At 40.8% G+C, this 60948-nt stretch overlaps 1 protein-coding gene and 1 pseudogene across 2 annotated transcripts; both read left to right on the top strand.

Moving 5' to 3' along the window:
* The first annotated feature begins 15836 nt into the window (after positions 1-15836).
* LOC147636813 (putative pentatricopeptide repeat-containing protein At3g13770, mitochondrial) lies at positions 15837-19255 on the top strand. The gene has a single exon (XM_086800373.1). The coding sequence runs from the start codon at positions 16342-16344 to the stop codon at positions 18523-18525; it is 2184 nt and encodes a 727-aa protein (XP_086656499.1). The 5' UTR covers positions 15837-16341; the 3' UTR covers positions 18526-19255.
* A 25350-nt stretch (positions 19256-44605) lies between these two features.
* LOC147636814 (protein RMD5 homolog pseudogene) lies at positions 44606-46238 on the top strand (annotated as a pseudogene). Its single transcript, XR_015266256.1, has one exon. The product of XR_015266256.1 is annotated as a protein RMD5 homolog pseudogene (transcript).
* Positions 46239-60948: the final 14710 nt, after the last annotated feature.

Raw genomic sequence — 60948 nt, forward strand, 5'->3', positions numbered from 1 at the left:
ATCCAAGTCAAACATAAAACTCTCTAGATCCATATGAATAATCATGTGTCTCCTATGATAAATCACCTCAATAAAATCAACACTACCCTTATGCACTATATAGATGACTACTCAAACACATAGACTATACCCAAATGAACATTGTCAGGTACACTGAAGGCTAGGAATAGTGGTATCGTGATCAATTCCACATGCAAAAGCCCTAGAAGAATATCCTATCCTATCTAGCATAAGGATGCCTATTCCCATAAGTATCTCAAGAACTCACATGTGAAGTATCACTATCCTCTAAAATGCTCCCATGATCAACTAATGTATCCACATGATCCGTAGTAGGAAGGAAGATAGGCATAGAAATATCAATGCTCGATGTGCTCACTACCATCTCCACCCTCAAGATCATGCCCACATGATCTAACTCACACACAACACCATCACACATGTCATCATCATGTGCATGTGTAGTATCAATACTATCATGTGCATATGTATCATCATGTGCTCATGTATCAATATCATCATGTGTGTGTGTGTGTGTGCAATACATCATTATGTGTATGTATATGAGATATATCATCATTATCATCATTTGTGCCGATGTTGATGTCGTATACATCCTTAGTAGTAATATAATCACGACTGCTCAAGAATGTAGGACACTCGAATAAGCAACCATAAGAATCATCCCAATTGATAAAAACTAACCCATCTGCCTCTAAGAAATATCTCAATGCCCAACATTCAAGGGATCGTCGAATGTGTTAATCTCTCTCATCCCATAGATGATGAACATGTGTAGACAATAAACTCTGTAACTCCACCCTCCATTTATGACCTGAATGGATCATCTCCTTATCACTCATGAGAGAGATAATGAAGGATCCAATGGTTGAAGTCTAGGTGTCCCAAATGTATGCACAAAGTTGGCAAAGGTGATATAATCTGATCGTGTCAGATAGTCCATGGTACTACAAGCGAAGAACTAGCACGTGTCCCCAATCATCAAGAGTGACAAAATGATGTTGTCGTCGAAGAAAGAAAGGACCATGGCGAGTAGTAAAAGGTAGTAAAAATAAACCATGGTTGCACGTGAACACCACCCAACAATGCTCAAAGCATGTGTACAAGGTCTATAAAACCCAAAAGTATGTGAACCAAACCCTCAATAATGTGCTATGCATGTGAACAAGGCCAAATAATGTGTGAACCCGAGTGACACACCTCACACATGTGAACAAACCCCAAATGTGTGACCTTGCCTCAAACAATGCTTAAAAGTGAGGCCAAAAACTCATAAATAAAAATCAAGTTCGAACAAACCCCAATGATCCACAAACAAGCCCGACAATGTACGAAGGCCCAAAAACAATTCCCAAGGGTACACCACCCGTGAAAAGTCACTAGCATGCGTGTGAGCAACCACTATGCTCAAAACCTAAAGGAAAGCCCAAGGAAAATATAAAAAGGTCAAAGCCTTAGGGTAAGTCCAAAGTGTGGATGGTTGGTGTGAAAAGGTAAAGGAAAAACCCTAAGTCAATTAAGTGAGCCCTCTCTTTTTTTTTTGTTAGCTCAATTTCTTCCGACTTCTTCTCCTTCAAGATTTACATTAGGCCAGGGGACTCTTGCCTAAGTTTTTTTTTAGTTTTCTTTCCCTTCTCTTCACGGGCTGGCATGGCCAACTACCCCCAAGAGCTAAGAGCTCTTTGCTTAGTGAAGCCCTATGCTCTGTAGTAGCGAGCTCTCTTCTTCTTTGGTTTTTTTTAAAAATTATTGTTGAATCTATGCTAACCACTTCCTGTTGCGCTGCATCATCATGTTGATAATTCTGAGAGCTTAACAAACTCTTTGATGAGAGAGAGAGAGAGAGAGAGAGAAAGAGAGAGAGAGATGGCATACGCGATGAGATGTCTGTGATGGTCTTCTCCTTCTCATGATGGCATTCTTGATAGCCCGCCACTCCCACTCTTTTTTTTAAAGTTTGCGCTAGGTTTCCTAGACACTTCCACTGCACTGATCATTCGAAGGTTTTCAAGTGTGTCAACAAAATATAAGTGCTTCTTGCTACAGGTAAGGTTTTAACTATGCTTCTTGTATGCCTTAGTATCCTGGTGATTGCCTTTGTTGGAACATCATGCATTTTTGCTTGCTTTTCTAGAGATGCCATCTTTGCCTCGTGCAAGGAGCTTCTATTCCTTGGTGTCATTTTAGGCTCTGCAATCATCATGCTTCTTTGGTTGGGAACAACATCTTACTTCCTCGGTGGTTGTGCAGCTTACTTTGCCGTGGAGGCGTGGAGGTGAAACACACCACCAATTAAACCCGCATGTCTGTCATGTTAGTCTTGGCTTTGAATGATCTCTTTATTTTTTAATTGTAGGCGTGTTAGTGTTTATTGTTTGCAGCACATAAGAAAAATAAACAGCACAAAAGCCAAGCGATGAACTGCTTGATGTTTGTTGATGTCATAGTGGCACTGTGGACCCTGCCATTATTGCAGCACCAGCTGAGCCTGCTAGATGAAAGGTGATGAAGCCAATACTTGTGTGCTTCACTGCTTGCTGCCTAGCTTCCAAGGCTGGTTGCACTTGATGTGCACTCTTGATGGCAGATCAGCACCCCTTCCGTTCACAACCCGAGGCTTGGAGTTCGCGTCAGATACAAGTGCTTCATGTGCCACTAGATCAGTGAAAAAAGGATAAATCTTGCAAAGCTTTGATAAAAATTTGTAAAAGAGTGAAGAGGCAGCAGAGATTACAAAGTCTTTAGCAATGAGCCTTGCTAGGAATTGAACCCAGTCACTGGTGAAACTAGTGTGCACCATACACCACAAGGTTCCTAACCTGCAACTAGTGTCAGGACATTGTTGGGGAAAGACGTACAAATGCTCAACAGACTTAAGTAGATGCAAGCAAGGGTGAAGGCTATAAAAAACATTCATACTTTTGGAGCAACACATTGTTTCATGTGGTCAACTGATTGAGAGACTTATGAATCAGACTGAAACAGCTTACACATATATGAGAAAAGATGTAAGAATTCAAAACCAAGGCATGCAAGGGATTTATTGAAGGAAACACTTGCTAAAAAAACAACAATTTTGATCAGCAAAGAAGCTTCCAGAACATTTCCTTATTGAGCTATTCCACCTCTTGTACCCATCCACTCATCCATAACCACAGCAGTCTCATAAATGACAGAGGAAGCCATGGCATGGTGCCTCTCTAATATACTATTCTACATATAAAGAAGACCTACATGATCTTTCTGGGGTCAAACAGTGCCTCTAGGCTTCACACGCACACAGAGGGCGCAAGAGTGATGACGTTGATGGAGGGGTGGCATCATCATGGAAGACATGATTTGTGCTAATTGGAAACAAGGTAAGGGCTCATGTTGGTGAAAAGCTGTAGGCAAAGTTCTTTGGGGTTCAGGGACTAGTTGTGTGTTGACTTTGTGCATTATGGGGTGAGAGCCACATGTACCTAGAGAATTAAGAACACGTAGTCGAAGACAGTCGTGCAACACAGGTTCCGAATTCGATTAATAGACTGTCAGAATTGCTTCAAATTTGTTAAATCTCCTCAAGATTACTAACTAATCACAAGATCATCACTAATGTATTATTGTTAATGACTTTCTTGGTCAATACGCTGTTCCAATTGTCTTAGATCATATCATATTATCAACTGTTATCATAATCTCACATTAAGATGTACTAATCTTGCTTACTTGCATCAAATTAAGAAAGAACACCATAATTGTGTTCATCTTGTATTAAACTTTGTAACATTTCTTGATTTCTTGCAGTTTCAACAAATTAAGATTAGGAAAGTTTTAATCAAGAATCACTCACTTTTGCTTGAAGATTTTAATTCTATATTGTCTTTGCATTTTCTTTATAAATCTGCACCAAAAAACTTGTAAACAGTACTCTGCATAATAACTTTGCATAGATCTACTACACAATTTTGAACCGCACCACTCTGCACAACATATTTTGCAAACAGAATTGCACTTTGCACTATAATCTGCTCAAATATGCATCAAAGTTGTAATTTGCAACGAAATCTATATAGAATCTTCAATCTGGACCAATTCTTGATAAGAACTGCATCAAAATATGCACAACCTTCAATATCCTTCAAAACTGCCAAGGTTTCCCAAAAACTAGGTACATATAGAAGGACACTAAGATTTATGAATAGATTTGATGAAAAGAAGCACTAATCAAGGAGATTAAGCAAGAAAAGTCCAAGAAAAGCACTTTGAAAATGGCTGAAAATCTTAATTCAAAAAAAAAACAAGAAAATCAAAATTCTCTTTTGAAATATGTGATTAGCATGTGCCCAAAAATGATTATCATTAATCTCAAATAGAATTAACATAAAATTTGAATGTAAAAGCATTAATCCAAAAAGATTAAGTACTAATCACTCCTTAATCAAAACACCAAGATCTAAGCCAAGGGCTCTGATGCCACTGAAAGAAAGCTACACCTAGATTACCTTGATATTAGCCTGGCTTAACCTAGATTAGCCTTGATTAGCTTGGATAAGAGAAAAAGCTAAAGGTGACTAAGATATCCAAACGGTTAAGGATCAAACGATATTTAAAAAATATTCCAAAGATTCAAAGATACAATGAACTTAGGGCTAGTGCCTTTGATAGTCCCAAGGCTCTCTCATGCCCTAACACTACATGTGTAAATGCCCCTAAGCCCATCCCCCATGCACATGTGTAAGCCTAGAGTCCCTTTGTTACAAGCTAGCGCACCCACATAGAGAAGTTGCAGATTGTGGCTCTAAGGCAAGACCCAAAAATACATACTTCAACAAGGCTAAGGTGAGCTCTTGACTTGACCAATGTGTATGAATCTAAGACATAAATTCGAAGGTCTCCATTATAAATATTGGCATGTAATAATTATTTTAGTTTTAAACAAAATGCAAAATAGCTTTCAAAGCATGGATTCTCATTTTTCTCAAGTTGTTTTAGGTTGAAATATAGAGAGTTTCCTTGTGGTATCTAAATAATTGCTGTTAAGTGGAATAAATGATTTTAATCACACATAAAAGAATTTAATTATCTTCTAAATAAATGTGAAAACATTCGTAATTGTTTTTTGAGTGCATCGGTATGGCTTCTATGAAAGCATCATGAGTAGTAGGAAGATTAAGACCAAACGAAAGTTAATAGTTTCTAAAGACTTTTCTTAGTTTTAAAGATAGTTTTTAAATTTTACATTAGTCCAAATTCAATGGTATAGAATCTTAAATCTAACTCGAGAAAGATAAAAACACTTTGCACTGTTTATTTTCATTCATCCCATCAACTACACTAGGTGGAGATACTCGTGCAATAGCAAGAAGGGGCACATTCAAGCTTGTAAGGAAAATGGGAATGAGTATTAAATGGCTCCAAATGGGCCTCTAAAGAGATCCATGCATGAAGGCTTGATAAACAAAGGTCTTTAGGTATACTAAATTGCACTCTTTTATTATATTTATGGATTAGTAAATTTAAATAACAATGTTGGATGATGAATTCGAAGATAGGGATCTTATACAAAAAAGAAGAAGATAAGAAGACAACAAAGGGAATAATACTTGAGATAAAACATTAGGGGAATTTCGGGCTCCAAATGGGCTCTTTAAGGGCTTTTCCTCTCTTCCTAGAATCAAGGAAAAGTACAAAAGTAATATTTTTATAATTGTTGGACCCTTATCGCATTGTAGTGATTTTGTTTTCCTAGGGCTCTCTTTCTATTGGTGCAAAAGATGGGATGTAAAGAGGACCTCTGTTGAAGATGCCATTGAATGCAAAGTAACAATGCCAGAAGTTACATTCAAGTGAAATCAGAACATAATGTTTGTTTGTGTTTGTAGCAAATTCTATTAGGGTGAAAGCTATTAATTTTTGGCATTAGTTGTTTCTATGACCAGGTATTTTATTGGGAGGCAAACATGATGCATGCGATTTTGTTACATAAGAAGGTGACTATTTGTGGAGAGGCGTCTGGTAAAGCTTGGATTAAGATATTCATAATGGAACTCACTCTTCCCCATCATTGATGTTGTAATCCAATCACAAGGTTGAGACATGCTCTAGTGGTCAATATAGAAAGCAACTAGCCATTGGCCTTTCTTGGATAAAAGATCTAATTGATGTGTAGTGATTCACCAAGGGATTTCAATTTTAAGTTAGATGGTAGGAAAATCGAAAGTAAGAGTGAAGCTTTCAAAACTTGCTCTGTTTGTATCAAACCACATATCCTAGAGGTTGTGGAATTACCTTGAGATTGTAACCTGATATGCTACCTTTATTTTCTTGACACCCTCACATGATGCAAACATCTATGCAAAGGCGCTAAATGGTATAAACCAACTCAGATGGATGTTCTTAGAATATGATGGTTTCATTGCTATATGTAAATTTGTCCTTATCTTATTCTTATATGCTACAATGATGTCTGCAAGGAAAAACCCATTCTTGGCTAGATAATGGTGGTAGTAGGATAGACTCCAGTCTCTACCAACATTATCATTTGGATTAGCCAAATCATACATGGAATTATAAAATAAGATTCCCTATGTTGCTAAATGGTTGGGTGGGTTGTCATATAGCAATGTGCCTATCTCTTTGTGGAAGACATTGATTCTTCCACTGATGTACTCTGCTACTCTTACACATTTGATGGATATAAAGCTGTAAGAAAAATTTAATGCTTAGCTATGGAGCATAAAACAATTAGCTATTGAACACAAAAAACAAAGAATACTGAATCTTATTGTTTGCCATAGATCTTATACTTTGATTGTTGGTGATGTAGCATTATGTCCTTGTGCATATAAACATGGTGCATAAGGATCCCTATTGCACCATTTAGCCACCTTGCAGAACCTCAGGATCCTACCTTTCCAATGCTTGTTGGGATCACCAATGTAATTTTACCTTGAATGCTCCTCAAGTGCTGGCTCTCATTCATGATCCAGTATAACTTCTTAAACTGCTAAGGGATGGGCTTAATAATCTAAATAATTGAAATAAAACTGTAAAAAATGTTGTGAACCATACCTTGCACTTAGTTTTCTTTGTAGTCGAGTTAACAAATGACCCTGTAAGTTTTCACAAATGACATCATGGTCAGTAAGGTTCCATAACAAACATAACAAAGAAAATAGAATCACAAAGAAATCATGATTAGCAAACATAGCTTAAAGAATTTTACCAAACTATTAAAAAAGAGGCTAAGAGAAAGAAACATACTATAAATCTCTACAAGAGAAGAAGAAGAGATGAAGTAGATATGGCAGAAATGAGTGACACATAGGAGAGGCAAGAAAGCGAAAAGAACAAAGTTAAAATTGTGGAGAAAGTGAAAATATTTTTGGTTTTTTCTCAAACATAACTAAAACTCAAGTTTCTTCTAGTCTTTAGATTAGTTTTCAATCAGTCTAGCCTCTTTTCTTGAGATTCCTTCTGACATACGTTGTATTTAAACTTTGGTAGGTGATATTCAAGGTTCCCATTCTTTTATTTTTTGGGTTTTATGCTAATATATTTTATTCCTCTTTTTTGAGCTCGAATTTGAGGGGTTTGCTCTGATAAAAAAGGTCATGGATCTAGAATCCAAGCGCTTTCATTAGCTGGCCTTATATTTTTTAATAGGCTCCAAAGGGCCCATTTGGAGTCTGAATTTCCCCTAATTTCTATTTCGTTAACAATGATACTTTCATGCCCAAAAGTGAAGAGGTTGTATATAATTCATTTTTTTCTAGTGTTAATATAATAATTATCTTTCTCCCAAAAACAAGTCATAGTGTAAGTTGCATGAGCCGTTAGTGTAGCTAATAGGAGAACCATGCATTACATATTAGTCCACATCATTTATGTCAATGGTAGGAAATATCCCTTATCTAAAGATAAAAATGTTTGAGGAGCCATACTATATGCTCAAATCTCATTGTATGGTAGGCAATCTCCCTTATCTAAAGATAAAAAATGTTTGAGGAGCCATATTACATGCTCATATCATTGCAAGGTTGATGTAAATTAAGCTAAGAAGCATTATGCAAGGCATCCATGGCTTCATATGGACCATCATGCCCATTACACACTTTACCAAATGAAACAACATTTATAAATATCCTTCAAGAGGATCTAAATCCACAATTTTACCATAGAGAGAGGTGAAAGCTTTTACCAATAGGTTAATGCCTTAGGGGAAAAACTTGTGCTTCTCGTGCATTTATTAACCCATGACTCGCACAACAATCTTAATGTTTTATCATGTTCCAAGATGGTGCCAAAAGAAGTATATCCTAGCAATTGTCCAACTATGCATGTAATTAAGAGCAATGGATGATTGGTCCTACAAAGACCTTGTGTCCTTTGTACATTTTTTGGGGCCGAAGCACTTCTAGTCAAATATGTGGTGTTGATAACTTGAGGGCATGGTCCAAGACCAATTCATTGTAAATATGCAAAAAGGGCAACATTTTATTAGTTTCTTCATTTTAAATGGGAGTGATCATACCCCTCTAGTATTGTAAAATCAATTTAAAGACAATCTAATTTGGGTGGTTAGGTCATTTTGGATTTTAGTCTTTATATTCATATGTGCTATTATTTGTGGGCTAAGACTACATTTATGGCTAGTATAGATCGCAAGTAGACTTGACTCAAGTATGAATGGTGTAGGAGATAATTTAATCATGACTATAAGGTTTGAGTATACAAGATTAGTCTTGGCATGTTAGAGGAGGCAGGTGTTCTTCCCAATATATATTGGGTAGTTCATGTGAGCTCAATTGGTAACGATAGAGACATTTAGGCTTCATGTAAGGTGCAGAAATTAAAGGGTGGGTAATGGTGTAAGATAAAATTCTTGCACTTCCATTTTGTGGAACATTGGTTCATACAAAGATTGTGAATGCTTTTGCTCCAATGCAGTATAATAGAGCAAGTTCCATAAGTTTAGGAAAAGGTGGGTTCACTTCATCCTAGTGGCAATTCAATTTTGGGAAATCCTCTTAGTAGAAGGAAATCTGCCTCCTTGGAAGTTAAAAAAACTATAATGAGGTAAATATATGTAGTAAATACTTGTTTAAAAATACAATGAGAAAGATTCGTGTAAGGTTCACGTGAAAAAGTGTTTCGAATCACGTTCCATAGGTTTAGGAAAAGGTGGGTTCGGTTCATCCTAGTGTTAGGTCAATCCTAAGGAAAGATGCCTCCTTGGAAGAAAAAGACAAAGACTATAATGAGATAAATATAAAGACTAGATATCCAACATCCTAGTGTTAGGTCAATCCTAAGGAAAGATGCCTCCTTGGAAGAAAAAGACAAAGACTATAATGAGATAAATATAAAGACTAGATATCCAACATCCTTGCATCTTATTGGGGGACTTCAATGTGGTAGAAAGGCATCTGGATAGGTCTGGGGAAAGCACTGTAATTATGGGACAGGAAAAAAAAAGGGATAGTCTCAGAGGGAAATTGGGCTTAACTGATAGTTGGAATTTGGGACCTTGGAACTCTGACTTGGGACATACTTATTTTAGTTTGCAATACATGGGATCATCCTCTAGAATAGATAGAGTCTTCTTCAGCCAACAAGCATCTTGGGTGCCCCACATAGTATCTGTCAAAGTGGAAACTTCTTCTGCATTATCTGACCTCATGCCTTTAATGTGGGGATGGCAACTCAGTGCGGGGAAAATGAGCTGAGAGATCTTCCCAGTAAGGAAGCTGGGGGTTAATAATTGTTTACTTCAGGATGAGTTGTTCATACTTCTCACTAAGGATGCTAATAATGGACTCAAGAGTAAGGAAGGGAGGCTCTTGGATAAAATTTGCCAATGAAATGCAAGGCATTATTAGAAAGTTGGGAAACTGAGAATTTGCCAATGAAATGCAAGGCATTATTAGAAAAGTTGGGAAACTGAGAGCTCATTAGAGGACACAGAAGAGGGAATACTGGGGGAATCTTCTAGATAGCTTACAAAAAAAGAGACAACTTAATAGCTTATCCAGGATTGAAATGGAGTGTCAAACTCATTTAAAAGAGGAGGATGCTAAATTGGCTAGTGAGAGAGAAAAAGGGGATAGCTGGAGAATGTATAACAATAAGAAAAAGCATGCCAAATATTTGTTTGGATTGATCAAGGAGAAAGGGAATAGAGAGCTACAAGGACAAATTAGGGATGATAATGGATAGGAACATGGAGACCTAAAACAAATTGCTCTAAGGTGGGTGGACTTCCTGGGTACTACTTAAAGAAGACACTAGGTTTCAAGCAAAATCCCAGCTACTTGATTTGGTCAACACCAGCATTAAACCAGATAGAGCTAGATGGTTTGATAGGGATATTGAGATGGATGAATATTGGGAGGCACTCAAGAAATCAGGTAGGGAAAAATCTCCAGGGTGGGATGGGCTATCAGTTGAATTTTTCCTTGCATTTTGGGACTCCCTAAAAGATTGGGGATGTAATACTTGTAGGAAGGCCTTTTCCACAAGAGAGCTTGAGAATGACTTGAGAGAAGGATTAATTAAGTCAATCCCTAAACAATCTGCCTATCACTCTTCAAATTCTTCACCTTCCTCTTCACACTAAAGCTAGAATAGTGGCTAGCTTACCCAAGTTTCTTAAACAAGAAAGTTTTTGGACTAGAAATGCTGAGAAAAGAGATAGAGGGAGCAGAAGTCCAACTCAAGGGAAAATGGCTTGGTCTCAATTGGAGAGAGAAAATATTGTCCTTTGTTCCATTAAAAATAAGAATCTCCCCCTTTTGTAAGTTTCTTTGTTATAACTAGAAAGAAGCTATGGACTCGATTACTAGGGTCACTGGTGACTCCCTGAATCTCAATATCTGGTGGACTCATAGATTTAAGCCTCCCTTAGCTCTATTGGATACTAGGGCTTCCAGAAGACTAAATAACAAGGGGTTAAGGAGACTTGAAGACTTTTGGGATTTCTCTCAAGCAAGATGGAAAGAGCTTTCAACAGATTATGGGAGAGGCCATGGTACAACAAAGGGAGATTCAAGTCCTGAATTCAGTCCTTTGTGAGATGGAAAAGAATTGGTACTCTACTACTTACAATGAGGACTCTTGGATGCAGGATTGGAACTGTTTCAATGGGACTAAACTAGATGGGAGAGAGAAAATATTGTCCTTTGTTCCATTAAAAATAAGAAGTTCCCCCTTTTGTAAGTTTCTTTGCTATAACTGGAAAGAAGCTATGGGCTTGATTACTAGGGTCATTGATGGTAACTTGCTGGTGAATTTCAGTATCTAGTGGACTCATACATTTAAGCGTTAAATTTGCAGCAATGTGATGAGCTATGGTGGATCAAATGCTAGAATCAACATCATTAACAAAGAGATTAGATGATGATTAAGACGTGATTATCGTGAGCAATTAACTCATAGCTTAATGTAGGCATGGATAATAAAAAACCAGTAAATTCTCATTAGGCCAATGTCTCAATTTATAGAGTTTACATCCTAGCATCTAATCCCAGTGATCTCTCCTTGATTCACTCCACCTCTTTTGCTTGATTCTCTCCACCTCTTCCCAGAATATCTCCACACCTCCTAAATCTTCTCATGCTACCCTTTATTCTCTCCCAATAGATACTTCTCACCTTTTCATAGCATCTCTCTCATTTACAGATTCTCTTTTACAGCCACTTGCTAAGGGCTTGTTCCCGCACACACCCTATTCACTTGTATATTTCAACACCTCCCCTCAAGTGAATAATCCTAGCACACCTGGACCCTATACCAAGTTTCCCTCTTACTTGGTAGTCCGTGACCAATGCCTCAAGTCCCTAAACTCATAGTCCTTGACACTCTCTCTCTCTCTATGTGTCCAAGGCTACTACAAGTGCCCGTGACCTTGACTAAAATGCTCACACATACATCTACTACATGGCCTACATCATTAGTGGCTTAGAGGTGGTTTTACTTTGTTGGGGTAGGTTACATTGGGTTGTGGGGTTTCTCTCTCTCTCTCTCTCAGAAAAGATGATCTGACTTCACCTTCCTTAGGAGCCTCCATGAAGTTTGCCGATGTCGTCCCTTCTCCACAGGGTTTGCTGTAGCAGTCTCTTGCCATGTGTCGTGGCTTTCCACAGTTGTGGCAAGTGAAGGTCCTTCCTCCTACTCTACCTCTTCCTCTTCCTCGTCCTCGTCCTCGTCCTCGAGAGAATCCTCCTCGGGTGTTGAGTCCAGCCATTTCTTCTCTTTGACCTTGGTCTCTTGCTCTAGTAGAGCTCCTTCTATCTCGTGCAGCTTCAATTCAGGTACATTCTTTAATGTTGTTACAGTGTTTTCATATTCACCTTTGTCCACACTCTTCAAAAGCACTGCTAGTGCCTCATCATCTTCTACCTTCTTGCCAATGGTGGCTGCCAGTTGTTGCTTAATGCTTTTATATTTATTCAAGTGTGTGATTAAAGGTTCACTTTCCTTCATATCCAGTTTGTAGAATTGCATTTACAGATTTATCTTTGAATTTTTTGCTTGAGTGCCAAATAATTTATTGAGTTCATTCCATGCATCTTTTGCCCATTGTATCCTTGTGATGTGATGAATGATTTCATCATTTAAACTAAGTGCTATAAGTCCTAATGCTTTCTCATTCCTGCTCTTCCACTCATTTTCCCCACTCACCTCTGGGCATTCATCTCTTCCCTCAACTAGCCCCCACAGATTTTTCCTCATGAGCAAATACATGGTTTTTGTTTGCCATATATAAAACTGCTCCCCATTAAATTTGGCTATCTCTTGTGCCGTGCTTATGATGATGTGAAGGGGGTCTTACCTCTTGATCCAATTTCAAGATTCAAGGGCAGTGTCTACCCTTTTACAACTCAATCTGGTGTTTAGGTGATGATTACAACAGATTTATCAGTATAAACCAGAAATTACATAAAACCAAGGGTAACAAATCTGTATTGAATGGTTAGAGTATCAAACCATCTCCGAATTACAATCTAAAGTTATAGGGATCTGTATCAGATACCCAATGGTTAATTTGAACCCTAAATTGTACCAAAATACAGTGATTAGTGTTGATTAATCACTAATTAACAAAATAATAGCAGTTAGTCTAGTAGAGGATTAAGCCAAGAAACACAAGATTTGACCAAACATTGAATGCTTAATCTCTGTTTTACCAAAGTCACCTGTAGATTTGATGGAGAGCTTGGATCTCACTGTAGACTTGATGAAATCAAAAACTGTCTTCACCAGCTTGTAGAGCACCCTTGAAAACTCTTGGGGCCAAGAGGAATTAGACCCATTGTATCTGGTGCAGACAAGATCTCAATTTTGCTTCAGAAAAAAAATCACGAAAAATCTGCAGCATGCGTCGTCGGTTTGCTGATTTGATTAGATGGGCTGAAGCACAAGGAGTATGGCTATGTTTGGCTAAGAGGTTTTGGGCCAATGTTATGTGTGAAAAAGGGAGAGAGAGCTCCTCCACCAGTTGGGGGTACATAAGCTATTTGAAAAAAGAGGTAAAAACTTGATTATCTAATAATCCTAATTAACTAAGTGATTAGCAAGATAATAGGCTCATAAATTTGATGGATTCTAAGTTGAGCTCTGATACCATGTTAAATTTGCAACAATGTGATGAGCTATGGTGGAACAAATGCTAGAATCAACATCATTAGCAAAGAGATTAGACGATGATTAAGATGTGATTAGTGAGCTGATAGCTTAATGTAGGCATGGATGATCAAAAACCAGCAAATTCTCATTAGGTCAATGCCTCAATTTATAGAGTTTACATCCTAGCATCTAATCCCACTAATCTCTCCTTGATTCACTCCACCTCTTTTGCTTGATTCTCTCCACCTCTTCCCATAATATCTCCACACCTCCTAAATCTTCTCATGCTACCCTTTATTCTCTCCCAGTAGATACTTCTCACCTTTTCACATCTTCTCTCTCATTTACAGATTCTCTTTTACAGCCTCTTACTAAGGGCTTGTTCCTGCACACACCCTATTCACTTGTATATTTCAACATTAAGCCTCCCTTAGCTCTATTGGATACTAGGGCTTCCAAAAGACTAAATAACAAGGGGTTAAGGAGACTTGAAGACTTATGGGATTTCTCTCAAGCAGGATGGAAAGAGCTTTCAACAGATTATGGGAGAGGTCATGGTACAACAAAAGGAGATTCAAGTCCTGAATTCAATCCTTGTTGAGATGGAAGAGAATTGGTACTCTTCAATGATGAGGACTCTTGGCTGCAGGACTGGAACTAGTTCAATGGGACTAAACTCGATGGGAGAGAGAAAATATTGTCCTTTATTCCATTAAAAATAAGAAGCTCCTCCTGTTTGTAAGTTTCTCTGCTATAACTGGAAAGAAGTTATGGGCTTGATTAGGGTCACTGGTAACTCCCTGGTAACCTGTTGAATCTCAATATCTGGCGGACTCATAGATTTAAGCCTCCCTTAGCTCTATTGGATACTAGGGCTTCCAGAAGACTAAATAACAAGGGGTTAAGGAGACTTGACGATTTATGGGATTTCTCTCAAGCAGGATGGAAAGAGCTTTCAACAAATTATGGGAGAGGTCATGTACAACAAAGGGAGATTTAAGTCCCGAATTCGGTCCTTTGCTGAGATGGAAAAGAATTGGTACTCTACTGCTTACAACAATGAGGACTCTTGGTTGTAGGACTGGAACTGGTTCAATGGGACTAAACTAGATGGAATCAATACTAAAACATTATATGAGGAAATGTGTAAAGGGGAAATGAATATCAAATACTATAACAGAGTTTGGAGAATCAGTTGGGATGGGAACATTTGGAAGAAAAGATGAAATCTGATATGGGATGCCTTGATCCTAGTGAAAGCCTAAGTCTTTCTATGGAGAGCTTCAAACTTCTTCAGAGGAACTTTAATGCTGGAACATGCCCTAGATGCAAAGCAGCTATTGAAGATGGGAGACATGCTTTTTGGGAGTGCCCTGCATTAAGGGGGTTTGGGGTGAAAATAGGTAGGTGGGTAGAGGACAATCTGGGTGTGAGAGGGTCTTGGTGGGATTGGTTATTGGGAAAGCTACACAAGATGACTAATGAGATTGATTTGGTCTTTTGCATCATTAGGTACCAGTGTTTGGCGATTTGGGTCTCTAGAAATGAGCCAATCTTTTGTAGGGGGGACAAACATGGAGTAGTGGCTACTGAAGTTATGTTTAGAAGCATACATTATTGTTGGGCCATGTACCATACTAATAGAATGAATAATAGTGGATTTACTATAGCTGTACAGGCATTACAATCTGGGATTAGGTAATATAAACCAAGAGGGGTGAAATATTAATGCATACTTGGCCTGCCTAACACATTTGATCACTTTAAGGTATATACATGGGATGATGTTGGAGTGAAGTTCCCCAAATTTGGACCAAGATCTAGAGGATGTTACCTCAAAGACAAGTAGCCTGAGGAGATATTCATGGCTTTCGTGAAGAACCCTTTAGGAAAGAGACCAATAGTTAAAATCCAGATTAAAGAAGAGGATTATGAATAGCAATCTCCCAAGGGAACCACTTCTGATGTGCTTCTTGTTGCATGCATGCAATTGGGATACCAGTTCTCATGGGGGCTTCTTATGGGAAGATGAAATGTAGGACTTAGTGTGTAGTTTGCTGAATAGGATGTGGAACTAAAGTTGTGATGTAAATCTGTCTATCATGTAACTAAAGTAGGCTTTTTGCAACTGATATAATATATATAATTATTGTTCCAAAAAAAAAAGATAAATATATGCAGAAGAATACTTGTTTAAAACTACACTAAGAAAGATTCGCACCGGTCCATGGATAAGGTTTCTCCATAAACTTGGGCACCACCTGTGTACAGACCTTGAGTCTCTGTATGGCCAGTCGCTTTCACACTAGTCCAGGACAAAATCACTTTCATGTGGGCGTGGGTATGTCCAGTGTGTGCAGATTCCAACAGAGGATTCGCCAAGCAACTGCTACAACGTGCACCACGTCCGGTTTCTCAGGTTTTGGCTCGCAGAATTCGAACCTTGATGAACTTTTTTGCATGTTAATACCCATCAAATGGTCACGCTAAAGAGCAAATTAATAGAACATGCTTTCTTGTGGTACCAGCAATATGGGGTTAAGTAAGAGGAGGATAACAGAAGAAAAAATGGGCAGAGGAAAAAAAATGGGCAGAGGAATGTGATAATTCATCGTTGATGGCCCCTATGTTATGCTTTGGTGAAGGGCCATCACTGCAAACTTTACGCTAGGTATGCAGAATTAACGTTGCATCTAGGAACTTGTAAAGCTAATGGGCATGGAACATGCCCTTTCCATGCCTGAATGGATGCCTGGGCTGCACTCGGTAGAGAAATTCATCTCCATGCTGCAAGAGTCCCGAAAGACCAAAGATTTTAGGTCTGCGAAGTCGGCACACATGCACATGTGTGAGAATGGCCTGGAAGCTCACCACGCCCTTGGGAACTACCTTGTCCCAATGTTTGTGGAATGTGAAAGCATGTCTCTTGCCCAACAGGTTTTCTGCAGGTTGGTTCATCGGAATGAGCATTCTTGGACTGCTCTCATACAAGGGTATGTTGAATGTGGAGAATATCAGCTTGCCCTCAACCTGTTTCCAAAAATGCAAAAGGATTGTGTGCATCCGGGTACACACACATTTGCGGCCCTGCTGAAAGGTTGTGCTAGGTTGAAAGACTTGAAAAGAGGGCGAGCGTTTCATGCAGAGGTTGCAATAGAGACACTTGAAAGTGATTCTATCATTGGCAATACTCTGATACATTTATATGCTAAGTGTGAATCGCTTATGGATGCTCGGGCGGTGTTTGATGAGCTGCCAACGAGAAACGTCGTCTCATGGAATGCACTGATAGGAGGGTATGCTGACCGTGGTCTAGGTGAGGAAGTGCTGAAATGTTCAGAACGAATGCAGGCGGAGGGCTTGTCCCCAGATGCCTTCACATGTGTTTCCACCTTGAAAGCTTGTGGCATCCTTGCAGCCATAGATAAGGGGCAAGAATCACATGCCATGATTGTCAAACAGGGGTTTGAATTAGATACATTCATTGGCAATACCTTGGTGGACATGTATGCCAAATGTGGCTTGCTTGCAGAGGCACGCGAAATATTTGACAAGCTGTGGGTTCGAGATCTAGTCTCATGGACTGCACTTATTGTTGGGTATGCCGAGCAAGGTCGAGGCAAGGAAGCCCATAGCTGTTTTAAACAAATGCAGCTGGAGGGTCTGTCTTTGGATGTAATCTTGTGGAGTGCTGTGATCCTGGGCTATGCTGAGCAAGGAAAAGGTGATGAGGCTTTTGTGCTTTTTGTGCAGATGCAAGAGCAAGGTCTATTACCAAACCGGGTGACCTTTCTCAATGTTCTGAAAGCATGCAGCAAAGCAGCAGCCCTTAAATTTGGAAATAGAATCCATGCTCAAATTCACAACTCTGACATGAATGAGGCTACTGAAGTTACGATCGCCAACACTCTTGTTGATATGTATGGTAAATGTGGCAGCTTGTGTAGTGCCCAGCAGCTGTTTGATACAATGCCTACAAGAAACATTGTGAGATGGAATGCATTGATCACAGCATATGCCCGTCAAGGTGATACTAGGCAGGTTTTTTGTTTGTTTGAGAGTATGAGGGACAAACACTTACAGCCAGATGAGGTCACATTTCTCTGTGTTCTTACTGTATGCTGTCATGCTGGTCTCGTGGCTAAGGGCTTGGAATATTTTGAGGTTATGACCAATGAGTTTGGCATCACTCCAAGTGCAAACCACTACAATTGCATGATCGATCTTCTTGGGCGAGCAGGCCAGCTCAGTGAGGCTGTGGTGACGTTGAAAAAGTCTTCACACACTGATCTTGTAGGGTGGTGTATCTTGTTGTGTGCCTGTCGGAAGTGGGGGGATGTAGAGGCCGGCAAAGATGCTTTCGATTTTGTATTGAGCCTGAATGAAAAGCATGCGGTAGCATTTGTCATGATGTCCAACATCTATGCAGATGCCCACATGTGGGAGGATGCCAAGAGGATTGAAGCCATGAGATTAAAGTTACACACAGAGGAGGAGAAGGCAAAGAGCTGGATTGAGGCTGATGGAGTTGTTTGTTTGAGCATGGTAAAGGATGCAGAGCGTTTGCAGAACAATGATTTGTATGCAAAGCTAAGTCATATTGGTTGCAAAAAGGGGGAAATGCCTATTAGAGATTTTGACTGTAAGTTACCGGATGTGATTAATAATCCACAGGGTGATGCATTTTCTGGACACAATGAGAAGTTGGCCATTGCATTTGGCCTAATCAAGTCACCTTCTGGAACACCCATCCGTGTTGTACAAAATCTATTGATTAGTGATGTTAGTCATGAAAACATGCAAGTTATGTCTGAGATGGAGCGACGGACTATTATTTGTAGAGATTCAAGTTGCCTTCATGTCTTCAAGGATGGGATTTGCTCTTGTGCTCAATGATTGCAGACTTGGAATCACGTACTCAAGTTCACCATTTGTTGGGGTGAGTCTTGACTTGTATGGTGGATAGGCTTCCTAGGCTGGGTGATACAATAGCAGCAAAGTATTTGAATCAGCAGTGCCCCTCTTCATCAAGTGAAAGCGTGCTTACCTTTTGTCACAGGGCTTCAAATTGTAGATAACATGAGTACCAAGTGCCGCATCATAATCACCACACGAGCTTGCTCAAAGCAGGCGTACTATAGCAAGAGAGGAGGCACACACATTAGGGAAAAAGGATCAATTTCACACACTGTGACACCCCTAAGGATTTTCAGGGCACACATTTCAGGCGACCAGCACATGAGCAATGTCCAGGAGCAGCCAGGCGTTGTGTAGTTGCAGTTGGGCAGCAGCAACTCCAGCACATGTGCCATGGGCAGTTTGCCACCTGAGACAGCAGTTGGCCAGTAGGAAAGGGGTCGTGGGCAAGTTCTCAGTAGTCCAACAGAAGGACAGTAGGTCCACTTGCACATGGGGCTTCTATTTAAAGCATGTGTGGGATTCAGCCATTCCATCTGGTATCTTACAAGCCAGAGCATTTCTCAGGTGTTGGGCTGATCAAGGTGGCATCTATCTCGCAAGGTATTGGGATGAGATTTGTGGTCAACATTTTCAGTCACATTCCACACTTGGAAATACAGTTGTAACATTTACTTTGTACTTTAAACAAAATAATAGTTTAGGGCTATTGTGTGTGCTTTGTGTTTGAGTTCTGCTGCTCTCTTCTCTCTCTCTATTCTGAAAACCCGAGCACATAGGCACAAGAGCTCCAGAGTTAGTATTAGAGCCTAGGGAACTTATGATAGTAGCTTCCAAGAGTGCACAAGGTTGGGTTTGGGGAAGGTCTGTATTTGGTTTCTCTTCTCGCTGGTGCCTAGCTATTTGTCATGAATTCACAACTCGGAGATCTGCTCCCTTATTATGAAAGCTAGTTTTGATGCATAGGGAGCTCGTATAGATGAGTTGTCTAATTGTCTAGATAAGGTGGATATGGCAGCCCAAGCACTTCCACTTCAGATTTGGCTTCTACCTAGGCTTGCCCTTCAGATTTGGCTTTTACGTAGGCTTGCCCTTCTTAGGAAGGGCGGGATGATTCCGAAGACGAAGTGGTGCAACACCCTAGGGTAGGGTTTTTTACTCCCCTAGATGTAGTTATGGATGAACCAGACGAGCGTCGCTCAGTCATCATTCTAAACCTACAATTGGTCGGCGGGAGAGACATTGTTTGCGTTGCTATCGGTCCCCTTTCCAGAGTCCCTCTCCACAGGATTTTCCAGATAGTATCCCTGTTTGCCTTCACTAGCTAAGTGACGGGGCATTACTGGTTTGCCTTGTTTTTTTGTGAGAAATGAACTCAGCTACTAAAGCTTTTGAATCCTCCCAAGTTCAACAGGAAGATGGACAGAGAAGTCGTCACAATTTGTATTACGTACCTAATACTAATCCTTGGGATTAGGGCATAATTTGGTAGGGTTAGGGCAGCCCTGGGACGCAGGCTGATACACGTGGAGATTAATAAATCCGTGGATACCGGCTATTTATAACTGGATCATAACAAAGGACAATACATGAACATCATGGTTGCAAAACCATTCCTTTCCTGGAATAACATTGACCCTATCTAGATTCATACTCAAAAAATCTAGGGATTGTGTATAATCTTGGATAGATGTTGGTAATTGAGACACGTTGCCGTCGGGTTCACACAATACACATGATCACTTGGTTACGTCTCCACTCCCAATTTCTGCACAAGTTTTGCATAAAATGAAGAAGTGAGTACTGTGAGGGTCAAAAAGAATGTGGAGAGTCTTCCCCAACATCGATCCATACATCCATATTACAATGTTGAAGTTGTATTTGATGCAACCACTATGATCTAGAATTGTAGTATTAACCGAAGTAATTTTAGGGTTACACGAAGTATTAACCGAAGTAATTTCACTTTGGTCACACAAGCTCTGTGGGCTTGTTCTTTGCCTCTGCAGATAACTTGCCTTCATATGGCCCTTCTAACTGCAAATGAACCACCGGCCGTCCTGAATTTTGTGGAGGTTATGGTGGTTCTTCTTGTCTTTCTTCGGATTGGGGTCACCCGAAGTTTGGGTTTGCTTTTGGTTATGTGCAGCCATAGTTATTTCTCATGCTAGTATGAACCTATTCGTACGGTACGGTTCCATACAATATCATACGGACCAAATTGACCGTTGGTAGTTTTTGACCGTTTGCAAAAGTGGCCGTTTATGACCGTTTTTTGCCCGTTTTCAATTGTTTTTTAAAACTATTTTTTGACCTTTTTTTTTTGGCTTGTCGTGGCCTATAGGCCTGAGCTCTTGAGCCTCATTGCTCAACTCCTTTAAAGTGCCCTCCCCCCCTAACCGTCCCTCCCGTAGATTGAACTTTGAAGCTCTAGCCTTTCTCTCTCTCTCTTTCTCTCCCCTCTCTCAAGCCTCTCTCTCTCTCTCTCTCTCTCTCTCTCAAAACTTGTTTGAATGCAGTTCGGGACATATGCAAGACCCATGATGCAGAGATTGAGAATGTACAGATAAGCATAGACGTATGGCAGGTTGAAATTGAATGAGTGCACAATGCGGAAGCAAATAAGCACTAGAGTGTGGTGAGCAGAGAGTGCAAAGAGAGAGAGATGGAGCAACTATGTTGAATATTATGAAGTGATACAGCCCAAGCAAGAGACAGAAAGTCTCATAAGTGAGGGAGCAAAAGAAAGACTAGGCAAAATCGAAAAGTGAGAGGCCAGCCCACCTATTTATAGGTAAGAGGGGCTGGCCGACTGGACATGATAAACTAGCTGACTAGACATAATGTAGCTGGCCAACTGGGGAAAATACATCCAGGCTGGGAAAAATCCCAGAAAAATATATAAAAAAGGGGTGGCCAGCAGCCCACATTCAAGGGCCATGAAAAGGGACCAAAAGGGACACCAAATACGGATAGAAACTAGGCATGAATGTGCTAACACCCCCTCTCAGCACCAGATGTTGAACATACTCCGAGAAGCCGAAGATGAGGAGCCAAGGAAGCTTGAAAAACCGGCTTGGTGAACAAATCTGCAGCATTCTCCGCTGAAGGACAATACTCCAAACGCAAATCTCCAGCAAGAACCCGTTCATGAACATAGTGATACTATATCTCAATGTGTTTCGTACGAGAAAGAAACACAGGGTTCTTGGCAAGGGCGATGCAACTCTGATTGTCACACCAAAGAAGAGTAGATCTGGTAGGAGGACAAACAAGCTCCTCCAATAATGTCTGAAACCAAATTGCCTCACATGCAGCATAACAAACCGCACGATACTCCGTCTCTGTAGAGGAAAGCACCACAGTAGGCTACAACCAGGCGGAGGAGCAGAAGGAAGCTCAAGTAACCCAGAATCACGAACTGTCTAAAAGTACCATCCAGGCACAGATCTGCTCGAACTCGTTGGAGGAGGAGCAGAGTCATCATCATCTGACTGAGAATCCACAGCTGGAGGTGTAGCAGAAGTAGAGGGAGGAGGAGGAGGCGGCGGCGGAGGAAGAAGAAGCTCACCACCCCCCTTTGAAGATGTAGGAGTCTTGTCGAACACCACATCATGGCTCAGAACAACTTTGCCGGCTTGCTGATCATAAAGACGATATGCCCTGGACACAGTGTTGTATCCGAGAAAAGTCATGCACTGAGACTTCGAGTCTTGGAGCGATGCTCCTTAGGCACATGTACATACGCCATACAACCAAATACACGGAAATGAACAACAGAGGGCTTCTCACCATGGAAAGCCTCATATGGAGTTTTATCTGGACGTGCAATCTGAATGTAGACAGCAGTGGAAGCCGCCTCAGCCCAGAAACGTCGAGGTAATGAAGAATGCTCAACAAGCATAGCACGGGCATCTCTATAATGGTCCTATTCTTTCTCTCTGCAACTCCATTCTGTGATGGAGTATATACTGTAGTAAGTTGTCTCTGTATGCCATGGGTCCTACAATATTGCTGAAACTCCTGGGATGTAAACTCACCCCCTCTGTCGGTCCTGAGAGCCTTGACGGAGGAACCGGTCTCTTTTTCCACCTCAACTCTCCAAACACAAAAGTACTGAAAAGCCTCATCCTTGGACTTCAGAAAGAAGACCCAAGTATATCTGGAGAAGTCATCCACCATCACGAGCATGTACAACGCCTTACTCAAAGACGCGGTACTCATAGGACCACATAAGTCTTCATGAACGAGAGCAAGTGATGTCGAAGATCTGTGTGTCGCCTCCTTCGGGAAGGCAGCTCGGTGTTGCTTCCCTTGTAAACAAGAGGAACAAACGGTAGATGGAGCCTTGATGGAACCATAGGGGAAGTTTTCCCAGGGTTCCCTTCATCCTCTTGAAGACTTTTGTCGTGAAGAATCGTGATAAATCAAAGATTTCAACACTCCAAACGCTTCCATCGCGAAGACTTCCGTTGTCATCGACTCTACTTGCAATTGGTAAGCTTTGATGCTTAAATATGGAAGCAAGTAGCAGGAGGGAGGAACCGGACTCCATAATTACATACCCTATGTAGTGTTCTCTTCTCCTACGTGCTCTCTTGCAAATTATTGCTACCATTTGTTGGTGGAACAATAGAGAGCAGATGGTAGGGAACATGGGCACTTGAGAGGGTAGTGTGAGCTGCAAGTCTACACCAACGACACATTGTTTGCAATACTGTATTCATATGCATTGGTATGGAAATCTGGTCAAAAATTCCCATGACGACACTATGTACTTAATTGTCCCAAGATCAATATACTTTGTTTGAGGGAGGAGCCGGCCGGTCTGGCTCATTGTGCATCTCTTGTCAGTTCAGCAAATTACTTCTTGTATTGAGCATGTTGTCCATTAAATCTTGGTGTATTTAAGTGTATTGATTACCATTGTGTTCAACCAAGTTACACAAAAACAAAGCGAGATTGGTTGCACAAACACAAAGCGAGATGGTTGCAAAGGGGTATTCTCAAATTGAGGGTATTGACTATGAGGAGTTTTTGCAGAGTGTCATCCTCTTTCCTATCTAGCAGATCCTAACTCCAAGCTTTCACGATAAGATTCTACTTCCATCTTTGAGAGTAGTATGCAATACCGGAGGCTTGTGGGTTCTCTTATTCCCTTGACTTATACCAAGGGTGGCATTTCTTACAGTGTTAGTGTTCTCAGTCAATTCTCTTCGACTCCTTGACATTCTCATTGGCAGGCCGTTCTCAAAGTTCTTTGATACTTATCTGGTACCTTGGACTACAATCACTCGTTCAGAGGAGGCACTGAGCTTGTTGGATACTTTGACGTTGATTGGGTAGGTGATCAGGATACTAGGCGTTCCACTTCTCTTTGCTTCTTCACTTTATGTTCTGGCCTCATTTCTTGGAGACCCAAGAAACTGACTACAGTTTCTCTTTCTTCCATTGAGGCCAAGTACCGTGCTGCTATGGTTGATGCAGATGCTGAGTAATCTTGATGTTCTTTCAGAATCTCCCATTCGCATTCTTATAGACAGCCAGAGTGCCTTGGCATTGGCACGTACTTCATCTTTTCATGGCAGGACCAAGCACATTGAGGTTCATTTTCACTTTGTTCATGAGCTAGTTGCTAACGGCATCATTTCTCTGGAGTATCGTCCCTCTCAGGACAACCTAGTTGATCTCTTCACCAAACCTCTTCCTCGAGATACTATTGATCAGCTCTTTACCTGTATGGGAGTTGGACCACCATGCTGAGCTGAGATGAGGTGTTGGAATGATATATCTAGCCCCGTTTGATCCCTTTTATGCCCCCTTTTATTCAGCATATTTATCTGATATTTTTGGGTATTTTCCCACCTTTTATTAGGCATTTTTCCTAGTCATGGACTTTGTCCTCAATCATGGGGTTTTATGCTGGCCAACCAGCCCCTTCATGATTTATATAAGAATAGGCTTTTTGCCAGTTAATTCATTCATCATTTTGCTCAAGTGTTGGATCATTGCTGGCTGCTCCAAGTCTCTCCTTTGCTTCCGCTTGCTGCCTTCAACTATTCTCTCATTTCACTGGTTTTCTGTCTTTCCTCTATGTGAGCTTCCTTATTTTCTTCTTTGGCGTTTCTAGGTGTCCCAACTTAGCTACTTAACACGTGCTACACATGATGTATTTGAGTGTAGAAGAAGGCAAGTAGCCTCCATGCTAGCCACAACATGGGTAGTTGTAAGGACAAGGCAAGAGACATAGGCTAGATGCTCAGAGATGCCACTGCAAGTTGGACCTTGAGAGTAGAGAATGTATAGTATTGCAAAAGCAGAAGCAAGTCTTTGAAGAGGAATTACAGAGTCTACAGACTCAAAGGCTTATTTTTGGCAACAGGAGGCTGAGGATGCCCAGAAGAGGCTAGAAAGCCAAGTGTAAGATGCACTCATAGAAGCCTGCATAGTGGTGGCAGCCGAGGGATGTAGCAAGGCACAATCTGCCACGACAAAAAAAGAAGCTACCTTGCAGAATGCCCAAGCAGAAACTGAAAATCTGGAAGAGGCATAAGAGAATTTGGAAAATCATATGCATGTATGCAACCAGAAATATGGCATGGTGCACAAGTTGATTGAGGGAAAGAATACCCTAATTGTTGAGATGGAAGCCAATGTTGCAAGGCTTGAGAACTACGCTCCAAGGTTCCCTCCTCCCAATGATGTGGCACAATGTAAACTAGATGTTCTTATGGATGCAACTAAAAATTTTGAGAGTATATTTACTGCACTTTGATGTAATTCTCAATGACACAGTCACTGCCTTAACACTACGGAGCATACTTAACACTGCAGTCACTGGACTTCTATATTTAATGCATTTTGATAAGATGAATGATTTAGACTACAAGCCACTAGAAGAGATCTTCCCATACTAGATAAGTAGCATTAATCACTAGATAAGTAGAGCATATTTATTGCATTTTGATGTAATTCTCGATGAGACAGTCATTTCCTTAACACTACGGACCATACTTAACGCTACAGTTACTGTACTTCTATATTTACTGCTTTTTGATGTAATTCTCGATGAGACAGTCACTGCCTTAACACTACGGACCACAATTACTAAGGTCACAGATCACTGCATTAACACTACGGACCATACTTAATAAGGTCATGGATGATTCCTATTGAAAGGATGTTTTTTATGGCAAACTGGTGCTTGAGCCCCTAGACCTCATTTACACATTGGCCAAGCAGCCCATAATGCATAGCTTCATGTGCTGGTGTAGGGTGTTGTACTTTGCAGATTCACAAAAGAGAGACGAGGACTTCATCACGTTGAAGTACCTCCAGCACTTCATGCCTATGCTTTGTGAAGAGAGGTCTTGGTGGAAGGCCTTGCATGGCTGGAAATTTCAACTCCAATAGATTAATAAGCATGTACAAGAAATGCAGAATCACCCTACAAGCCAAAAGGCATACTAGTGATGCATCACTAATTTCTACTCCGACTGCTTTATAAGCATATACAAGACATGCCAAAATCACCCTCAAGCCAAAAGACATACTAATGATGTATGCAAGAGTATATGCCATGATAAATGGTGCCTTAACAAAGCTGAAGTATGCATACACAGAAATTGGCATGTAGCATATCCAGATGGCGGTGAAGGGCTGGATGATATGGCAAAAGCCATAGACTTGTTTTTATAATTTGGAGCTGAAAGATAAAGACAATGATGAGGAAGGGGGCTAGAATGATGAGGACAAGGGCATGGCAAATAATAGAAAGTCTGGCAGCCAATGCAAACCAGGAGGAGCCTCAAGATCGTCTCGACATCCACCTACAAAGACTGAAGATCAAGGCAAGCAAAAGGATAAGGGGAAAGACAAGGTGTAAGAACGTACAATCTTCCCCAGGCACAGATTGGCATATCAACCCACGCCACACAGGGAAGCTAATGTGCAGTGCCAAATTTTGATGTCAACAATCGAGGGTGTGGGCAAATTGTAGGTAGCCAACCCAAGCATAGAATGGGATGAGGATAAGTTCATGGAACTCCTCATTACCATACTGGCTTTTGTAAATTAGGTGGAAGAAGAGGAAAGACCAAGCCCTCGGAAGCTATTACTCGTGGAGATGCCACAAAAAGAAAGGAAGAAGATGATGATGAGAACAACCCTCTAGTGGAGGAAGCCCTACCTCCAAAACCATAGGAACTGGGTTACAGATTGCTGCACTTCTCACTTAGTATATTCGAGTTAACCAACCTACATGCCCATTCCTAGGTGTTAGAGCTGAAAGCGTTCAAGGAGATGAGGGAGAAAGAGCCGAGTGTGGTCTTCCTAGCCGTACTTTCACAATCCGTATAGGAGACAGGAGAAGGTAAGATGAGGGAGAAAGAGCGAGTGTAGTCTTCCTAGCTGTACTTTCACACTCCGCCTGAGATAGGAGAAGATAAGATGAGGGAGAAAGAGCCGAGTGTACTCTTCCTAGCTGTACTTTCACAATCTGCAAGAGATAGAAGACAAGATGCTTGAGAGGACGACGACATTCATCAACAACTATGAGCTTGCACCAAATCTGCGGTACAAGCAACCATGCTTCTTCAAGCTTATTCACATCATCATTCTTGAGCCTATAGTACCAGAAAACTTGGCCAAGGATACATTACCAAATTGCATGGTATCTGACCTCAACAAGGGCCCATGGGAACCCTAGACAAGTGATTGCGTAAATTCATGTGTATAAGTGAGTAGGAACTCTAGGTCCTCTCACATGCACCCGAAGAGCAATCCTGAGCTAGGATTCTCAAAGACACCTTTTGGAGGCTTGAGAGCGCATACCCAAATGTCTCCCACCAGAAGAGGGGCTTCACAAGGGATTCCCTCTTCCAGCAGGTAGTAGATGCAAATACGGCTCCCCCCCTTTGGTCGTTGTAGCTAATGAGCTCCTCAAGGAACTTCCCATGGTGATCCTCCGGCAGTTAAATTATTATAGAATACATATTTTAGATATCGAGTGTTGTTTCCAAGTTCTATTATCCTCATCTTATATTTTTCTTCCCTCTTAACTATCTTGTTCCATAATAATTTCTTCCAATGGTTGGGGGCATGAATTCTTTGTTCCACATGAATTCCAAGGGTTGTTTTTCGGGTCAAATGCCAGGAACAAATCCTGAATTTGCGTATATTGAAGGAAATCACAAAGAAGTTCCACACTGAAGGGGACGCGGCTCCCAGAGACCCTCCATGACATCGTGAGAGGAGCCTAGAGCTCAAAACAAACATGAAATCTGGAAATGTCTAATGTACATATAAGAGGGTGAGCAGTGAATCCTAGGTGGCAAGGACAGCGTGGCAGTAAGGAGGACAAGCGCAGGTGCCAAAAAACAAGAATAGAATGTGTATGGGCAATTGAGCGAGCCGGTGCAACTGTTCCTAAAGGTGTCAAGGCAACGACGGGCAAAAAGGGGGGAATTGAGACAATTTACAAAGAAGAAGACAAGTAGACAAGGAGGAGAAGTAAGGGGAACAAGAGTGAGTGAAGTGTGAAGTACTTATAGTGAAGAAACTAGCTATAGATAGAGGGACTTCTAATTTTCAAAAATTGCAAAAGCGGGGTTCGGTGCAATTGAAGTGGAATTGGGTAAACCAGAGTATAGAAGGCGCAAAGGTCTAGAGAATCGAACAGGAGATGTGTCCCTGATGATTTCTGTGAAGCGACTTTGTTTGACACATGGTTTAGCTCAAATACATGTTCAATTGTTGCAGCTCTCAGTCAGTTGTGTGCTTAATTGAGTTTGTTTAGGGAAAGCCTACAATTTGTGATTGTAATTTCATTGTAGCTTGAATACTTGTTGGAGCCTATCTAAAAGAAAAAACCCAAGTTTTTTAGCGTGTTCATATGATATGTTTGAAGCCATTGTCTCAAGGATATTGAGACAATCTGTCTTTGTTTTTTAAGTGAAGGAAGCTGAGAGTTCAAAGCTTGTATTTGTGTTGTGATTGATGAGAATTTATGATATGGAGCTTGGTTTGAGTTGTTTCAATTGTATTTGATTAGATAGAGCAACTGAGAGGGTATGTTTGACGTCTAGGAAGTCAGTGCTGTCTCATGATTGAAGCAGTCATCTTCTGTTGAGAGAAAATAGTCAGATAGGGTCAGAAGAGGGTATGTCTAACGTCTTGTGATTGAAGCAATCATCTTCTCTTGAGAGAAAATTTTCAAATAGGGTTAGAAGAGTGTCAGCTACTACAGGCAATTATGTGTCTAGGGGGTAAGCTAATGAGGTAAAACGGTTGTTTTGATCTTTTTGGATTCAAAGGAGGTTGTGTTAAGTTGAGTCTGATGGTCAAAAGTTTGTGGGCAAATTGGACATTTTAGATCAGGTGAGTTTGTTGTGATCAGTTGGATGTCTATAGAGTTGTATCTTTGTGTGGTTTGAGTGTTTAGAGGGATTAGAGGTGTTAGAGGACTCAAAGCTAAGAAAGTCTGCCCCAGTTGAGCCAGCCTTCAGCAATCAACAATCAGTGGGGTCAAATCAATCAATAGTAAGTCAGTTGTAGGCAGCAGAGAGTCTTTGGAGTCATATCTTCATGAAATTAGGGCAGGCTAAGGGTTAGGAGGATTCTACAGACATAAAAGAGAAAGTTCCTGATCCAGGTAGGGCTTCTGAGTCGATTGGTTCTGTCTCCAAAAGCAGAATCAGTAACAATCGAGACCATTTGGATCAATGTTGGCAGAAGGTCCGTAAAACGTAAGGGGATGTTTAGCGTGGTTCTGGGGTTGAGAGATTGAGGCTAGTTGGACCAGAAGGACAATAAGAGAGCAAGGAGGATGCATATTGGGGTTGGATTTTGCATCAGTCACCCAAGCCAGTTTACAAGCAGCTAGGGCATATTAGTGTCGACAAGGTGCCAGCAGCAAAGGAGAGCTAACAAGTTCTAAGGAGTTCATGGTCAAATATTTGTAGTTGGTTGTCACATTGGAGGACACTTTGAAGGTCAGGCGGACGTGTTTCTGTCTGGAATCTATTGCAGGCATCTGTTCTAAACTACAATCAGAATTTGATCATTTTTGAGCGAGACTTGTGAGGTAGTTTTCCGTTCAGTATAAGAGGTTAGAAGAGGATCAGCCAAGAGTTTGGTAAGCCCCTGGAGTAGTGACTATAAGGTTAGCTGGTGCGGGAGGATTGTAGAGGATCCTCATGGAGTCATTTTGGATTAGAAACAAAAGAAGGATTTTAGAGGTAGTTTCCTGTCATTTCTATAGTATAGCTGAGGTGAATTCAAGGCAGCAAAGGAGTGTTGACAAATGTTATGGAGTTCTGAAGCAAGTTTTTGAAGTGTGTTGACGTTGGGGCAGACACTTTACTGCATTGCTCCATGTATTGTTTAACAAAGGGCTTTGGATATTATTATTGGCATTGAGGCAGGTCGTGTCTTACGAGTACAGAATAGTACAAGTACTTTGGATGGTGACACTATTTCAAATGTAACTGTGACATCATCTGCCTCCACACCTCCCACAATGGAATAATTAACGTTGGTGGATGGCAAGGATGCCTAGACACATGCATTGGCAACACTTTTGTTGAAAGCAACATTATTTCTCATATTTTCTCATGTAAAACTGCAGGCTTGGGATGCGCTTGTTATGCTTTACTAGGTGTGTGTGTGTGTGTGTGTAAAAAGGCACGACTGGCCTACTTGCACAAACACTTAGAGTTCGAGCATATGAATGAGGGATATTTAATGGATGAGTTCCTCACAAGGATCAAAGATCTTAGGGAGTAGCTTGCATGTATTGATGATTTCTATCCGAATAGTTCATTGGTATCTATTGTTCTAACAACTTTAATGGATTCATACCAAGGTTTTTCATCCACACCAACTATTATGAAGGATAACCCTAATGCCCTTACATTTCATGAGTTGGTTGGTAAAACCAAACTAGTATACATGTGAGAGATTATGCATTTGTTGTAAGTCGAAAAGGTAAAGGTAAAGCCTTTTCTTAGGGAGGTAGCTACTATAAGCCAAAGGTAGAATCAACCCAATCTTCTAGTGGATGCTCAGAAGGGGGGTGATAAGCCTAAGAAGAAAGGAAAATGCATCTATTGTTAGAAGCTACGCCATTATATCAATGAATGCACAAAAAGGCTAGAGAAGGATAAGAAAAACGATACATGCATGGCTAGCTGATGCATCGGGCCCAAGTGCGAAAAAGAAGGGTTCAACGAACTATGCACATGTTTATTGTGCACTATTGTGGTTATGGCCCTTCTTTCCATGGTGTATGTATGTCAAGGAGGACAAATCATCATGTCTCGTATTTTGATAGTGGTGCTGGTAAGAACATTACTTCTAAGAGTTATTTATTTTCCTCCTCTGAGAGATCCCTCCTCAAGGAGACATAGTCACATGTGCAAACAAATCCTCATATCCAATGAAAAGAGTTGTAAGATTGTTCTTGCTACTTTGCAAATGGTGGTATAATCACTCTCTCAAAAGTCTTATTTATGGCATGCACTTTAAAGAACTTGTTGTCAATCTCTACCAGTGCTAGGTCAAGCCTAGTGGTGGTCAGATTTGTTGGTGATAGGTGTACAATTCATGACTAAAGTGATGGAGACATCGCTAAGGTATCCTTGTCTAAGCCATGGGGCTTTACAAGTTAGACAAATATACGAGAGATTGGCACATAATGCTTGTTCAGTTACTTCCACATGTGCTATGGCATGCTCGCTTTGGTCACTTGAATTTTGGCATTTTTTTGCACCTTAAAAGGTAAGAGATGGTGTCAGAGTTGCCAAAGCTTGGGGCCTCTGCCAAACATGTATGTGAGGGGTCCATTTTGGGCAAGATGCAATGGGCATTATTCCCGAAAGATGGATCAAGTAAGGATGGTCCAAAAATTACAACTTAAACAGTGTGATGTATGTGGTCCTATGAGAACACCATTGATTGGAGGATATTTCTACTTTGTGATCAGTATAAGGACTATCCAAAAATTATACCTTATACATAATGATGGTCCTATGAAAACACCATCAATTGGAGGATATCTCTACTTTGTGATTTTTATCAATGGCTATCCATTGAAAGTAAATTCAAAGGTCTTTACATGCTTTCAGACACTTTATTTCTATGGCTGAAAATTAATACATGTAAAGTTGGCACCCTTCATACAAATGGAAGGGGGGTATATATCAAAGGAATTTCATGCATATATGGATGAAAGAGGCACAAAAGGTTAGTGCATGGCACCTTATACATCTGAGAAAAATGGTGTGGTTGAGAGGAAGAACGTATCTCATGGGAGATGGCACGTTGCATGGTTAAAGGCTAAGATTTAGCCCATACCGGTCAAACATCATTGTGAATTTTAGCCCACAGATCAATCTATTAATGAGAGAATTGTAGATAATGCAATGGATGGAGCAGCCACATAGGCATCCAAGAGTATGCCAAAATGGCTAGTTAAAACATTACGAGATAGCAAATTAGTTACTCCTTTATCTAGCAAGATACATGCACATTCTCATCATGCACCTCATTCTTTTGTGAATCATGCTTTTATTGCCAGTATATGTAATGAAGAGGAACATATTTCCTTTGAGGAAGCACATGAAGATAATCATTAGATATACGCCATGCAGGCTGAGTCGAGTCAACCCTAAAAAATGACACTTGGTATTTGGCAAATTTACCTTATGGTAAAAAGGTTATTGGTACAAAGTGGGTTTATAAGCTTAAGCATAAAGCTAATATAGTATTGGCTGCTAACAAGGAAAGGCTTGTTGCAAAGGGTTACACTTAAGATAAGGGCATAGATTACGATAAGACCTTTGCACCCACCATGTCTTGTATGACTATAATCAGAGGTATTACTACATTGGCTGCATATCATGGTTGGAATGTATATCAATTGGATATTAAGAGTGCCTTCTTGAATGGTGATTTGCATGAGGAGGTTTATGTATCTTAGCCTCACAATTTTATTAAGAAAGGATAGGAATCTAAAGTATGCAGGTTAAGAAAGCTTTATATGGCCTTAAGTAGGCTCCCAAAGCATGGTATGAAAAGATAAATGCATACTTGGTTACAAATGGTTTTTACAACATTCCAATTGAGAGTACCCTCTATATAAAGATGAACAAAGATTATTTTTTGGTCATCATTTTATATATTAATGACCAAAGTAGGCTCCCAAAGCATGGTATGAAAAGATAAACGCATACTTGGTTACAAATGGTTTTTGCAAAACAGTCCAATTGAGAGTACCCTCTATATAAAGATGAATAAAGATTGTTTTTTGGTCATCATTTTATATATTGATGATGTGCTACTCATATAGGCCCTAATGAGGAGAAGATCTAACCTTCAAGGATGAATTAAATTGGGCATACAATTTATGCAACTTGATGATGGTATTGTAATGTTACATTCAAGTAAATACAGAGGCTACTTACACGGTTTAGCCTTGAAGACTTAAGTTGCTACACCAGTAGAAACATGTGCTCGGCTTAGTCTCCAAGATGCAAGTGAACCATTTGATGCATCACTTCATCAATAGGCTATTGGTCCCCTTCTATCTATGCAGTGCGAGGCCAAACATTCAACTTGGGGTCTCCCAATTAAGTTTATGCATAGTCCTAGAAGTAAAAAGCATTGGGCATGCTACCAAGAGAGTATTTCGATACTTACAATGCACTCAATCCCTTGGGCTATTCTGTGCTAAGGGGGGTGTTATTCAGTTACATGCTTTCAGTGATTTTGAATAGGCTGTATGTTACATTACACGAGTTTCTACTAGTAGCTTTTACTTTTATCTTGATGATTTATGTATATCATGCTCACCTTGAAGTAGCCGATGACGATGGGGCCACTTTGAGCTATGAAGCTAAGTACAGGGCAGCTTTTACACAGCGACGAGACTGTGGAATGTGTATGTCTGAGATGCCTTTTGGAAAATCTTAGTGTTGGTGGATAGCATTCCCCTATAAGCTAATAATGGGTGAGGGTATTGTTTCCCTCCTAAGGTTTTTTCCCTCGAGCATGTGTACACACTCTTGTGAGTGTAAGTGATCTTATCATGTCACTTTACTTGTATTTCACTCATTCTCATCAATGTGCTTTGAGTGTCATGCTTCTCTCTATCTTTCCTTGCTTGTTGCATGTGAGTGTGTCTGTGTGTTGCTACTTTCGTCTCCACTCTAACAGAAATTTAGGGAAAAAAATTTAGGGGTTTACATGCCATAACTGTATGTTTTTTAAAGTGTGACCTTTGAGTAATATTAGGTGATCCCAATAGCTTAAAATGGATGGATGAATGGAGCTAAAGCCTAGGCTAACACCCAATAGCAGTGCCAAATATGTTCAAGTAAGAGCTTACCTTAGCCTTGTCAACGTATGTGTCACTGGGCCTTGCCTTTAAAGCTAAAGCCTAGGCTAGTGCCTGATAGCAGTGCCAAATATGTTCAAGTAAGAGGTTACCTTAGCCTTGTCAACGTATGTGTCGTTGGGCCTTGCCTTCTTCGAGCTACAAATGTAACTTCCCACCAATGTGGGTGCACTCAATCGTGCATCCTCACTTCGTTTGTTACATCGAAATGCTCCTTGTCGATTGCGTGAGAAGGGAGAGCTCTCTTCACCTAGATGGAGGAAAATAGAGATGATACTTTTCACGATGGTTCTCTTTGATAATAAGGGGGGGAAGAAGAGGAAGCTAATACAAGGGGAAAACCTACAAACAATCCTATTTAGCATGTATCCATCAAGCAAGTAAGATACATGCAAGCAATAAGAGGGGATAGAAGAGATCAAAAGTACTCTATGATGAGGAAATGATTGTGTATTACATGACTTATATATAAGTGACTAGTTTTCACACTAGGCCGGCTAAGCTTAAAAATGGTTTAATCTCTATACTAGTCTTAAAAATGGTTTAACCTCTATACTAGTCTTAAGCAAGTATGTGCACAAAGTACTTAAAGTTTATCTATTTGACATTAAGCACAAGGTAATGCTGCTTTATATGTTCCAGCACCATCTTACAAAAGATGATTGCCCGTTCAAGCTAGTAAGATAGCAAAGCGCCTTTACAATAGGCCATGTTAACCTATGGACTGGTTAACACACTCCCTTTGTCTATGCTAATGGAGTTTCAGATTTTGGTGGCCATAGACATTGTGTAACGATAGTCTCTTATATTATTGTCTAGCTAAGTCTAGAGATAAGTCTAAAGACAATGGCAACGACTAGTACAAAAGATAAGTGCCTATTTAGGCTGGTAAGATGCTAAAGCACCTTAGATTAGGTCGGGCAGGTGAAACCATGTTAACCTATGGATTGGTTAACACGCTCCCTTTGTCTATGCTAATGGAGTTTCTGATTTTGATTGGCAATAGACATTGTGCAATGATACGTCTCTTACATTATTGTCCCTCTAGCCAAGTCGAGAGACAATGGCAAGTTGTTGCCAAGTCTAGAGACAATGGCAACAACTAGTACATGTTCAAGGAGAGACCATTTAATCTCTTATATCATTATCTCTCTAGCCAAGTCTATGACAAGTCTAGAAACAATGACAAGTTGTTGCCAAGTTTAGAGACAATGGTAACAAAACTAGTATATGTTGAAGGAGAGACCATTTACTCTCCTCTCCTAAGGGAAGTAGGCACAATTACGAGACTCTCTGCCATTATCATCTTTGTTTTCTTAGGGTTAGAGGAGAATTTTAGTGCCACCAGCCTTGTGTGCATGATACATTTAACATAATGCACTCGATGGGCTTGTGACTACCATTTTTACAAGTGTCGCACTTATTTTGAGGGTGTGTACATCTTTGTTGTTTGGCTATCTTTGACACGGATCTAAATTTCTAGGGAGATAGAATTTAAATAAATTTGCAAGAATTGATTTAAATTCAAACAATTCATCAAACACCACATGATCATGATCAATATATTCAAAAACCAATAAAAATACTTAGTTCACAAAAGTTCAACTCCAAGATTGGGTGCAATCATCCCCCCCCTCGTGTGTATGGCCTATTTTCCCCCACACATGAGTATTTACAAGATACTTTATTCCAATTTAGGCCACAGCCTCCAAAAATACAAAAAGGGTGCTTTTCTTACACGACAGTCTCTTATCTTCAAAAATAGAGTGCCCATAAATTGAGGCTTGGGTTTAAAGCATATCACACTTTACCAAATATTAAGGATCAAGTCTATGCTTAATAAACTATGGTTTTTTCAAAATAAATCAAAATGTGCACAAGCTAGCACATGTATATACAAAGCTTGTTTACAAAAATGGTGTGCCAAGTAATAAATTTGTGCGACTCCTCTTCAATCCTCGGAATCCTCTTCACCTATAAAATAACCAACAATAAACTAGTGAAATAAATTGCATAAGCATACAAACCATCATCACTTCTTTCTGTTGGTTTAAGCTTATGAGTTTCATAAGCGATTGGATGTCCATCTTACAACAGCACCAAAGGCCTTGTCCACTAGCATCAGTAACTACAACGAAGAACAGTCGTTGAAAATCTGGTAATGTAAGAACTAGTGCATGGGTCAATGCTTTCTTAAGTTCAGCGAAAGAATGATCCTGTCGACCAGTCCAATCAAAATGTCTAGCTTTCTTAAGAAGTTCAGTCAAAGGATGTGCAATATATGCAAAATTTCCAATGAACTTCCTGTAGTAGCTACATAATCCAAGAAAAGATTGGAGTTCATGAATATCACGTGGTCTAGGCCAATTAGTAATGCTTTCGATCTTTTTAGGATAAACTCTAATACCATTAGCAGAGACAATATATCTTAGATATTCAATTTCTTCTTGAAAGAATTTTCTCTTTTCAAGATTGACATAGAGTTGGTTCTCTTGAAGAAGTGAGAATACTTTTTCTAAATGTTGTTCATGCTCTTGAACGATTCTTACGAAAAACTAAGATATCATCAAAAAACACTACAACAAAATTTTGATATTCAAGAATATCCTATTCATCATTTTGTTGAAAGTAGCTGGAGCATTAGTCAAACCGAATGGCATAACTAAAAACTCATAATGGCTAGTTTGGGTCCTGAAGGCAGTTTTGTAGATATCTCCTTCGTCCCATTCGAATCTGATGATAACTAATCTTTAGGTCGATCTTGCTGAAGACTCGGGCTCCTTTAAGTTTGTCTAGCAAGTCATCCACTCAAGGTATTGGATATCGATTCTTAACAGTAATTTTTTTTAGTGCACAATAATGGATACACAATCGATATGTACCATTCTTCTTTTTAACCGAGAAGAACTGGAGCACTAAATGGAGAACGACTAGGTCAAATCAATTCTTTATCTAAGAGTTCTTCGACTTGCCTTTGAATCTCCTTTTTCTCAAGCATGTTAACTCTATAAGGAGATTTACATGGCGGTGAGCTACCAGGAATTATTTCAATTTTATGGTCTTCTGGACGAGGTCTTAGTAAGCCAAGAGGTAAATCATCTATGAAGTAATTAGAGAATTTAGAGACGAAATGGTCATGAGACATATTTGATTTGGAGTCATCATGGGCAGTAATCTGGTTGACAAAAATCAAGAATGTCTTCTCCTTTTTCCATACAACTCTTTTTGCTTGAGTATGAGTCAAAAAAGGGCTTAATTCGCCTTTATTTTGGCATTGAAGACAAATTTCTTGGTCATCTTTTATTAACCATATGGTATGGGTGTCATAGTCAATATGGGGGTTATGGTCATGTCTCCATGGCATACCTAGGATGACATCTACACCTTGTAAAGGTGCCACTAGGAATGTTCTCTTTTCCTTTAATGAACCCATTTGTAATTCTAAATCTTTAACCTCCTTGGTACAGTTGCACTTAGTACCTTGAAATGCAGCTTTTACTTTGTAACTAGAGTACGATGCATCTAGGTTAAGTGCTTTCAATGCTTTCTCAGAAATAAAATCATGCAAACTACCATCATCATGCAATATAAAAATTGATTTTTCTTTTATTTTCCCTTGAATTTTCAATAAAGCATGAATTGAAACTTACCTTGATCTGAATAGTCAGGATCGGAGTTGCCCTCTTGCTTGAAAGAATCTTCATCGTCTTCTTCAATAACGTTGAGTTGAGCCATCAATGTGGAGTTCTTCTTTTTGTCAAGGCAATCCTACGCGAGGTGTCCGTCCTTATGACAATCCTACGCGAGGTGTCCTTCCTTATGACAATCGTAGCATCTGAAGGTTCGATTCTTTGGTTGTCTATTCGAAGGTTTGTTGTTGTTGTCCTTCAGAATACCTCCTTTAGCCATATCTTTACCCTTTTGCATCTTGGATTTATCAAAAGTACTAGAAGGGAAAGAAGATTTAGTAGATTTTGCAAAATATTTATCTTGCATCTTGAAATCTCTAGATATAGCTGTTTTACATTCTAAATTTAGGGCAATGTCCATAGCAATACTAAGATCATGTGGATGAAGGTTTGTTGTTGTTGTCCTTCAGAATACCTCCTTTAGCCATATCTTTGTCTATTCGAAGGTTTGTTGTTGTTGTCCTTCAGAATACCTCCTTTAGCCATATCTTTACCCTTTTGCATCTTGGATTTATCAAAAGTACGAGAAGGGAAAGAAGATTTAGTAGATTTTGCAAAATATTTATCTTGCATCTTGAAATCTCTAGATATAGCTGTTTTACATTCTAAATTTAGGGCAATGTCCATAGCAGTACTAAGATCATGTGGATGAAACATGTTAACGTCATCCCTAATGGTAGACTTAAGTCCTACAATGAATTTTCTACGTTGCTCTTTTTCCTTGACTTTTTCAATTACTTAAACTTGTAAAAGAATATCCCAAAATTTGTCAATATAATCTTGGACATTCTCTTTATCAATCTAGCATAAAGTGTCCCATTGTTGATGTGCTTTAGCTTTTGTACTACGATGGTAAAAAATGTTTCTTTAAGAGTTTATGAAACTCTTTCCATGTTGAAGGTCGATGTTTACCTTGCTTAATCATGTTCCACCATAAAGCCGCACTTTAATCAAATGATTACAAGCACATTTAAAATTATCCTTTTCTTCTGAGAATTTCTCACGAGAGAAATAGTCATCTAGTTGGCTAATCCATGCAATGAGGACTCGTGCATCCTTCTTGCCATCATAATTTTGGAAAGTGAATGCCTTTCGAGACTGATTCGTGAGCCTTTCTTAGAATTTTAAGCATGCAATGTATCTTTAACAGTGCGTCTAACATGATCACTTTCCTCCTCATTTAAGTAGAAAGAATTAGAAGCATCGCATTTACGTTTGGTACGCTTAATTTGACGCTCTAATTTGCGTCGAAGTTCTCGTTCACTAGTAATTTGTTCTTGAAGTGCTAAGATTTGTTCTTGTACCGTGGGCGGAATGGGTAAAGTGGCCATTACAAATAAATAAAGATGAAAATTTTAGCCTTGAACTCGTTATGAATTATTAGCTTCGATTTTAGTTCTTTAAGAGATTTGAGATTTCTGAATTTTTTTGAATTGTTGCCTTTTTGTGGGGTGAGTTCTCTTGAATTGTATTTTAAGGATAGGCTTTATAGGTTTTTAAAGCTTATTGGAAAAATTTAATTGCAAAGCTTGCTTTAAGAAAAATAATGGAGTTTCTCTCCTTGAACTTAGACGCACGGATGCGCTTATAAAAAAAAAAGAGAAGTAGATGTGGAATATATATATATATATACATATATATATATATATACATATATATATATATACATATATATATATACATACATATATATATATATATATATAAAGCTTATTAAAGCTTTATTATCAATAGCTTAGCCACGCCTAAGTCGCCTTCTTCTCCTCTGGAGTGATTCACGCAATGCAGCCCACGCGACTTTAATTGAAGAGAAAAACTTGCAGGTTCTTGCCAGTCCTGTCGGCCGTGGATAGCAAGAAAGGAAGAAAGAAAAAAAAGAAATGTAATCAACTAATCCTCTTTTTCTAAAACCCTTCTAGTGTATATATTTCTTACAAATTGACTTATAGAGACACAAACACTGTCCATTATAGATTTCTCCCTCCAACAGTGGTTTAGCAATCTAAAAGCTAAGCTGGATTTCCTCTCAATTATAGATTTCATCCATACAGACGGATCAGGATGAGGTTAAGAATCTAGCAAACCCGCTTTTCAAATATAAAGTGATTTTATGGTTTTCTGAAAGTGGTTTACCACCCTTCTTCAAAAACCTTTGAACTTAGCTTTTTACCACTCAATTCTTATCCCTTTCTCCCTAGCTAGACCCTTTCTCCCTAGGTCTAGCTATGATACCACTATGATACCACTGATGACACGGATCTAAATTTCTAGGGAGATAAAATTTAAATAAATTTGTAAGAATTGATTTAAATTCAAACAATTCATCAAACACCACATGATCATGATCTATATATTCAAAAACCAATAAAAATACTTAGCTCACAAAGGTTCGACTCCAAGATTGGGTGCATCATCCCCCTCTCATGTGTGTATGGCCTATTTTCCTCCACACATGAGTATTTATGGTATACTTTATTCCAATTTAGGCCATAACCTCCAAAAATACAAAAAGGTGCTTTTCTTGCACAACACTCTCTTATCTTCAAAAATAGAGTGCCCATAAATTGAGGCTTGGGTTTAAAGCATATCACGCTTTACCAAATATTAAGGAACAAGTCTATGCTTGATAAACTATTGCTTTTTCAAAATAAATCAAAATGTGCACAAGCTAGCACATGTATATACAAAGTTTGTTTACAAAAATGGTGTGCCAAGTAATAAATTTGTGCAACTCCTCTTCAATCCTCTTCACCTATAAAATAACCAATAATAAATTGGTGAAATAAATATTCCATAAGCATACAAACCATCATCACACACATATTTGTCAGGCGTAAGTAACCCGGGAATCACCCCTATATACGACCAACTGAAACAAACATGGAGACCCCAAGCATATGTCAATATCCACCAAACATATTAATATTTATAATGGTATCACCCATAATATTAACATAATTTGGCATGATGCAAAGATAATCCAAGCATCCCCAAATTATCTAAGAGGGTAGAATAATATTTTTAAGAGGGCTTAAAATATATTCCCATAACAATCTTAGCATGGAATAACTACCTATGCTAATGCACAAATAACTCTAGAAGCCAAATAGTATGTGTAGGAAAGGTTTTCATTCATTTCCCATTTGGGCATCTCTTTTGTCACTTTTGTAAGCAGTAGATGTTGTTTCATAAGAATTAACACTCCTAGCCTCATGGTGGGGATCACCCATTGGAGGAAGAACCACATTAATGTGATAATACGGAGAAGCATAATGAATGACCTCTTACCATTAGGGGCTTACTGATCTTACCATTAGGGACTTACCATCAAGGAGAGATTGGGAGCACAAGTTGTATTTTACTCTATGGGCTTACCACACGAAAAGTTTGTTATCGCTCGACGATAGCATGCCTTTTCAGATTACATTTGGACTTGACGTGCAGTCATGCCTAAATGGAACATTTGGTTCCAAGACTTTGAATTGTGGTCAGACATAAGCTCAAGGAAAACCCTTTCACAAAGAGGTTAGTTGCCTTAGAGCAACTTAGTGAGCAATGATTATGATTCGCTTACGGAGGATTGATGGGTGAAAAACTGCAATGCAAGCAATGGTTTGATGACCAACTTAAGGGGCACTTATCTTTTATAAGATGGAGTTGGAACATATAAAGCGGCCTTACCCTATGCTTAATGTCAAATATGGAAAGTCTATGGACTTCGTATACATAGTTGCATAAGACTAGTAATAGAGGCTGAACCATTTTTAAGTTTGGTCACCCTAGTGTGAAAACTAGTCACTTGTACAAAAAGTAATACACAATCATTCCCTTACAATAGTTTACTTATGAGCACTCCTCTTCCCTCTTCTTGCTTGCTTGTTCATGGATGCATGATAGGTTTAGTTATAGGTTGTCTTCTTGCATTAGCTTTCCCTACCTTTTGTGAGAGAGACCATCACAAAGGTCCATCTCTTGTTGCATCCGTACACATTTTATAAATAAAGTGGTGGCATTCTTTCTCAAAGAGTTCCTTATGGTGCATAGAAAGTCGACATCTTACTACGCACACATGAACAGCCGGTGGGGGCGAGAGCACAAAGGAGACATTGTGCACTATTCTCACCAAGACGGTAAAAGCATCAAGGAGAGATTGGCAGCACAAGTTGTATTTTACTCTATGGGCCTACCACACGAAAAGTTTGTTGTCGACGATAGCATGCCATTTCAGATTACATTTGGACTTGACGTGCAGTCATGTGCCTAAATGGAACATTTGGTTCCAAGCCTTTGAGTTGTGGCCAGACATAAGCTCAAGGAAAACCCTTTCACAAGAGGTAAGTTGCCTTAGAGCAACTTAGTGAGCAATGATTATGATTCGCTTACGGAGGATTGATGGGTGAAAAACTGCAATGCAAGCAATGGTTTGATGACCAACTTAAGGACAAGTGTATGGAGGTAGGAGACATGGTGCTAATGTATAGTGTTAAGAATACCAAATAGAAACTTAAGAACAGAGGCCAAGGTCCCTACCAAGTCATAGAAATTTCTCCTCAAGGCATAGTAAAGATAGAGACCCTGGATGGGACTGAGATGGAAGGACACTTCAATGGTAACAACCAGTTGAAGCGCTAATATAGACCTCCCACCTAGGACACTTCAATGGTAACAACCAGTTGAAGCGCTAATATAGACCTCCCACCTAGGACATGCTGTTCCAAATGTATAAGAAAAAAAAGGAGAAATAAGAGGTTGACAATGAAAAACGAAGGGCTAGCCGACCTCCTAACAAAAGAACCAAAGAAGTCATAGACCCCTAAGCGTACACATCTCTAAACATGCCATCGATTTCCACGATGTGGCTGAAATAAACACCTGTGGAACTCACTCGCCTTGAGCTGGAGTTCTCCCAAGAAGACCATCTAGTTGCATAGCTAGCATGGGTGGATACTCAGACAAGCCACAATGTTTTGCCTTGGGAGATGTGGACCTCATTAGGCCACCCGCTCCTCACACCAGTAGACAATTCCCAATCCATGACCATTAGTTGTTTTGAAGCGGAGTTTTTTATTGGATCTAAATGTGTATCGTGCAAGTTTTATCTGACCTCTAGGTACAATGAGAAAGAGCATCATCCTCAAAAGAGGATGGATCACTTAGCAGCCCACGGATTGCATCGTCATCTGGTGAAGACGAACCGTAACACTCAAGCTCCGTGCCTTTGACATCCAAAGCCTCGTCGTCCAACCATACACCATTAATTCAAGTAACCTCTAACACACAACACCACTCTTGCCTTGTTGTTGGCCACCCCCTCCAACTTTATGGGAGGACCAAAACCTCACCGAGACGAAGACCATACACCCCCTAAACATCAACTTCAACAAACTCTAGGGGAGGTCACTAAGAAGGAGTAGGTTAACATGGTTTCACCCGCTCAATCTACTATAACAAGCTTTGCCATCTTACTTGCTCGAATATCTAAAAGAGAAAGTCTATGGACCTATGTGCATAGTTGCTTAAGCCTCATAATAGAGGTCGAACCACTTTTAAGTTTGGGTGACGTAATGTGAACGCTAGTCACTTGTATATAAGTCATTTTTAACAATAAGCAATACACAATTATTACCTTACAATAGTTTGCTTGTGAGATGTCCTCTTCCCTCTTCTTGCTTACTTGATGCATGCAGATAGGTTTGGTTGTAGATTGTCTTCTTGCATTAGCTTCATTCTCTACATGTTGTGAGATAGAACCATCATAAAGGACCATCTCTTGTTGCTTCCATCTAGACATAGAGAGCTCTCCCTTTCGGTGTGACAACAAAGTGAGGACACGACGGACGAGCTAGCGCGCCCACATAGGGAAGTTGTAGTTTACAACTCTAAGGCAAGACCATCTCTTGTTGCCTCTATCTAGGCATTCGGTGTGACAACAAAGTGAGGACGCAATGGATGAGCTAGAATACCCATATTGGGAAGTTGCAGTTTGCGGCTCTAAGGCAAGACCCAATGACACATACTTCGATAAGGCTAAGGTAAGCTTTTAACTTGAACACAAGCATAGACATGAATACATGTAAGGCTAATATAAGCTCTTGACCTGAACACCACGATAGACATGGGCACACCTGAGTTATACTTCCCATTATTCTATCCAAGATATGAGATTAATATTCTCCTTGGGATGTGGATATGAGATCCACTCCTATTGATGTGGAGGGGGTGGTTTGACTAATTCTCTCTCACACACACACACACGCGCGCGTGTGCGCGCACACCCACACATATAATGGCATTCTCGAGATGGCCTCTAGAGCTATGCATCTATCTATCTTTGTCTATGCAAGATTGAGGAGACAAAAGCTAGCACGGTAGACGACGACAACCGAAAGGAAAGGGGGGTCATTGATGTGAGTGATGAAGACATAGGAAACAAAGTGTTAAGTTGCGTGCAAGCATAAGATGTATAAATTCATTAATGCCCAAGACAAAATAGAGAAGCAACTTGAGACCTTGATTCAAGGGTGGGGAAAATAGCCCAATGGTAGAGCTTACACTTCAAGGATTGAGGAGACGAGAGGTGAACCGCCCTCCCCCCCACCCCATAAAGAGTGTGGTTAAAGAAATGAACTCTCTTGCAATCCTAGAAAAAAAAAAACTTGAGGCTTAATTTGAAACAAACCATGCTAGACTAGTGTTTGTGTTGGGAAGGTGGATTACTCCATCAGCTCACACAAACTACCCCGCGTCGCGTACACTCGTGTTAGTTAACAAAGTTACTAAGGTTGGATGATACACTAATCTAATATTATTATTATTTTAAAAAAAAACTTGAGGCTGATTGTAAAGTCAAAATGCCTTGTTGCCTTGCTATGAGGCCAACACGTGTCACACGTTCTTGATAGCCATTTCTTGAAGCTCCCTTAAAGTAACTTCCAAGCATCAAGCAACAAGTTCCGTGTAGAAAAAAAAAGCGCATTTATTTATTTCTGAGGGTTAGTGATCAATCAAATTATTGGCGCATTATTACGCCGTCCGCAGGTGAGGAGAGATACATGGCGGCGACGGCGAGCCCATTCTCTGCATCTGCTGAGCTAACCCTAACCCTAATCAGGTTCGCCCATCCGCCTCCTTATTGAAGCGTAGAAATCAGGGTTTCTGTTTTTTTTTCTTTCGCTTTTGCTTCTTGTCCTTTTTCTGCGAAGAACCAAATGGACCTCGTCTCCATCAAGGATGCCTTCGATCGTGTCTCCAAGAAGCAGAAACTTGCCGAATCCAAGACGCTGGAGGCCATCGACAAGGTCATAGACGAGCTCGGCTCGACCTTACAGAAGCTCTCAGGCATGGGAGAAGAGGGGTTGGGGTTAGGGTTAGGGTTAGGATTAGGGTCAGGCTCTGATGGAGAAGTTGGGGTTAGGGACATTCTTGCAGAACTCCATGCCAAGTTGAATGAAATAGGGCCCATCAATGAGATCGGAGCATCGCAGAAGGATCTGAATCTGGTCATGGGGAAGTATGGCAAGTTGCTGGACAAGTCTTTCGTTACGGACATTGCAAAGGCTTGCAGAGAAGTGGACTGGCCGGATCGCACTTTATGTCAGATCATCGCAATCCATTTCTACAGACAAGGCCTCTTCAACCTTGGAGACTGTTTTGTGAAAGAAACCCAAGAGCCAGCTGGTGCTTCCCTCAAGGCCCCCTTCTATGAGATGTACCAGATACTGGAGGGCATGAAGACGAAGAACTTGGATCCTGCCCTCACCTGGGCTCGATCCAATCGTGATGCCCTCCTGCAGAAAGGCTCCTCTTTGGAGTTTGAACTCCACCAGCTTCAATTTCTGCAGCTCCTGCACAAAGGATTGCGTCCAGAGGCCCTCCAGTATGCGCGGCATAACTTTGGCCCATTTTCCTTCCAACATATGGCCGAGATCCAACGTTTGATGTGCTGCCTCCTCTGGACTGGCCGCCTTGGAACCTGTCCGTATTCAGATCTGTTTTCTTCATCCCTGTGGGAGGACATTGCTCAGAAATTCACCAGAGAATGCTGTAGTCTCCTGGGCCAGTCTTATGAAAGTCCCCTTCACGTTACTCTCTCAGCTGGCTCGCAGGCGCTCCCAGTTCTCCTAAAGATGGCGACTGTGTTGGCTAGCAAGAAGCAAGAATGGCAGCTTTTAAAGCAGTTGCCAGTGGAGATAGAATTGAGCAAGGAATTTCAGTTCCACTCAATCTTTGCATGTCCCGTCTCCAAGGATCAAAGCACAGCGGAAAACCCTCCTATGCTCATGCCTTGCTGTCATGTGCTTTGCAAACAGTCACTTCAGAAGCTCGCCAAAAACAGGTCCTTCAAGTGTCCTTACTGCCCCGCTGAAGTTACCATGAATCAGTGCAAACCTATCTATTTCTAAGTGATTATCAGATTGGTTGGAAGTGGGTGTTGGAATAGGAGGATGGGTGGACATTGAATTGCTGGATTAGAGAACATACTTGCTGTTAACAGAGTAATCTGTTGTTAAAGCGGAGCCTCTTGAGAGCCCATGGATCTCTTGTACAAATCTTGCCTTATGGTCTTTGCAAGTGTTATGAGATTTGAAAGGTGAGTGGTTTGTACTGAATATGCGAAGTGTTTGTGTGCATAAGAGTTTCCTCAATTTTTCAGTTAATATGTTTGAAAGACTGCATCCTATGTTAAGTCTGTTAAATGAGCACCTTTGCTTCTTCTGGTTATGCTTTGGGGATACAACAGTGCAGCATCTCTTCCTTAATGCCAACTTTTCAAATCTGCCATGCATTGATCTAATGTACAAAAATTTTGTTTTAGTAAATAGAAGGCAGTTATCATTTTTCTGTGCATTACAATGAAATTAACTTGTTAAGAAAGTCACAATTTCATTCGCAGGAAATTTTATGCTTGTTTTGCAAGATGTCTTGTTTGTCAATACACAGCTCAATTTGTAGTGAGACATGAATGGACAACCAGCATTCAATTCTTGCTCTCTTTTTGTCCTGATGGCAGTTTTTTTCCCCTGGTTTGTGCTGTGCAACTTCGAAGTATGAAATACAGCATTTTCTTTTGTTTCTGAAAAAAATCAACGAGTGCACACCATGGCCATTGATGCTCCAGCAGCCTTTTCAAACTCTTCATCAATGTTTTTCTAAGCATTTGCAGTGATTCGAATGTGTGCATTCTATGTGGCTATTCATGTTTCTTTAGTATGTTACATGATAAATGTCATCGCTCTTAAAGTGGATGAATATGATAATGCAAAGGTCAGCTTGTTGGTGTGAGACACACACAGAATGAATATTTTTTATTGCCTCATTTCATTGGGCATGTCAATTAATTCTTAAGCTTAACACTCTCTCAGAGCCCAATTTTTTTAATTTGTTGTTTACTTTCTTTTCTTTGGAATTTCCTCTCTCATTGGAAAGAATTCAGCATCTGTATGGATCAGCAGGATGTGGTCGTGTATTCTGTTTTGGAAGGGATGGCAAAAGGACTGGTTAAGTAAAAAGTTGTGGCTCAGTAAGGATTTAATGCAGGTTTAGCCTTACTCTTATTTTGTGCAGGCAGTAGACATACCCATCAGTTTGACTAGAAAAACGCCCTGCCAGGGAGTTGACTGGTATTAAGAATTCCATGCACATATTGGCATGTGTTATGGAAATCTATTTTCTTTGTTTTAGGTTGTCAAAATGTTTCAACAAATTGAAAATGCCACACTGAAAATGATTCTGAAAACGGAAATGGATCCCAATGCCATGTCATGATGCTGGGTCAGAGAGAGAGTTGCTGCACAGGCGTGAGCAGGATGAAGTTGATAAATTGGCAAGGTTACATCACAAGAAACTGTTGGTTGAAGGCGTATCAATGGCACATCTGGTGGCACTCTTGATCTATTCATTGACATTAAGGACAATCTTAATGTGATGTGGCATTCTAATCAATGTGCCTTTCTGACGTTGTTAATAGTCGTAAAAAGGTTTGGCTGGCAAGCTGGGATGCAAACACCTCTAAGGGGCTGGTGATGGTTCAGGGCAAAAATGTGACGACGGGGTTGGTGTCAAAGGGCAGCGGAAAGATGTAGACGAATGACAAAAACGCTGAAGCTCCAAGAGAGAGATGAGAGAAAACAGCAAAACACTGATGCACTAATCTCAAGAAAAGAGTGGATACAACCAGCCCGTAGGCGAGGAGTGGACTCCATAGACAGAGGGCTGAAGGTGCTCACCAAGAATGATCAAGGAATGATGATGAAATGAGGAAGAGGGTTGCCCATAAATATACTCCCATATGAGCTGGCCGTCTGTCTCCTAGTGGCCTACAAGACTTGAAAATAGGTGATAAACTCCATAAAATGGGTCGAAGGCCCATAAAATAGGAAAAATATACAGGAAAAATGGGGGAAAATATAGGGAATGTGTAACTTGGTTGAACACAATGCTAATCAATACACTTAAATACACCAAGATTTAATGGACAACATGCTCAATACAAGAAGTAATTTATTGAATTGACAAGAGACGCACAATGAGCCGGAATGGCTAGTCCTTCCCTCAAATAAAGTATATTGATCTTGGGAGAATCAAGTACATAGTGTCATGGACATTTTTTACAGATTTTCATACCAATGCATATGAATACAGAATTGCAAACAAAGTGGTTGTCAGTGTAGACTTGCAACTCACACTACTCTCTCAAGTACCCATGTTCCTTACCATCTGCTCTCTATTGTTCCACCAGCACAAGGTAGCAACAATCTGCAAGAGAGCACGTAGGACAAAAGAACATCAGAGGGTATGTGATCTTGGGATCCAGTTTCTCCCTCTTGCTACTTGCTTCCATATTTAAGCATAAAAGCTTACCAATTGCAAGCAAAGTCGATGACACCGGAAGTCTTCGCGATGGAAGTGCTTGGAGTGTTGATCACCTGTCAAAAAGTGAAATTTGATAAGTAAAAGGCACCAGGTTTTCTTCAGCCATTGCCTATTCCCACGCAGCCATGGGAAAGTATTACAATGGATTTCATTTTGGATTTGCCACAGACCTAACAGGATAATGATGTTATTTGGACAATTGTGGACATGTTTAGCAAGAAAGCTCACTTCTTTCCGGATAAAAAGACCATCAAAGCTGAGCATATGGTTAAAATATATCTCGCACAAGTGTTCAAGCATCATGGAATACCGAAGTCCATTGTGGGAGATAGAGATCCCAGGACTACAAGTCTCTTTTGGAGGGCCTTATTTGATAACATGGGCACCAAATTGGACTTCTCATCAACTTATTACCCTCAAACGGATGGGCAAAGTGAGGCTGCAAATTCAGCCGTGTTGGATCTCTTGAAATGTTATGTGGCAGATCAGACGTCTTCTTGGGAGAAGTACTTACCGCTTGTGGAATTTGCATACAACAACACGATGCATGCATCTACAAGAAAGGCCTAATCTGAGATTGTTTATGGTAAAGTGGTTTTGCCACCCATCCTTCGCACAAAGGATGAGATATTTACAGTTTATGAGTATGTAAGAGAATTGGATATTGCTTTTGTTCAGGTGCGAACAACCATTGCAAGGTCACAAGACAAGCATAGAAATGTTAAAGAGAATGATTGGGTATTGCTGAAATTTGAGAAAGCAAGACTTGCAAAGAGGCCCGGCAAAGAGGGTGCATATCCTAAGCTTGCAACTAGGTACTATGGGCCTTTTCGAGTGATCGAGAAGATCAATGAAGTGGCTTTCAGATTGGCATTGCCTAGTCATTGGCACATACAATGCTTTTCATGTGAGTCTCCTTCACCAAGTATATAGGACCGGAGCCCAGTGAAACAATCATTGAGGATCCACCAAAAGTGGATGAGCTTGAGGAGATTGTGTATTACAAGTAACGCAAGCTTGCTGCTCTGCAGGCAAAGTTGTCAGGCGTTACCTTGTGAAGTAACGCAAACTTGCTCTGCAGGCAAAGTTGTCAAGCGTTACCTTGTGAAGTTTAAGAACTATCTTCCCATTGATGCTAAATGGATAGATGAAGAGTTCTTTTCAGAGATTGTCTGCATGTGCTTTTCATACATATTTGGATGCTTTTCAGTTTGTAGGCAACTGTTTAGAAGCGAAGGGGGATGACACCATTTGGCCACCCAATTGGTGCACCTGTGCTTTCTCATCATGTATGTACATTGGCATGGACTAGTGTCCATGGCAGTTGTATATACTGGGGATTGATGCAACTCATGTGATACTGTGGAATTGGCTTTCCATTGGGAGTTGTGCCTCTGTGTACATGCCCGGAAATGTCTTGTGGATTGTGAAAAGATGCAGGGGAGAAGAGAGCTTGAGCTCTTGCAAGCACACACACACTCACAAAACCCTAAAAGAGAACACACAAGGTGAGAGGCTGAAAATCTTCTTCTTCTTCACTCAACACTCAACACACCATATACAAAGATAAGAGTACACCATATGTAAAAAGGTACTCAACCAAATACATACTAGGGTTCTCTATAGTGTGAACCCAACTAAATGAGCTGGCGCTATAACTATGCCAGTCTCTAGAATGGCTGTCACACAGCCTGTGGCCGCACATCACCCATGATCTCACCAACCATGCCAGTGGTGTAAGTGTGGGGCCTATCCCCCAGGCGGGCCATCAGTGTCCACCGCCTCACTAGATGAGCTCGATATCTCAACACTCCCCCTCGAGCTCAACTCCATCTCATGTACACCAAGCGAAGCCCTGAATCTGCGGAGCTTCTCTGTACCCGATGCTTTGGTGAAGATGTCAGCGACCTGATCCTGTGTGCTGACATAAACAAGGTCAACGTTTCCTGCCAAAACCTTCTCTCTGACAAAATGGTAGTGGACCTCTATATGCTTCGTGCGAGCATGAAAAATTGGATTCCTGGCCAACTGTATACTGCTAATGTTGTCACAGAAAATGACAACTTGTCTATCCACTAATAGACCCAAATCTGCAAGTAGCTTTCTCAACCAAGCTACCTCACATGCTGCCATAGTAGCACCTCTGTACTCGGCCTCTGTACTCGATAGAGCAACCGTAGGCTGCTTCTTGCTGCTCCAAGTCACAGCAGCACTCCCCAAAGAAAACATGAAGCCACTAGTAGATCTTCTATCTGAGATACTACCAGCCCAATCAGCATCATGTAGACATATCTCTGTCCCAGTTTCATAAAATAGTCCACAATGCAAAGTAGACCTCACATACCTCAGTATGCGTCTCAATGCATCCAAATGCGGCTTCCGAGGAACCTACATAAACTGACTCACCAACCCAACAGCATAGCTCAAATCTAGCCTGGTGATCGTCATGTAGATCAAGCTTCCTACTATGCGCCTATACATAGTAGGATCCTCCAAAATCTCTCCTAAATCTGCACTCAACTTGCCATTCTGATCCAATGGCACTGAGATAGGCTTACAGCCTGTCATACCATACTTGGACAACATGTCCAAGCCATACTATCTCTACAGTAATCCAATACCATGTGGTGACCTAATCACCTCAATGCCCAAGAAATATCTGAGCTCCCCCAGATCCTTCATCTCAAACTTCTGTCTAAGCAAGATCTTTACATCAAAGATCTCTGCATCATGGTCCCCCATAATGATCAAGTCTGTCATCTACATAGATGACAACAAGCACAACCCCTCTATCATTATGTCTCACATACAGCGAGAAATCTACATTGGAAGGCAATAGTGACAAGATATTCAGAAATCTTGTCAGACCATGCTCTTGGTGCTTGTTTTAAGCCATACAAGGCTTTCTTCAACCTGCAAACATGCTCCGGGTGACTCACATCCTCATAACCACGTGGCTGCAACATATACACCTCTTCCTGCAAATCCCCATGCAAAAATGCATTCTTTACATCCATTTGATGTAAAGACCATTGCTTTGACGCAGCCACTGCTATCACAACTCTCACTGTTGCCATCTTGGCAACTGGGCTGAAAGATCCCAAGTCTCATTTCCATATAGTGCATCCATCTCCTCATCCATAACTTTCTCCCAACACACATTTCCTGGTCCACTAGATGAGGACTCTCCTGGTCCACTCAAAGACTGTGATTGCTGACTTGCATTCTGTGCAACCACATTTCCACTCACATCAGCCCCAACAGCTTCTTTTTCAGCAACATACCAACTGCTCATCTCATTAAAAACAACATCCCTGCTTACCCTCAACTCACGTGTAGCAGGGTTATAACACATGTATCCCTTTTGCTCAAGGGAATACCTAATAAACACACATTTTTCAGCTTTTGGATCCAGCTTAGTTCTCAGCTCATCTGGCACATGCACATATGCAATGCATCCACAGACTTTCAGATGAGACAAATCAGGTTTTTTGCCAGTAAACCTCTCCTCTTTGGAGTTACATCATGTATGGCTGCAGCAGTCGGAGTCCTGTTCATGATGTAAACTGCTGTAGAAACAGCCTCAGCCCAATAGCTATGCAGCATATTCTTCTCTTCCATCAATGCTCGCGCAATCTCAGCAATGTGCCTGTTTTTTCGCTCAGCAACTCCATTTTGCTGCGGAGTGTATCTACATGTAAACTGTCTCCGAATACCATTCTTTTTCAAAAATTCAGAGAACTCATTGGAGAAGTACTCTCCCCCTCCATCTGACCTTAGGCACTTTACATATTTCCCTGTTTGCTTTTCAACCATAACTCTGAAATTCTGAAAGTGAGTGAACACCTCACCCTTCTCCTTCATGAAGTATACCCACACTTTCCTTGTGTGGTCTCATCAATAAATGTCATATAATACATGCAGCCTCCCATAGACATGGTCTTCGTAGGACCCCATACATCTAAATGCACAACATCTAGTGCATTTCTGCTCACATTTTTGTTACGTGGAAATACATGCTTTGTTTGCTTTCCAAATTGGCACGCTTCACATATTCTCTGCATACCTTCAACTTTAAACTTTGGCAGCCCTGTCACAATTCCTTTAGTTTGCATAGACTTCATTCTCTGCACATTCACATGTCCAATTATTTTATGCCAAATGTCTGTGTCTGCAACAATTCCTAAACCATTTGCAAACATCGCAGCACTCACTTCAAGCATGTTTACATTCAATGTAAACATTCAACCCACTCTGTTGCCTTTTGCAACCAACTTGTACTTGTCTTTAAAGTCTTCAACATAACAATCATCAGGGTTAAACCGAACCGGCAAACCCTGCTCAATCATCTGGCCAACTAAAACCAGATTCTTTGTTATGTTCGGAACATGAACTACATCTACAAGGTACTTCACTTTGCCATCCTGCATAGACAATGGCATATCTCCAACATGGGCAATTGGATGAGTAGTGTCATCCCCTGTTTCCACAAAACCTGGTCTTTCAAGGTTTTTCATCTCCTTGAACCACTCCCCACCATGACTTGTCATGTGGCTCGAAGCACCTGATCAACATACCATACATCATCTTTATGTGGGTTGCTTCAACATTTTCAGACATGGCATTAACAACATGCTACATAACAAACAACCTTTCATTATCCTCATTGTTTCTGCTCGAGGATGCATAATTGTTTTGCTGCAATTTCCCATTTTGCATGTCAGCCTGCTTCTTATAACAATCTGCCTGCACATGTCCAGGCTTACCACAATAAAAGAATCCACGTGTATCATTATATTGCCTTTGCCAATTTCCATGACCTCTTTGACTCCCTTTGCCTCTGAATTGGCCTCTTCCACCTGCGTGTTGTTGGTGTTGTGAATTCTGGGACTGTTGTTGTTGCTACTGCTGGCCATAATTCTGATTACCTGTTTGGCCACCTCCTTGGCCGCGTCCACGGCCAAGGAGGTGTCAGCTGCTTCTTATAACAATCTGCCTGCACATGTCCAGGCTTACCACAATAAAAGAATCCACGTGTATCATTATACTGCCTTTGCCAATTTCCATGACCTCTTTGACTCCCCCTCTGCCTCTGAATTGGCCTCTTCCACCTGCGTGTTGTTGGTGTTATGAATTCTGGGACTGTTATTGTTGCTGCTGCTGCTGCTGGCCATAATTCTGATTACCTCCTTGGCCACCTCCACACGGCCTCCTCTATCTCGTCCTCTTCCTAAACTTGTGTAGAAGGCCTGTTGCTCTGAACTGTTTTTGTTTTGTGAAGGCTGTTGGTCTTCACCCAAGCTCTTCTCTTCTATAATCAACATAGACACCAAATCTGTGAAATTGGGAATGTTTTCTCGAGTCTGAATAGACATCTTGAATGCCTTGTATTGTGGCCGGAGACCACATAGACAGACTTCCACCTTATCATCATTATCTACTGAAACGCCAATAGATGCAAGGGATTCCACAATACCCTTGATCTTCAATGCATAGTCATTCACAGACATACTCTTTTTCTCTACAATATGAAGTTCATTCTTCAACTGTATCTTTCGTGCCTTGGTATTCGTTTCATAGAGTTTTACCAAGGTGTCCCATGCCTCCTTGGGGGACTTGGCATCCTGTATGTGCCCAATCATGGTGTCCTGTATACTGATAGAGAGCCAATACATAACTTTTTTGGCTCCTTGGTTCCAACCCTTGAACTCTTTCACATCTGCAGCAATCGGGGATTGATCTCCGATATCTCCTGTGTCTCTTCATGCTCACCTTCTATGTAGTCCCAATAACCCTTTCCCATCAAGAAATTCGTCATCCTGAACCTCCAAGCATGGAAGTTGTTCTTATCAAGCTTCTCAGCAAAACAATCTGGTTTATGCCATCATTTGACATCTTGCCAGACACACAAATTTACCAAAAACAGCACTCTGGTTTGTTCTGCACAAACTGTACAGGTGCCTCTATGTCCTTCTGCATACCTGGCCAAAAGAAATACCACTCAAACATGTGTGTAGTAGACATTATGCCTCTATGACCAGCATATGGAGGAGCATGGCACTCATCCAAAACCTTTTGCCTCATGTCAGACACCACACATAGGCAATTATCTTTCATAAGATAACCCTCTTTGATCACATATGAGGCATGTGCATGACGAGCCATCAAATCAGCTCAAATAGTGGCCAAATCAGCATCCGTATGATACAAATCACGCATGGTAGACAATTCTCCATGAGAAGCAACCGAAATAGCTGCTACATACGACTTTCAACAATATATCTGCCACTACATTCTTCTTTCATGGGCTGTGTAAGACCGAAAATGAAACATAGAGAGGAAATTGGCCATCCTCATATGCTTCTCTAACAATTTAGTTTGGGTAAGAAAATACCTCAAACTTTGGTGATCTGTTTTCACAGTGAAATCATCCCCAAGAAGGTAATGTTTCCATATAGTGAGTGCATGAATTACACCCAAGAGCTCTTTCTCATAAATGCCAAGAGAGGGCTTTGCATCATGCAATCTACGGCTCTCATATGCCACGGCATGTCTCTCTTGATTTAGGACATCTCCTATGCAATTTCCAGATGCATCACATTCCACACTAAAAGGCTTTTGCAAATCGTGAATGATCAACACTGGACTAGTAGTTGCATCTTTCAATTTGAGAAATGCATCCCTCTCTACATTCGTCCATTTGAATGTAGCCTTCTTCTTTGTCAAATCATGCAAAGGAGAAGCAATCCATGCAAAGTGCCGAATGAACCTGCAATAATAAGAGCATAATCCAAGAAAGCTACGGATCTCATGCACCGAACCCAATTTCGAATTGCATCAATCTTTGCATGATCCATCTGCACTCCATCTTTGGACACAATATGCCCAAGATAATGTATCTCCGACAAGAAGAACTCACTCTTCTTTGCATTTATGAAGAGTTTATGCTTACGGATTTCTTCAAAAACAATAGCCAAATGAGCTCTATGCTCTTCTTCGATCTTCAAGAAGACTAGGATGTCATCAAAGAAGACACCTATAAATTTCTTATTCCCACGGAATATGCGATCCATCATTCTATTGAATGTAGGCGGGGCATTCGTAAGACCAAAGGGCATAACAAGATACTCATAAAGCCCAAATGTTGTCCTGAAAGCAGCTTTATGTACATCCTCATGCACTACACACACTTGATGATACCCACTCTTGAGATCAATTCGGCTAAAGCATGCCGATCCATCCAACTTGTCAAGGATGTCGTCTATGCGTAGAATTGGAAACCGATTCTTGATGGTGAGCTTATTCAAAGCTCTATAATTTACACACATACGAAAGGATCCATCCTTCTTTTGAACCAAGAGGAGTGGTGAACAATATGGGGAAGAGCTGAACCAATCCCTTCTCAAGAAGCTCTTTTACCTGCTTCATAATCTCCTCTTTTTGGGATGCACTTACACAATAGGCTGGCCTGTTAGGTGGTGAGCTACCCAGCACAAGATCAATGCGATGATCTTCCAGACGTATGGGTGGTGGCAACTCATTTGGTAACTCATCAGCAAAACAATCATTGTACTCTTGCAAGAATTTCAACCTATCATTACTAAGAGTGTTTACATGCACATTATTTTCCTCAACATGATCCCTTACAAAAATCAAGTACGCAAAAACACTCTTTTTCATTACTTTCTTAATTTGTACATGAGATACAAGGGGAATGGTATCACCCTCTTCACCAGCATCAATTACATGCTCTCGGTCTTTATGCATGAAGGTGAGCCTATTGGTCTTATAAGCCTTGCACAGATCAATGCGTGTATGCCAAGGCTTTCTAGCAATACATCACAGCCATTCAAAGGCACCACAAGAAAGTCCTCATGATCCACATAGCCTTGAATGTGTATGTGCAACTTGTCAATAATAGGCATAACCTACACTTCTCTACCAACAAAGGCAGCCCTTGCTTGAATTTGAGGACCCATGTCCTCCACTTCAATACTCAAAGCAACTGCCATCTGTTTAGATATGAAGTTCTCAGTTGCACAATCATCAAACATGAACAAAGCGGGCTGATCCTTAAGCTGTCCCCAAGCTTTACCAACAACCCTGTCTTTGCTATCATGTGAAGTGTTGCCTTGCACATTCGGAACCATATGTACATTGGGCTTTGATGCATTTGCATTATCACGTTTCTTCTTGTTTGGGCATGCATTTGCAATATGCTCAGTGCTACCACCACATGTAAAGCATTTCCCCTCGCTCATATATTGTTTTTTCTGCTCCAGAGTGAGACCATAGTCTCTCACTTTGAAGGGACACTTCTTGGTAGAGTTATTTTCAGCCTTTGGACCATTTTTATCTTGGTTTTGGTCCTTTTCAGGTGGCTGTCCATTATTTTGCAAGTTTTGGAAAGCCCTCTCTTTGCCTTGAAATGAGGGTTTAGCCTCGTTGGATCGACTCAATTTGAGTTCCTTCCAATTGCTTAGTGGCAATGGTGGCTGCGATTAGTTGGTGTAAGGTGTGACCAGGATACATTTGTAGTCCCGCTTTATACACAGGTTGCAATCCCGATTGAAACCTTCTCTTCCTTTCCGCCTCCTCGGTGACATGCAGAAATGGAGAGACCTCCAAAAGAACTTTCCAAAACTTTTGCACATATACATTCACTGTTTCCCCCTCATTTTGCTTAACCCAATCCCACTTAATTGTTATCTCATTCAATGCATTGGGAGGCAAGAATTGGGCATAAAACCTCTCCTTGAACTCTTTCCATGATCTAACAGGATTCGATGAGAGCTTCTCCGTGAGCCATCAATGGGCAGAATTGCCTTTCATGAACATGCTTACATGCCAGATCATGGATTTCTAAGTGGAATCCTCATCACTGAAAGCAATATCAAATTGGGCAATAAAAGCAAGTGCCTTTGATGCATCATATTTCCCATGATATGTGTCAAACTTCACAGATTTGTCTCCGTCTTTGAAGTCACGAGACCTTGATGCATGTGCCTACATCTCAACATGTTTGTCCATTGGGACAACCCTTGTGATTGGCATCACTTTTAGGAGAAAAAGGTGATGCATAAGGCATAGTTACATGTGCCATGTAAGCATGAGGCATGGCTGGCCCCTCAACATGCATTGGTGCATTTTCAGCCATAGCTTCTCCCTCACGAGCACACTCGAAGGCATGAGTGGCATGAGAGATACGCAGAATACTTGCACCAACAGAAAATTGCAGCCCATGTTGCATGTGTTATTCATGCACATTTTCAACCGGCAATGGCATTTGACATACATTTTGACCACTGCCATAAACATTGCATCCTTCATGGGCTACATAAGGTACTCTTGCATGGTGTGAAGTCGCCGATGGTTCCTCTCCCATAGCATGGAGATTCATCCTCTTTAGAAATAAGTTCGGGAACCTATGGGGATTCCAAGACATGTGGGATGGTTGCCTTTTTTGCATTGGCATCCTCGATACGAGCCAAGTATGCAAATGTTGCATCCCTCGGTTGCATGTGCAACTCTTAAGCAATCATTGCCATTACATGATCCATATAAGATTCAACCTTCTTGGCTTTCAAAGGGTCATGTACCAATGGATCCTCGCGCGGTGATAGAGCTTCAATTCTTCTTGTTGTGCATGGAGAACAGCCTACATACAAGTAAGCTCAGCCCTTAAGACAATCGACTCTTCTTCCTACATTTTCTCTTTGCCACACGGGATGGTTGTCCCACATATTCATGTTCCCTAGTGTGCACCACATGAGTTTGCTCATCCTGTAAAGCATTAAAGGCATACATTTCATTGTCCCCGCTTCTTGTGTTAGCATCTCCAACATTCATTGTATGGATGTCCATAGTGTTCTAAGTGTAGAGATAGCTAGTGTTCATGGTGATCATCTTTCATGATAGAAGTGAAAGAGAACCTTATGCTCTGATACCAATGTATCTTCGTTGAACACAATGCTAATCAATACACTAAAATACACCAAGATTTAATGGACAACATGCTCAATACAAGAAGTAATTTGCTGAATTGACAAGAGACTCACAATGAGCCGGAACGGTCGGTCCCTCCTTTAAATAAAGTATATTAATATTGGGAGAATCAAGTACGTAGTGTCATGGGCATTTCTGACCAGATTTCCATACCAATGCATATGAATATAGTATTGCAAACAGACTTGCAACTCACACTACCACCCTCTCAAGTGCCCATGTTCCCTACCATCTGCACTCTATTGTTCCACCAACACAAGGTAGCAACAATTTGCAAGAGAGCACGTAGGACAAGAGAACACTACACAGGGTATGTGATCGTGACATCCGGTTCCTCCCTCTTGCTACTTGCCTTTCATATTTAAGCATAAAATCTTACCAATTACAAGTAGAGTCGATGACACCGGAAGTCTTCGCGCGACGATGGAAGTGCTTGGAGTGTTGAAATCTTCGATTTGTCACAATTCTTCACGCGACAAAAGTCTTCAAGTGGATGAAGGGAACCCTGGGAAAGCTTCCCATATGGTTCAACGGAAGGTTGAAATTAGGTTTTTTAGCAAAAAGACCAAAAATTACAGCAAGAAAGAGAGCTATTTTGTTGAATTTCAGTCATTGGGAGTGTGTAGGAGAGTGAATAGCACCCGAAAACACTCTTGAAAGCTTGGAAAACACCCTAGCAAGCTTGGATAGTGAGTTGGGAAGGAGAAAGTGCAAAAAATACAGCCCAAGAGGCCTCATGGACACGCCTACTTCTAGAGAGAGAGGCAAGAGTGAGGTGGTGGGTTGTCCACTCTAGGTGTCATGTAGATGCTATGTGGTGTAAGCTAGGACGAACACATGGCTGGTTACTCCCTTTGTACAAAGGGGATAAGGTCTAGCCGGTGGACATTCGGTTTTGTCCACCTCAAGACATCAATGTGTGAACACTGGGCTGCTGGTCATAATTTATAAGTGAGTTTTGGTAGCCCAAAACTTAATGAAGTGTGTACACACTCACTTATAAATTAGTGCTAACTCCTAAGGCTCGGTTTAGGACCAATAATTACCACCTATCACATGCCACATAACCATGTCAGCCAGACAGTTTCACACACACGGTTCATGCCACATAACCATGTCAGCTAGACAGCTTCACATGCACGGTTCATGGGCGAGCGTCCCCTTACCCGGAACTACACATTGGTTAAGCAAGCATGAAAAATCATGCAATTTCAATTGCAAGTAAGCACATAAAGATGCTATGCAATGCAGCATTGGTATGGACAATCCCCGTTCATGAGACTATACCAAAATAGACGTGCTCCAGGTAAGTACATGAGGTACCAAACCCAATGGAACACCAATCCCCGGGCATTTTCGGGCATGTACACAAAGGCACAAGTCCCAACAGAAAGCCAAGTCCATAGTATCACATGAGTGGCTTCAATCCCCGGGATATACAACTACCATGGACACTAATCCAATGTACATTGATTAGAAAGCACAGGTGGACCGATTGGGTGGCCAAATGGTGATAGAATGCCTGAGCATAGAAATGTCCCCCCCCCCATAAACACCAGAAAAGCCACCAACAGGAGATGATATATGCTAAGACCCCCTCTCAGATCTTGGGGGTCACCCAAGACCCGAGGAGCTGCCATGAATACCGATAGATGACTGAGATAATCCTCTGGTGAATAGATCTGCAACGTTGTCCTGGGTAGGACAATATTCAAGGATAATTTCTCCCTCCAAGATCCGCTCCCGCACAAAGTGGTACTAGATCTCTATATGCTTGGTCCGTGCATGAAATATTGGATTCTTAGCAATAGCCAAGCAACTCAAGTTGTCACATGAGATAAGGGTAGGCTGTTGTTGTGGAAAACCGATCTCCTCAAGTAGCCACCACAACCAAATCACCTCCCGCACAAAGTGGTACTGGATCTCTATATGCTTGGTCCGTGCATGAAATATCGGATTCTTAGCAATAGCCAAGCAACTCAAGTTGTCGCATGAGATAAGGGTAGGCTACTGTGCTGTCAAAAATCGATCTCCTCAAGTAGCCACCGCAACCAAATCACCTCACAAGCAGCCGAACAAGCCACTCGATACTCCACCTCAGTCGATGAATGTGCCATCCTACGCTACTTTTTACTCGTCCATGAAATGGCTCCAGATCCAAGAGTAAAGAAAGCAATACCTTGTAGTGGATCGTCGGGAATCTGCATCTCGCTCCAGCCACGTAAAGTGGCCCCCTCTCCATAGAAAATGCCAAAATCCTTGGTACCTTTCAAGTATCGCAACACGCAAAGTGCTACTTGTCCAATGGTGTCTACACTGAGAGTTTCCACCACAAATGCACAATAAGGCCATCTGTTGAGCAACCAAATTAAGGAACCAATCAGTTTCCTGACAGAAGTGTATTTGCCCACTAGATCAGATCCAAAAGAGGAAAGTTTAATG

The sequence above is a fragment of the Cibotium barometz genome, chromosome 7, assembly GCF_041138505.1.
Source record: "Cibotium barometz isolate CiBa-2024 chromosome 7, ASM4113850v1, whole genome shotgun sequence".
NCBI lineage: Eukaryota > Viridiplantae > Streptophyta > Polypodiopsida > Cyatheales > Cibotiaceae > Cibotium > Cibotium barometz.

Bases quoted from the DNA above. Each gene is read 5' to 3' on its own strand.
- LOC147636813 (XM_086800373.1), top strand. From the start codon at position 16,342: ATGGGCATGGAACATGCCCTTTCCATGCCTGAATGGATGCCTGGGCTG.